The sequence below is a fragment of the Akebia trifoliata genome, chromosome 5 (genome assembly GCF_017979445.1).
Source record: "Akebia trifoliata isolate Shusen 1 chromosome 5, ASM1797944v1, whole genome shotgun sequence".
Lineage (NCBI taxonomy): Eukaryota > Viridiplantae > Streptophyta > Magnoliopsida > Ranunculales > Lardizabalaceae > Akebia > Akebia trifoliata.
The window spans coordinates 17031625-17103713 of NC_141379.1; the positions used below are offsets into that span (position 1 = coordinate 17031625).

Below are 72089 nucleotides of genomic sequence, written 5' to 3' on the forward strand. Positions count from 1 at the left end.
GAGTTAGCCATGTGTCATCTCAAATTGACCAAAAAACATTGTCAAGAAAAGCTTAAATCATAATAACTTAAGATTGACCTTGACAAGGCTGTCGAATGCAAACACTCACTAGGGCTAGAACTTAATGATTTGAAAATCCAAATTGAAACTACCCACGAGAAACAATTTAGTTTTTTCACACTATCTGAGAAGTTGATAGATAAAAAAGATGAGGTGCTCACTAAAATAAATAAATAAATATCTTTTATCAATATGGCAAATGCCTCTGTGGCTCGCTTAAACATTGAACTCTCTATTACTAGTAAAGAAAACGAGAAACTTAAGTCAAAGATCAATGAGCTGCAGTCTCAAAAAACTATATTAGAATGTAACTACACTCAATGTAGTGTAGAACTTGAAAAATTCCTACGACTTCAAAATCCATATGGGGATAGAGGAGGACTGGGCTACGGTAGGTATACTACAATTATACCTCATCCACCTACAGCGCTTGTTCATGGAGAATCTTCAATCCTCAAAGAAAAGCTTCTTAAGCTCATCACGTGTCATACTTGTGGAGTATTGGGACATATGAAATTCGAATGTACCAAATTCAAAAACAACAACTTCAAGACCACCCAAAATCCTAGTAAGGTAAATCTCATGAGGTCAAACAAGTTAGGCATGGGAAGAAGGAGGCTCCTCCAAAAAGGCAGGAACCACCTAAGTTCAAAGGGGAAAAAGATAGTCAATGCTCCCAAAGTGGACAACAATGTATGGGATCTGTTTAAACAACTTGCCTTGATCAATCAAAAGACATTGAGTATCCTTGGTGCAACTAATATGAATAGTGTGGAGCAAAAAGACAACAAGATGAAAATCAAGTTAGAAGCTCATAACAAACACAAATCACCCTACAAGAACTCACCCAGAAAAGAGAAAGGTAGAAAAAGAAGAAGAAAGACTTCCTCTCCTCCTAAATACAATCCTAAAACATTAAAAGAAACCTTGATGTAGAGAATCAAGTCTAGGGGATGAGAAGTGCCTTATGATACAAACTGCTCTTAAAGTAGGAAGTATCACTCGATGGTATCTTGATAACAGTTACTTTATACATATGACTGGTGACAGGAGTCAATTTAGTCACTTTGTCGAGTTTGATGGAGGCTTGATCAACTTTGGTGATGGAAACACCGCCTGGATTGTTGGGTGAGGCACGGTCAGTAGATTGGGTATGCCCAATGTTGAAAATGTGTTATGCGTCGAACGTTTGAAACATAACCTGTTAAACATATCTCAGATTTGTGACAAAAGTCATATGGTGAGGTTGAACCGCAATGTGTGTGAGATTTCTGACACCTAAGGAAATATTTTGATGAGAGGTCTCCACACATCTAATAACTACTATGTTATCATGAAAACTAGGGAGACTACCATTCAGAATGTAAGTTACATGTCTCAGGTTGATGAAGTTCAGTTATGGCTTCAATAACTTGGGCATGTTCATTACAAGAATTTGTCTCAACTAGCATCGAAAGGCTTGGTCAGAGAATTATCCAAGTTGGGTAAATAGGCAAGAGATGTATGTGGGGAATGCCAGATAGGTAAACAAAATCGATCTACCTACAAAAAGACAACAAATCTTACCACTACAAAACCCTTACCTCTACTACATATGGACCTTGTTGGTCCCACAAAAGTTATAAGTCAAGGAGGTAAGAGACACTTTTTAGTAATTGTCGATGATTACTCTAGATTCACCTGGGTTGCATTTCTAAGAGAAAAATCTAATACTTTTAAAGAATTCAAAAAGACCATCAAGCGAATCCAGACATAAAAAGAAACTGTTATAGGTAGAATTAGAAGTGATCATGGTAGAGAGTTTGAAGATAGTCGGTTCACTCAATTCTATGATGAGAATGGAACTCGACATGAATTTTCAACTCGTAAAACCCCTCAGTAGAATGGAGTTGCTGAAACGAAGAACCGTGTGTCTTCAGGAAATGGCCACAGTCATGCTTTACAACAAGAAACTTCTGAAGAGTCCTATATCATAAACAAAGTTTATGTTAGAGCTGAGTTAAACAAAATAACCTATGAACTGTGGAATGGAAAAATTCTTAGTGTCAACATTTCTGGGTCTTCGGTAGCAAATGTTATATCCTTAAAGATCGAAAAAACTTAGGTAAATTCAACTCGAAGAGTGACGAGGCAATATTCTTAGGATACTCTCTGAACAATCGTGCCTATCAAGTTTACAATCAAAAGACTAACTCCATACAAGAGTTCATCAATGTGGTGATCAATGATAGACCCGTAAAGGATTCCAATTCCTCAGATCAGGAGGTTGAAGATGAAGACATATTTCCTGCCTCATTGTCTCTTCCCTCCACATCATAAATATCGAAAAATCTATTAGTTTTCAAAGATCATCCCTCTAGTTAAATTCTTGGAGATCCTAAAGTTGGTGTAAAAACCAAACAACAAATCATTTCGTGTAAAAACCAAACAACAAATCAAGACGTTAAACAATCACATGTGCTTCACATCCAAAATGGAGCCCAAAAACATTGATGAAGCCCTCAAGGATGAATATTGGCTGCAAACCATGCAAGCGAAACTTCTTTATTTTATTGGAAATCAGGTATGGTACCTTGTACCAAGACCATTTGATAAGAATGTCATCAGAACCAAATGGATATGTAAAAACAAATCCGATGAACTCGAAAACATTTTCTGAAACAAAGCTCGTCTCGTTACTCAGGGTTATTCTCAGATTGAGGGTATTGATTTTGATGAAACATTCGCCCCAGTTGTGAGACTTGATTTTATTTGGATATTGAGGTCCATCGCGTACTTCATGAAATTTAAACTACTTCAAATGGACGTTAAGAGTGCCTTTCTTAATGGTATTTTGGATGAGGAAGTTTATGTAGAACAACCAAAAGGGTTCGTTGACCCAAAATATCCTCACCAACTCTTCAGATTGAAAAAAACCCTCTATGGCCTTAAACAAGCCCCCTATGCTTTGTATGAATGATTGACTTAGTTTCTGATCAATCATAAATTTGTTAGGGGGAGTGTAAATAAAACACTGTTTGTCTAAAAAGTTAAAGGTTACATTCTCATTGCTAGATCTACGAGGACGACATTGTGTTCGATTCCGTTGATAAAGAGTTGGCTAACAATTTTTTCCACCTCATGCAATCTAAATTTGAAATGAGCATAGTTGGTGAACTCAATTTATTTTTGGGGTTACAAGTTAAACAACTCGAGAATGGCATTTTTGTGTCCCAGGCCAAATACGCACGAGAATTAGTTGATCATTTTGGTTTAAAGTCTGGATGGACACATAATACTCCCATAAGCACCACTCTCAAGCTCTTCAAAGATCCATCAGGAAAGAGTGTGGACCAACATCTATACATGAGTATAATAAGTAGCTTACTCTATCTTGCAGCAAGTAGGCCGAATATTTCCTACAGTGTAGAGGCCTGTGCCCATTTTCAAGCCGATCCCAAGAAATCGCATCTTATATCTGTGAAAAGAATCATCAAGTATGTAACAAGTACTATCGATATGGTCTCTGGTATCCATTCAATTCATCTTCAATCATTGCAGAATACTCAGATGCCAATTGGGTTGGAAATATGGATGATAGAAAATCCATCAGTGGCTGATGTTTTTACATCAAGAACTGCTTAGTTGCTTGGTATAGAAAGAAACAAAGTTCCATATCATTTTTCATTGCTGAGACCGAGTACATTGTGGTTGGAAGCTGCTGTGTGAAACTTTTATGGATGAAGCAGATGATTTCAGACAATGGAATTTCTCAAGATACGATGTGCCAATTTTGTGATAATACTAATGCCATTAATATCTCAAAAAATCTAATCCAGCACTCTTGAACTAAATATATTGACGTTTTGTATCATTTTATTCGTGAGCTCATTGAAGAGCACACCATAAGGCTGGAATATGTTCCAACTGAGAGTTAGCTCGCTGATATTCTTGCCAAACCATTGGATTCCATGAGATTTAATCATCTTAGGAAGTCCATCAGGGTTTGCTATCTATGAGCAACTTATTTCCGCACAATTAGCAAAGTGCCTAAGTGCACTCAGGGAGCAAGGTTACTCCCTTTTTCTGGTCCTTTAGTGGAAATTATTTTGTAAGAACCATTCCCTCCTTCCTGAATTGGTAGAGCTGAGGACCTGCCTCATTTTCATGCAAACTTGACATGATTGTTAATGTTTCGCGACCCGATAAACCGACGTGACAACTTATTCGATAAAATGCATTATTCAATAACTCGATTGTCATTGGTAAATTTAGGTATTATACTCCTTATTGTTCTTAGATAAGTCAAAATGCACATAAGAAAGTCACTTGGTTCATCTTTGTTTGAAAATTAGCTTACGCACACGTTGGCACATTGCCCATTTTCGACCTTAGGTTTTTTACATGTTTTTTCGAAAATCTTTTGTGCAAAACCATTGGATAGGTTATTAGAGGCATATTTGAGAAGATTTGGCCTCATTCGAACAAATTTTTGAGAAAAAATTTTCTTGAAAATTTTCTAACAACAGTAGAAGGGAGATTCTGGTAATGCCACCACCAAAACACGAAAAAGTTGGTATTTCTAGGGTTTCATCTATCTTTTTTCTCACGTTTTCTCATCTCCTCTTGCTCCATCTTGCTTTCCCATTTCCCCCACTCTATCATCCCATACAATTGAGTGTATTTCATCACAAATCATCACCATCATGATGACTCTCACTGCATTTCTTTTCTTAGTTGCCCTCTTTTTATGTTTTTGTCCATTGGTTTGATGGCAAAACGACGAAGTCAGGCTCATCCTCCTCCTACTCAACGTTCGATTCAGTAAAAATAAGTTTCTACCTCTTGACCGTCTTCCTCATCTTCCCTAGATGAGGATGATGCTCTCCTTACTCTCCTGAGTCACCATAGGATACCTTCTCCCAACTAGTTCGATGAAATAGATAAATAGCATAGGTTGTACATGGAATGCTTACACTTGTTCAGAAATCAACCCCTCGTGTGTGAGCGCAAAATTGACCTAGTTGTCATCCACCCATTCAGGATCCTCAATATGCTCCACCAAATGGGTTGGGAAGCCCTATTAGACTTTGGAGGTGATGTGTTTCCCTCCCGTGTCCGACGATTCTATGCCAGCATCACTGACAGCCGGGAGTACCCACCCTTGCTCGACATTGTGGCTTTTGGTGCAGATGATCCAGTCTCCACTCATGCATTGTAGCCACTATTGCCTCTCTTTGGGGGATTACTTGCACCTATGTGAAACACCCTCCTCCCATTGTCAATATTGGCACTCGTCGGAATGCCTACATGGATACCCTTTACAGACTCTGGTATGTCCATTAGGTTAAGGAAGCTAAGCTACAAGGCACAGATTTACTTCCAACCACAAAATTTTTACATCCAACTTGTATCCTTGTTCCGACAATAAGATCGACGTAACTGCTCATATGGCAAATACATTATACTGTGTAACCACAGGACAATTACTGTGCCTCTCCACGTACATCTTGCACAACATAGTCCTGTTTGCTCGCTCTGGTCGATCTTTTGGAACCTTGCCCTTCGAGCATCTCATCTTCCAGTTGGATGTCTTCTGTGGACTGCATGCCATCTAAAATGACCTTGATGATCCAAGTTGATACATTTAATGTCGCATGTCACGTCTTGAAATCCAAACACAAATCCCTAGGACTTATCAGTCAAAATCTCGAGTTGTGAGGTAAACATACACACAACTTGATAGAACAACACCGACAATTATACCATGACATGGAAATATATACAGTAGAAGCTATATAGAATAACTCAAATCAGAGTAGCAAAAACTAAACTAATCATAATCATAATCCATAACAATCCTTAACATCATAATCATCTCCCAATACAACTTTCCAAAAAAATATCATGAGCCACAATTTGAAATTCAAAACACAATGACTAAACTCCTCAAATGGTCTTCAAGTTGATAGGGGTTGCAAATCATAGACATAACCTTTCTATGGGAACCTCCTCGAATGGTTCCTCATAAGCAGGCTCATCAAAAGCTGGACAATCTGAAAGGATGAATGATAGGGTAAGTAATAGGGGATATTACTCAGTAGGATGAATGCCATTCTAACAACGAGTCATACATACACGAGTAATCATTTAAACAGTTAAATAATGCAAATATTTCATAATGTAATATACAAGAATTGTCTAAGCATAACTACTAAAATAATTGTAATAAACTTCAATATATCATTTAAAGTAGCATATAAAATTTTCAAATAAAAATCATTTATCAACATTATAAATAATAATAAATAAATAAATAAATAATTTATATATAATACGAACACAACAATGTAGTCGATAAGAAAACGGAGGAACATACCAATATAACTGCCTCAACTATGGCAATTCAATATTCTAGACTTCGAATCCGATGTGGAATCCCATCATTATAATTCAATTTTGTGGCCGGTCTAACATACCATGATTGGTTGACCATTTATCTAGCTTAGACTGACTGTTGACCAAGAACTCAATACTGAGTTCAACTAATGGTGAGATCGACCATTTGATGATTACAGACTAATGGTGATCACTAACTAATCCAAGAGACCCCTCACGTTGAAGCCTATCAAGAGGCAATGTATATAAACCCCAACTATTTCTACACTATTCAGAGACCGCCTTTACACACAAAGTTCTCCAAGAAAGAAGTAAAAAAACTTCTCGGATCTCATAAGTTGTGATATGTTCTAAGGTATCCCATACTACCGAAGAGCATATTACATCTAGTGCTATCCTAAATTGACTTGCCATTCCTATAAATATAACAACACATCACTCTTTCTAGGTTTTCTACAACTCTTTCTAGGTAAAAAAAATAGTTTTCGTTTGGTAATACATACTAATTTCCTTTTATATTGAAAATACAAACAAGGTTTAGTAATGTTCTCCAATGACATCTATCTGTCTCTCTATTCATCTATCTGTAATATCTCACGTAATCGTGGGACCGTGAGATATGCATCCATCCATAAATCTATCATGTTTTATGTGGCATGGCAACTGCACAAGGTTGGAGGTACTGTTCCATCAATCAGTCGAGAACATACGTTCTCTTCATCCATCCATCAATCAATCGGTCAATCCATCAACTAACTTCCTACATATTTATCAAAGTATTTTTCATTTTTAAAGTCATTCAAGACCCATAGGATATTAACCAATTCCATTTGATGATTTTAGTTGAGTCAAAAAACTCCAAAAAAATATGATAAAATCATAAGACATAGAAAACTGTGAAAAATTGGCTAAGTGTTGAAAAAAGAGATTTTTCAAAGTTGTTGAAATTAAAAATGAATTTTTATAAATGTAAGCCCTCAATAATATGAGAAACACCATGTAATTTTTATAGCTTAATTCAAAGTAACGATAAAGATATCGTGTTTTAAAAATCGGACAAAAACGTCAAAATTTACATTTTGTTCTTGAAACCAAAAATTACATTTTGATATGATGAGATTTGGATCTCAAAATCATTTTTTAAATTTTCAAATGGGAGGTAAAACCTTAATTTCATTAAAGAACTTAAAGTAAACATAAATGAAAGATGAAAGTAAATATAAAGGAAAGATTAAACCTTAATTATGTTATGCCTTTGCCATGCATAAGTTGCTCTTATTGGTAAATCTCACAAAATAAATGTATTTACTTTCCCCTATACTTATAGGTATATGTGTGTGTTGATATTGAGTTGATTACACCCTTTGTCAAATTCTGACAAAAATGAGGAGAAAGAATTTCATCTGTGAAATGAATTCTTTGTAGGATGATGTGACGTCGCAGGTAGAAAGGGGAAAAAGTCTTCTTGAGGGGGAGAACTTTGCCTTCTGTGAATTAATTTTTAATGGGATGTAAAATGTAATAGATTTAGAGTTTTTCATTTTGTATTTGTAAATTATTGTCAAAACTCTTTGTATTGGGGTATGTATGTCTTTGGTCAAGTATAGGAATATTTCCTAGTTAGTGGTCTTAGATTGGTTTTGTCTCCTAATTGACAAAGGGGGAGATTGTTAGTATCTTATTTTGTCAATCTCGAGACAGTTTCATGGTATCAAGTATGTAATCGATAAATAAACTCATCCAAGTTACGTGAAGACACATGTCAAACATGTCGTGACATATGAAGACATATGCTAGACACATCATGACACACAGTGACACATGAAGACATATGGTAGACACATCGCTATACGCAATGACACGTGCAAACACAACTTAGAAACATCGACGCACACATGCTTCATCAATCTATCCTTTGAGTGCCAAACCCAATTAGGTATATGGACCTCCTAATGACCCATTAGACATACCCATGGGACGTTGAACATGTTTGTACATGTTCATTCTTGAACGTTCATGTCCCCTTCATTTCGAGTCAAATTTTTGCTAAAATTATGACTTTCAGTATGCATGGAAGTGTCCCCGAAGCCAACAAGTCATTTCAAGTGACTCAAGTTTAGGAAATGGCAGAACCATATTTTTGGCGGTGCCACTACCAGCTTCTAGAAGTGTTACCACCAGTGCTGTCTTTAGTGTCCAACAATCATATCTTTTACCGTTACGAGACTCACGATGCCATCGTCAGGAAGTTGTTGAAATGCTCATTTCTATAAATTAAAAGCACTTGGCTTCATTCTTTCTTGATCAACAACCTCATTCCAAAGCTCAAGCACATAGGAAAAACACAAAAGTCTTAACAAAGGAAGGAAACATTCTCGAGTAAAGTTGAGACAATGTCCATCATGGTGAAACATCACGAATGATCAACCTTCACTTCGTACATCTTCCTTGCAACCAAATTGGAATATTCAAACAAATAAGAAACGAAAGATTCGAGAGAAGTGAAGAACCAAATACCAACTAAGTCAATGTATCACATAGGAAAATTATTCGAATTTGAGTAAGTCCTTGTTAGTTTTCATTTCCAAACATTTGTAAAAAGTTTTCTTGATTTTTCTCTTCAAAAATCAAGCTCTTGATTGAGTAATGAACTCAAGTCAAGTGTGAAAGGTTTTGAGTTTTCAAAGTACAAAACTCAAACTTTTCGAGTAGATGCAATTTACTCGAACTCAAGGTATAAATACGTGGTTTTCAATTATGAGGGCTACATCTGCTAAGGTTTGGAGTCGCCACCATTCATGTTGTAAGAGGGTGTGAATGGTCACCAAATGTATCCTTTTTAGAAAAATGTCATTTTCGTCATTTAGTGACTCTTGATGGATAAGATAACGATCAACCTCGAAATTGGGGTAAGCGGCTCGATTGGAAAAAATGAAAGGTGTTAGGCACCCTTTTCTCCCCTCAAAGTGGCGGTAACCTCAACTTAACTCAATCAATTCGACTAAAAAAATATGAAAAATAAAATACCACATGTCGTGCATTTGTATCCTAAGTAGGGATTTGTTTTTGACTTTAGCTTGTAAGGATCATCTCATTTAAAGAGATGATCTTAAAAGGCATTATCCTTAGACGTAGTTGATACTAAAAATAATGTTGGCTAAGGTTTTGGATCCATTCTTACGGGTTGAAAAGAATCTGAATTCCAACTTGCTTCAGAACACTTTTATAGGATTAAAATCGATTTTATTTTTAAAAGGGGTTAACACCCTTATACTTTCGACCGGACCGAAGTCCAATCTACTGGAGATAAGGGAGGGGAATATTACATATTAGAGGCCTTCTAAAATAAAAATAAATAGAGGAGGGGGATAGTAAAAGAGGGAGATGGAGAGGATAGAAAAGAAGAGGGGGGAATTTGCTTTGACTCACCTTGAAACTTCAATCTTACTTTTCTTTCTTTTCTTCTTCTTCTTCAATGTCTTCTAAGGTCCTTAGTAGAGTGTGAGAGTATCTTTTTCTTTTTAGAAGATTAGTGTGAAAATAGAGAAGAGATGAGTAAAGAATAGATTTTTTAGTGAGACTTGGTAAGATTTTTTTGTAGTGAGAGTTGGTAAGACTTGGTAGGGTAGAATTGGTAAAGGAAAATTGGTAAGGGAGAATTGGCAACCATTTTTGAAAGGGGATGGGGGCTATTTATAGGTGTTGGGAGGATATTTTACAGATATAATAGGGTGAATTATCGGGAGAGTAGATAATGGCATAAGTTTTAAATGTGAGGGGTATAAAATTTATGGTTGGAATGAGGGTAGTTCTGTAATGAAGGTAAGTGGGTTATATTTTTATCCAAATGGTTTGGATCTTACCCAAACCATTTAGGTGAAGTGTTTGGTGAGATGGAGAGAATAAGGGTGTAAGGTGTTTGATTGAGTATTGGGTTGGTTGAAGAGATGAGGTATTTGGACTAGGAGAATGAGTTGTGTAAGGAATTAAGTGTTTGAGTTTTTGAGAGGGTTGACGGGATGATGACATGTAACAAAAAAAAAAGAGATGGGTTGATTAGATGAGTTGATTGGTGAGAAGGAGTGTTAGATTGGATATGAGAGGTGTAGGTTTGGTTTGTAGAAATTGGTTTGCAACTGATGATGAGGGGAGGTGTAGGTTGTGATGTGAGTTGGTGGAGTGTTTAGAGAAAGGTTATGGGTTAAGGTATGGGTTGTGATGTGGGTGGTTGGTTGTGTTAGAGAAGGGTGAGGTGGGTAGGTTAAGGAAGGGTATAGTTGAGGTAATTTTTGGAGAGAAGTGATGTGGGTAGATGGATGGTAAGAGAAAGGTGATGAGGATAGGTAGTTGGATGAGGGAGGTGAGAAAGGAGGATGACATGTGTCATTTTTGATGATAAAATGGTGATTGGTTGATGTGGGTTGTGATTAATGGGTTATGGGTTATGGATTGGAGGTGGATTGGATATGGATAATGATTTGTGGATTTTAGTGTATTGGACTTGGATTTTAGGAAGGTTGTAGGTTATTTTAGTAGGGGCCCGTTCAAATTGGGGTGTCTACAACTGCCCTTCTATGCAGGAATTGCATGCAAAGAATAGACTAAACCCCTATTTATACGAGCCAGAAAAATTCTACAAAACAAGACTTCGAATTACCGATTAAATTAACGACTTTTGTAGAAAATGGCTACTCAAACATGAGGTCTGACAAAGTTTTACCTTATTAATTTCTTGGTCTCGATGGCCCGGAGCTTGTGTGAGATGTCGGATTTGATGAAAATTTAATGAGTTTTGAAATCTAGATATTTCTTCGGTCATGTTTTGACAAATCAGAGTTGAGTACAACTCGAAAAGTTTTTGAAATTCTTTTTGATTTTTTTTTTTGTATATATATATTTATTTTTTTCATATTTTCTTGATTTTTTTTATTTTTTTTATTTTTGGTTTTTTGTATTTTTGATTTTTGTATTTCTTGATTTTTTTTGCGAGAAGGTTTAATGGGGTTTGCCTAAAGTCCCATTGCAATGAGGCATGATCGAGGCTATGTTGACGTGTTGGGTTTTCGAACTCAACCTTTTTCGATTTGGGTAGCATGAAATGACTCCCATTATTGAGGAGATTGAAGTGTTGTTAGGTCTCGAGATGTCGGGTGTGGTCGTTGTTTCACTTTTGCCAGATGGTTATCGAGGTGAGGCTTCCGACTTCTTGAGGATAAACCGCAAGTTTTTAAAAATCTCGGACAGCGGGTTGGTTTTGAAAATGATGTCTAGATCATTCTTGGTTGAACGTCTTACGGATCCCTCGAGGCCTGTTGGTTCATTTTAATACCTTCACTTTGATGGTAGTGAGTCGACTCTTGTTTCTGGGTGACGGAGACTTTATGGACCTTTCCCTCATTCATGTGATACAACAAGTCCGGGAGGGATGCCGGTTGGCCCCCATGCTTTTGAGTGAGATGTTCCGATCTCTCACGGCCTATAAGTCTGGTTATGATCGGATTTTTCGTGGATATGTTCTACTCCTGCAGGTAAATTCCAAACTTAGTATAAATTTACAGTTTGAGTCTTTTTAATTTTCAAAAATTTAGAATACTCTTGTTCTTGTAACTTTGGTTTATGGACCACGTGGCTTCAATCGAAGTTGTTAATCGTTCATTTTTCGTTAATGTCGATCTCATGCTCATGATGTCGAGACGAGGTTTTCCTTTGAACTCGAGTGGTAAAGAAGAATTGTATACCTTTATTTGCAACCTTGATGATGAAGAGGTGCGATGGGTTAGTGCATTCCACCCTCGAAGGTCCCCCGTGATTGCATTTGATGGGGCACGTTTCTTTGTTTTGATTGGTCTCAAAGGGGCAACCCACTACGTACTACTTTGGGTTCTTTGACAGTTTAGCTATGATCAGGGTGTGTTGATTCCTGAGGACTTTAGCGAGTTGGTTGGTCATTTATCAACTACACTTCTGAGTCGACTCGTGAAAGAATGGACTCGAGTTGAAGTTCTGAGTCGACCCATCTTCATTGCATACTTGTTCCCGTCATATTTGTATTGAATTCGAGAACTCATCTCTGGGAGGCCATCGGTGTTGATAGTGTCCCGAACACGTCCTAGTACTTCATCATTCTTTAATTATCGAGATCGAGTGGAGGAGTCTCAAACTGATCATCGTCGAATTCAGGCTATCTGGCTAAAATCTAAGAAGAAAATGCAGAAAGAGATTGCTCGACTGACATCTAAACTTTCTCAATCGAGATCTAGTGATAATGGCGAAGTAACTAGGCTTAGAGCCAAAGTTGCTGAGTTGAGGGACAAACTTGTCCAGTGTCTTCATTTTGATTATTTTGAAGCATATTTGGTGAGTCGTGATGCTTCAGATGCTGAAAGAGTGATGATGAGCCAAGTTGTCCGGATCTGTGCTTTTGAGGAACGCCTTGACTCCTTTTTTATTTCTCACCATGATGTTTGACTGACTACGTTGTATTCCCACCCTTTTGTATTTTCTTGTCATTATCTGAATGTATGCAAAAAATGTTGAAAAATTAATGCAAAGAAAATAGGTTTTGTACTTACTTGGCCTCAGGTATATATATTTTTCTTGAAAACACGAAGTTTTTTTGAATAGTTTTTGAAATCTAATGAAATGCTTTTATCAAATGAGTATGATAAATTTCGAGTTTGTAAAATCTTTGGTTGTAACGGTCTTGGTATTTTTTCCAATCATAGAGGATACGAGCATCAATTATCATTTCGGTTCCTTTAGAGTCATCCCCATTGCCTTGGTATTGGAAGACTGCTATTTGTTCGGGCCTTGGGATTTTTGGAAATATCATGTCGTTCACAGTTTATACTCTTGCGGGCCAAGAGTTTTTTTTTTTACCCTTATTACCCCTGGCGCCAATTACGGTTTTCACCTGACCTGATTTCCACTTTTTTGTGCATCGACGCCCTTTTTGAGATTTTCATCATGTTGGTAACTTTGATTTTGCCATAGTCTGATTTTTTTACTCATAAAGCCCTTTTGGATTTTCAATAAAGCCCTTTTTTTTTACTCATAGTCTGATTCTTTGTGGCTTGGTGAATCAAGTTGAGTTGTGAGATTGACGATTCTACTCTTATAGTGGCACTCTTTCTTGAGTAATAGATCTAGATTCTCCTCTTGAATTTGCTGACGATTATTCGTGGTTCGGCAACTCAAGTTGAATTGCAAGATCGGCTACTCTGTGCCTGGAGTGCTCTTTTTTTTCGAATATCCGACTCGGATTCCCCTCTCGAGTCTATCAATGACTAACATGACTTTGAGGTCTGGACCAAGTCGCAAGATCATTGGTGCTGCCATCGTCATTGTGTTGCCTTGGAACACTTCTTGATCAGAAATGACTTTTAGTAGGACGAAACGTTGGTTTAAGCTTATGGTAGTGGAAAGATACAAAAAGGTTAAGGTTTAGGTCTTAGTTTATCTAAAGTGGACTAGATATGGGGTTCATCTATTTTTATTTCGAAAAGGTGATTTATGTCTCCTCCCAACGTCTCTCGAACTTGTTTAGGCTGGAGATTTGGGTCAAGCTCAAGATCAAGTGTCCGATTTTTGACTTTTTTGATTTTTTTGTATTTTTAGCTGCTCACAGTTTATCCTCATACGGGCCAAGAATAATTTGACGCTTTTGATTTTTCTACTTTTTTTTTTTCTTTTTTTTTCTTTTTTTTTTCTTCTTTTTGTTTAATTTTATAGTAGTTGACTTGCCCCAGTTTTAGGTTAAGAAATGAACGTGATGGCTTGATAGGGTTGACTAGGGTTGATAGTTAGTTTAGGATAGCAATGATGACCTTTCATCATCTTAGGATCAATTTTTAGGCGTAATATTTCTTAACAGTGTTAACATTGATCGGTTGGGGGAAGACTTGTCCATCCATTTCTGTGGGAATCAAAGCTCCTCCTGTCATTATCTTTTTCACGATAAATGGTCCCTCATAGTTTGGTCGAAATTTTTCCCTAGCGTCTTCTTGGATTGGCAAAATTTTCTTCAAAACAAGGTCTCCTGGTAAGAAATCTCTAGGCTTGACTTTCTTATTGTAGGCACGAGCTATTCATCGCTGATAGATCTTTCCATGGAAAATAACTGCAAGGTGTTTCTCTTCGATCAGATTTAGTTGATCAAACTGAGCTTTAATTCATTCAGTTTCACCTAACTCTGCTACTTTTAAGATTCGGAGGGAGGAAACCTCAACATCGACGGGTAAGATTACTTCCATTCCATATACCAACGAGTATGGAGTTGCCCCAATCGAAGTCCTAAACGAGGTTCGATAGGCGTGAAGCACAAAAGGCAATATGTCGTGCTAATCCTTATATGTAACAACCATCTTCTCGATAATTCTCTTAATGTTCTTGTTGGCTGCCTCGACTGCTCCGTTCATCTTGGGTCTATAAGGTACAGAGTTGTGATGAGTGATTTGGAAATCTTCGCACATTTTGATCATATCCTTGTTTTTGAAGTTTTTTACATTATCAGTTACTAATCCGTTGGGAAGCCCATATCTACAGATGATGTTGTTCTTGACAAAGTTCAAGACGTTGTTCTTCGTGACATTAGCATAGGATGCAGCTTCTACCCATTAAGTGAAGTAGTTGATAGCAACTAGGATGAAGCGATGCCCGTTTGCAGCTTTTGACGAGATCTGCCCGATGACGTCCATGCCCTAGAGTGAGAAAGGCCAAGGGGTGGTCATATTATGCAATTCTGATTGCGGAGCATTGATCTTGTTGGCATAAATCTGACATAGATGGCATTTACGAACGTGTTGATAACAGTCACTCTCCATTATAGACCAGTAATATCCCATCTTCATGATTTTCTTAGTTAGCATATGACCATTCATATGGGGTCCACAGACTCCCCCATGTACGGTCTCGATTAGTCGTTTCGCTTCTGTTTCTATCACACACCAGAGTAGGACTTCACGATGTGATTTCTTATATAGAGTGCCATTGCTTAGGAAAAAATTGGCCTGCCAACTTTTGAATAGTCTTACGATCATTTGACGTTGCGTCTGATGGGAAGGTTCGATCTTTGAGATATGCTTTGATGTCCGAGTACCATGGCTTTTCTTCGGGTTCTTCTACTTCGATGGGTAGACAATAAGCCGACTCATCTTGAATTCCGATCTTGATAAGGTCAATGACTATATTTTCTAAAATACTAATTATGGAAGCAAGCGTAGCTAGTGCATCTACGAATTGATTCTTAGCTCTTGGCATGTATGTAAATGAAATCCTGTTAAAGCTTGAGCTTAATTCTTCAAGATACTCATGGTAAGCAATCAATATTTGCTCTTTGCTCTCGGGTCTTCCATTCTCCAGTCGTCTGATAGACTACTAGGCTTGAGTCTCCGTGCACATCGATTTCATCTACCTCAAGATTTAGTGCTACTTTCAACCCTATTATGCATGCTTCGTATTCTGCCTTATTATTAAAACATTGGAAGTTCAGTCTAATTGTAGTTGGCACGTGGGAGCCATTTGGTTTAATCAAGACTACCCCTATTTCGTTTCCTTTTTTATTAGCTGTTCCGTCGAAGTACATTTTCCAGTCCGGTCCTTCGTCATCGTCCTCAATCTTGTAAATAGTATGGCTTCATCGGGGAAGTTTGTCTTCAACAGCTCGTAGTCAAGCAACGGGTGCTCGGCAATGGCTTGTTCTTTGATGGCTTTTTGAGTGACATAGGTGATGTCAAACTCAGATAACAGTAATTGCCATTTCGTAATGCAACCTGTTAGCACGGGTTTCTCGAAAAGATACTTCAGGGGATCCATCATGGCTATAAGCATAGCCGAGTAACTGAGAACATAGTGACGTAGTAGTTGAGATGCCTAGATTAATGCACAGCAAGTCTTCTCAAGTGTTGAATATTTTGCTTCGTACTCAATAAATTTCTTGTTGAGATAGTAGATGGTATGTTCCTTCTGCCCTGATTCATCGTGTTGCCCTAGCACACACCCATATATGTTTTTTGTACTGAGATGTACATCAGTAGAGGTCGCTCTAGAGTAGGAGGGACCAAGACTGGTGGATTGAGTAGGAATTGCTTGATCTTATTGAATGCTTCCTGACAATCATTGTTCCACTTCTTTAGCGTATCTTTTCTAAGTAACTTGAAGACTGGCTCACAGATAGGCGTGAGTTGAGCTATGAACCGGTTGATATATTGTATCCTTCTCAGAAAATCCCACACATCTCTCTCCGAAATGGGAGCCTTTATCTCGAGGATATATTTGATTTTTGTCGGATCTATCTCGATGCCTTTTCTACTGACGATGAAACTCAGTAGCTTGCCTGATGTTGTCCCGAATACACACTTTGCTGGATTAAGCCTTAAGCTGTACTTCCTTAACCTGTCGAACAATTTCTTGAGATTTACTAGATGGGTTTCTTCAATGTCGGATTTAACGATCATGTCGTCCACATAGACCTCCATTTCTTTATGAATCATGTCGTGGAATAATACGGTCATTGCCCGTTGGTATGTCGCCCTTGCGTTCTTCAGTCCGAATGGCATGATTTTGTAGTGGAAAGTACCCCACGATGTGATGAATGCAGTCTTTTCCTAGTCTTCTTCTACCATTTTTATCTAGTTATAGCCTGAGAAGTCGTCCATGAATGAAAACATGCCATGCCCTGCTGTATTATCAACTAAAGTGTCGATATGAGGTAGTGGGAGATCATCATTGGGAATGGCCTTATTCAAGTCTCGATAATCAACACACATACATACCTTCCCATCTTTCTTAGGTACTGAGATGATGTTAGCCAACCACTCAGGGTAAGTAGAAATTGCGAAGAACCTAGCTTCGAATTGCTTTTTGACCTTGAGGGTTTATTCTAGCTTCAACCTTCTTAGTTTATGCTTGATCAACTTGTTTTCGGGACCTATTGGTAGTTTGTGGACAACAAGATCAGTATCTAACCCAGGCATATCTCTGTATGACCATGCAAAGACGTCTTGATAGTTCTATAAGAGTTCGATCATTTTTTCTTTTTGCTACGATGTTAATAAGGCTCCAATCTTGACAATTCGTGGCTTTTCTTCGATACCAAGATTGATTGAATTTGTATCCTCGATGTTTGGCTGAAACCTTTCTCGTGACGTTCTACCAAGTGTTTGATTTCTCTGGGTGGGTACTCAATTTCGTCCTCAGACTCTTCTTCGATCTCCATGAGGTCAAAGTCGAGTTCGAAATTGAAATCATACTCATCCTTTTCAAACTCTGTTCTATCTGGGTACTCATTTGATCTAGACAAATCCTTTGAAAACTCTTTTTCTAGTTTTTGGAAAATATCTATTTTTTGTAATTTTGAAAGATTTTTTATTTTATTTATTTTTTGAGATGTTTTTTATTTTTTTTTAATTTTTGAGTAATATTTGATTTTTTTGTGATTTTCTAGATATCTGAAATAAGAAGAACAATCATGCAAATTCATTAATAAAGATCGGGAGCCCTCAAAACAGTCCTTCCCCGAGGATGAAGGCTTGTTATGATCCTCGGGCAACTTGAATTTGCCTAATAGTATTTTTTTAGGCCTCAGCAGCCTCGAGGATTAATGGGAATTCTTCCCAATTGTTCAAGGTTTCCCCTTCTCAGAGGAGGCGAATAAGATGAGAAAGTGATTTGTTGGGTGGTTTGGTTAGTGGTTCAAAGATGACCATTATCTCCGACTAATTGTTGTTAGAATGAGGCATAGTCTCTTCCAAGCTTGGTGGGATAACGATTGATGCCCAATCGATTTTAATAGGGAAAGGTGATTCTTTTCCTTTACTCTCGGTGATATCCACCTTTGTGGATTCTGGAGTAGTCTTTGATAGATTTTTATCACAATCCCCATTGAATAGGATATCAATGCCTTCTACGAAGGATGGTTGGGACTCAACAACTAAGTCTTCATGAACGTACACAGGTTTGAAATTTGCCACTTTTGATTTTTTTACTGGTTTTGTTGGCCGTGATTTTGATAAGTTGTCGGGTCTGACCTGAGATTTTAGAAAATTAATACTGATATGAGGAATTCTGCCCAGATTCTAGATATTTGGTTCACGGTTTTATTTTCTGGCTAATCGGAGTTCTCTCTTTTTGTCGTTCATATCTGATATATCCTTTTTCATGGGCCTGAACCCCAAACTGAAGTAAGGGGTGTGCTTCTTTGCTTCAACTGGCGTAGCTTTCCCCTTTCCTCCTGGTCCCAATCCTTGTTCTTGATAGTTCTGTTTTCACCTTCTGTTTTCCTTTATCCACGTGATTTACAGCAACAAATTGATAGGAATGGTAGAGTGTTTTATCCTTTGTCATTTCTATATCAATAAATGGCATGTTCGGGGCTCTCCCAACTGGAATATGATTTTTTGCTAATACTGATATCATCCTTTGTCCCATGATGAATTTGACTCTCTGGTGTAAAGAAAAAGGTACAGCCCCTACTATGTGGATCTATGGTCTACCTAGTAGTAAGTTGAAGGTTGTCGGTATCTCCATGACCTCTAATGTTATCTCGAAGGTGCAAGGACCTATAGTAATCGGTAGGTCCACTTCTCCCAAAGAATCTCTTCTTGAACTGTTAAAGCCTCGGACAACCTTGATGTTGGGCTTGACATGTGACCAATCAGCATTGAGTTTTCGAAAGTGTAGATACGTGGATTTCACTATGACGACGGCCACCTTTACTAAGGATTGGAGTCGCCACCATTCATATTGTAAGTGGGTGTGAATGGTCACCCAATGTATATTTTTCAAAAAAATGACATTTTTGGCACGTAGTGACTCACGATGGATAAGGACTAATCAAATCTTGAAATTCAGGATAAGTGGTTCGGTTGGAAAAAAGAGAAGGTGTTAGGCACCCTTTTCTCCCCCCCAAGTGGCGGTAACCTCAACTCAACTCAGTCATTTTAATTGAAAATGTAAAATAAAAGTGAAGTGCCACATGTTGTGTATTTATACCCTAAGTAGGAATTCATTTTTGACTTTATCTTGTAAGGATCATCTCATCGAAAGAGATGATCCTAGAGGGCATTAGCCTTGAGCACATTTGAAAAGTGTTGGCCATGGCAAGGATCAATTCTCATGAGTTGAAAAAGATTCAAACACCGTTGCCTCAAAACAATTTAAAGAGTTCAAAAACCAATTTTTATTTAGAAAGTGGTTACAACCCTTATACTTTCGATTGGACCGAAGTCCAATCTACCGGAGATAAGAGAGGGGGAGCATTCATCCTAAGTCCATCTAAAATAAAATAAAGAGAGGAAGGGATAATAGGAGAGTGATGACGAGAGGGTAAAGAGAGGGGGGTATTTTATTGCACCCACCTTAAAGCTTCAATCTTTCTTTTCTTCTTTTTCTTCAATGTCTTCTAAGGTCCTTAGTAGTTTAGTAAAATGTTACTTTTTTGTGTAATTGAAGGAGTAGAGAAGAGATGATGAGAGAATTAAGTGAAATGTAATATTTTTTGTGAGATGTGGGAGGAGAATTGGTAAGACTTGGTAAGATTGTTTTTAGTGAGAGTTAGTAACTCTTTTTGGAATGAGAGGAGGGGTATTTATAGGTGTTTGGAAGGTATTTTAGGGGTATAATGGGGTGAAGGGTTAGGAGGAGAGATAATGACCTGAGTTTTAAAGGTGGAGGGTATGAAATTTAGAGTGGGATTGAGGGTAATTGTGTAATGAGTAAAAATGGGTGAGGTTTTGATCCAAATGGTTTGCATCCTACCCACATCCATTTGGGTAGAGTGTTTGGTGGGGTGAGATGAGTGATGGTTGATGGGGGGAATTGGGGTGTAAGGGAGTTGTTTAGAGAATAAGTGTTAGGTTGGTTGAAGAGGTGAAGTGTTTAGATTTAGGATAATGGGTTGTGTAAGGAGTTAGGTGTTTAGATTTTTGGGAGGGATAATGAGATGATGACATGTGTTAAAATGGAGGAGGTGATGTGGTGATGAGATGAATTAATTGGTGATGATGGTTGGTTGATTAGAGAGAAAGGTATGGGTTAGTTTGATAATGATGGTGGGAGGTATGGGTTGAGGTGATTTTGTTGGAGTGTTTTAAGGGAAAGTGATGGGTTAGGGTGTAAGAGATATGGGTTGTGATGTGGGTGGTTGATAGCGTTAGAGAATGGTGATAGGTTAGGATGTGTAGGATATGGGTTGTGATGTGGGTGGTTGATGATATTAGATAATGGTGATATATTAGGTTAGGGTAGGGTATGGATAGTAATAGGTTGAGGTGATTTTTTGAGAGAGGTGATGTGGGTTAGATGAATTGTTTAGAGAATGATGATGGGGGTAGGTGATTAGATGGGGGAGATAAGTGAGGATGATGACATGTGTGATCTTTTAGTGTGAATAGGGTGATTGATTAATGTGGATAGTGGTTAATGGGTTATGGGTTGTGGATTAGAGGTGGATTGGATATGGATAGTAGTTTGTGGGCTTTTAGTGTATTGGGCTTGGGTTTTAGGAGGGTTGTGGGTTATTTTGGCTTGGATGGGATTTGTTTTGGGTTGGATTTTTGAGGGTAGGTTCATTTTAGGGTTTATATGATATAGGATCGATTTTAGGTTAGGGTTAAGGTGAGAAATTACTTTAGGAAAGGGTTAAGGGATTGTGGGCCTTGAATGGGCTTGGGGTGTTTACGGATTCAAAGGTCGAAGTAGAGGAGGGGTATGCATCCTGAGTCTCACATTTTTTTAATTTATTAATTTTTTTGAGATTTTTACAATAATTAGTTGGATAAAAAATGCCACGTGTTGTCAAATCGGGCCTTTTAGGCCCATTGGAGAATTTTTATAGAGCATTCGGGTATTTTTGGATACAAAGGCAGAGCGGTGAGGATTGGATAAGTATAGGATAGGTCAAACCCCTTTTGTGGGTCCCTTAGGCCATTGGGAGGTCTTAGGGGCCTCGGTTCAATCCAAAGGTCATTTTTCAATGATTTTGGCCAATTGTGTCGAAAATCGACATTTCGAGTGGAGCGGGATAGATGGGAGCATGCCGAGCGTTTTCATGTGGGCCCATTAGACCCTTAGGGGGTCTTAGGGGCTTCGATTTTGACAAAAGCTTCATATTTCAATGATTCGAGCTTTTGAGGCCCGTTGGCCGAATTTATTGAAAAACTGTTATTTTTGGACCCTTTCGAGTGAGGGCTCGTTCAAATTGGGGTGTCTACAGGAAGATTAAGAAGACAAACATTAAACGCTGAGCCATTATCAATCAGTACTCTAGCTACCATCATATCCTTGCATATGACCATAATATTTAGCGATTCCACGTGCCCTCATCCTTCTAACATGAATTCACTTTTTGTAAAGATGATGGGATTGGGAACCATGATTTGACCAATCGTTTGTTCTAGTTGTGCGGGCGAAGTAGTTATATGTACATGCAATTTCCCCAAAAATTTCAGCAGTACTTCTTGGTGCTCCTTTGACTTTTGTAAAAAACCTAAAATACTGATATGAGCCGATTGTTTGTTCAACTGGTCCACTATATTGTGCTCACTCTTGCGGATGAGCTTAATGAAGTCTGCAGCCTCTTTATCCGATACCTTAACCTTATATTTTTTCTGGTCATTTTCGTATATCTTGCCCTTTCTCTTTGTTCTCATTTTTTCTTCATCTATCACCTGTTTTGCGGTTTATTTTGTTTTTTCCTTAATGCTTACCCTTTTTGTTGGTAACTTTTGGCACCTTCCTACCTTTGTCATATGACCGATGTCAGCTACCATTACTTTCTTCATGGTCTCAACCCCTGCAGTTGTGGTAATGGTGGTCTCGTAGCTCTAGGGAACTGCTTGGTTGGAGCTATAGGAGAATGGTTTAGGTGAACATATATTCATTGGAGGTGGGTCAAGTTTTACATTGAAAATGAGGGGTGGTGGTGATGATTTGGATGTGGTGGTGATAAGAAGAGTTACGTGAGGAGTTAATAGAGTGTATGGAATGACGAGTGGTGGACTTGAGGATGAGGTGCATGGTAAATAAAGGGGGGGGTCGAGTCATATTTTGAGGACTTGACAATGTGTAATATATGATGAGAGGTGGTTGGGTAGCAGTATTTTGATGAGTGGAATGGATGGTGAGATCAGCTATTTTAAGAGGCAATTGTGTGTTTTGAGGTGGATTTGTCGTGTAATGGTTGATTGTGTTGACCATGGGCGTTCCTACTTTCTTTGTTAAGTGGACCCTGATTTTTACCCCGATAGGGGCTATCAAATCGGATGGATTGAAGTCGAGTTCCCCGTAAATGACATGTACTCTGTGCCCATTTTCCCCTCCATTGTGGGTGGATAGAAGGTTTTGATTAATGTTTTGCCGCTGAGTGGGATTTGCCGGCCCATCCAGTATAAGTGTCTTCTTGTCTATCAAATTCTGCACTTGGTGTTTGAGTTGCCAGCATTGATCTGTAGAGTGCCCTAGTGCACCCATATGAAATTCGTAGAATAAATTGGGGTTGTACTAGCCCTTTACCAGCCTTGGGATTTGGTGGACCTTTTGCAAGATATTCACCCCTGAGTAAGATTGGCAGTAATTCTAATAGTGTCATAGGTAATCTGGTAAACACTCTGTTTACCCTGTTGGATCGTGCCTACTAGTTCTGCCCATATATTGGTGCCTGCTGTGCGACTGGTGGAGGATTTGCCCTGAATTGGTTTTGAGGTGCAGGGTTCCAAGCTGGTGGTGGTGTTGGAGTCTATGAAGTTGACGGCACTTGTGGTCTTGGTGCTGGTGAAGGAATGAAGAGGGATCGGTTTGGTTATACATTGTTGACTTGTGTTTCTTCCCTCTTCTTTCCCGTAGGTATTGGTTTTCTCTGATAAGGGATTCCTATTGTTGCCCCGAGACTTGTAAAATCAAAGATCATACCGGTTCGGGTCCCGTCCTCGACTCGATTTGCTTGTTGTACCAGATTCGAGAATGTGCCTGTGGTGTGCCTTACCAAATGAATATAGAAGGCATGCCCTAGTGTCGAGATAAACGTGGTATTCATCTTTTACTTGGTCATTGCAGGCCTTACTTGAGGCTGACTCTCGCCACCTCTGTGCATACTCTTTCACCGTTTCTCTCTGTTTTCTTGTCATCTTAGCCATGTCATTCCGATCTAGACCAACATTCGTATTGAACCGGTAATTGTGCCAGAATATTTCTGCCAGGTCTTGCCAATTCTTAATGAGAATGTGGTCCAACCGGAGAATCATTTGAGTGCTGGCCCCGTTAAGCTTCTTTGGAACAATTGCACCAGTAGCCTGTCATCTTCGCCGTATTGGCATACTGTATTTCTCAAACTCCGGACATTTGAATTTGCCCGGCAACTATGCATTTGGGTAGAAGCAGAGATCCTTAAATCGAGTCCCGCTCATAGTGTTGAGGCCTTTCATTCTTCTCATTTCTTCCTGCAGAGACTCGATTTGTTGAGCCAATTTTTCATCCGTCACACTTTTGGCCTCTACGTTCCTGTACTTACATTTGTCATCAGGAATGACCACAGGGGATGGTTGATTCTGTGGGATATGGTACTCTGGAACTATGGGAGGCAAGGTGGTCTATGGCCCTTGTGGAGGTTGGTCGGGTAAATCCTGATTTGACCCCGATGCATGATGTTGCATTGTCTGGGCCTGTATGATGCTGGCATTGGTTAACACGGCACTCAGCATCTTTTCTTGCCTCTCAGTCATTTCCAATAGTGCTACTATTCTTGATTTGACCCTGATGCATAATGCTGCATTGTCTGGGCCTGTATGATGTTGGCGTTGGCTAACACGACACTCAGCATCTTTTCCTGCCTCTCAGTCATTTTCAATAGTGCTGCTATTCTTACATCAACAACTGACGTTTCGGCCACTGTTAGTTGTGCTGGTTCAGAAGAACTCATGGTAATGGTGGAAGATCTGAGAAAATACGAAGGTACCTCTAACTGCTTATATTTCTTTCGTTTGGCCACCTGTAGGTACAGAAGACTAAGCGTTACTATCTTTGTTTACAAGAAGAAAATGCATGATGCTTTATTAGGTCGGGTAAAGTTATTTATTACGAGCTTTAAAGAAAAAGTAGTTTCTCGGCATGGAGCCGGTATCAACGTGGAATTGGTGAAATATTTTGAAAAACGAATTACATCAGCACGGAGCTAACATCGACATGGCGTCGGGAGAATATTTTGAAAAAGGGAATTTCATCAGAACGGAGCTGGCATCGACCCGGAGTTGGTAAAAATATTTTGAAAAAAAAAGAATTACATCAACACGGAGTTGGTATCAACACGGGGTGGCATCAGCACGGAGATGGCATCAACACGGAGTTGGCATCAGCGTGGCGCTGGCATCGATGAGGAGTTGGTAAAATATTTTGAAAAAAAGAATTATATCAACGTAGAGCTGGCATCAACACGGAGTTGGCATCAACACGGAGTTGGCATCAGCACGGAGCTGGCATCGACACGGAGTTGGTGAAACATTTTGAAAAAGTGTTTTCATCAGCACAGAGCTGGCATCGACACGGAGTCGATAAAAGATTTCGAAAAAAATAATTACATCAGCACAGAACTGGCATCGACACAGAGTCTGTAAAATATTTTGAAAAGTAATTTTCTCAGCACGGAGTTGGCATCGACTCAGAGTCGGTAAAATATTTTGAAAAAGTAATTTAATTAGCACGAATCTAGCATTGACACGGAGTTGGTAAAATATTTTGAAAAAGTAATTTTTTCCGCATGGAGCTAGCATCGACACGGAGTCGGTAAAACACTTTGAAAAAATATTTTTATTAGCACGGAGCCGGCATCAACACTGAGCCGGTAAAACATTTTGAAAAATTGGATTTTTACAAGCAAATCGGGTTAGAAGAGTACACATTTTATGTTAGCTTCCAATTCAGTTTTATGAAATCAAGGTCGGCCAGTTAGATCCCCAAGGAAGAGGTGGCGCACGATGCTTTTACAAGGGCACTCTTAAATCACCTCATTTCCTTGAACAAACATAATCTATCCCCCTCGTATGAATAGGGCAAGATCATTTCTAGGCACCGACTTTGATCAAGGACTACAATTGGCGCTTTCAAATCTTTTTTTTTTTTTTGAAAATACACTTTATTGGATAAAGATTGAGTTCATTTGAATTGATTGATCGGTTGTCAACCTCGTTGGATCACAGATGGATCATAGACTCGATTTGAAATTGGATATGGGTCGTTGACCCATTTGAAATGGGTACGGTCGGGGCTACAAGGTTGGTTTGATTTTGAGAAATTTCACACACTTTTTTTTTTGAAATCATTGTTTAGAACACCTATTTTATCTAATTTTTCAAAAGTTGGGGACAATATATATATATATATATATATATATATATATATATATATTTGAAAAGCAGCATTGATGTGTAAACAGTAAGTGGGAGTCCCAGTTTGTTCTCAAATTCTTACTGGTTCTTATTAGAAACACGGGTAAAGTAGCCATTGCCTTATCCGTATTTTGAACACGGTTAAAACGTTTATTATTTCATCCTTGTTTCTAGAACGGATGAGGCACTCACTGTTTCATCTGTGTTTTGAACATGGTTGAGATGTCCATTGTTTCATTCGTGTTTCCAGAACAGATGAGACACATTTATGTTTATCCGTTTTATGGACACAGACCAGAAAGAAATCCAGTTTCTGCAAATCACAGAAAGTAGTTCCTTAGCCACTATTTTGAATGTCCTTCACTTTTTCTCTCATTTTTCACTGTTTTTGTTTTTAATAATGCAATGCATATTCCTCCCTTTTACCTAGGGAGGATGGAAATAAATTGAAAATAACAACCTATGATCTAAGTGGGCCTCATTGGGCTTCAAGGCCCGACAACAACTTCAAGTAGATACAACTTTGTTTAGGGGTCGATGTGAACTTGAGAACACGTGTCCTAGCTCATCTAATTGGGCACATGCATGAGGCTAATAGGTGACTTTACAGCTACCCGATTTTCAAATCTCGATGCACACCGGAGTATACACGTCATTAGTTGGTGATCAGATTTGATGTGTTCAACCTCAACACTTGAAATAACGATCTCAAGCTATAGAACTACTAAGTATCGGGACTAGATATATTGAGGGTGGGGTGGTTTGTGCAATGGGGCTATGCTCGTAAGTGCACGTGCAACAAGATATTTTTTTCATTTCTTTTCCTTTTCATCAACCCCTTTACAAACATACAATGAAAGCAACAAAAGTAAATAAACATTACAATTTGGACACATGAAAATATATAAAAAAAACATAAGAACCAAACAACAAACAAACAATGTTAGCAAATACAAATTTTTTTTTTCCAAAATGATTGAGTTGTCACAAGGGATGAATCATGGTCCCCAACGGAGTCGTTAGCTGTAGGTACGTGGTTCTCAATTATGAGGGCCACATCTACTAAGGTTTGGACTCGCCACCATTCATGTTGTAAAAGGGTATGAATGGTCACCCGATGTATCTTTTTTAGAAAAATGTCATTTTCGTCATTTAGTGACTCTCAATGGATAAGATACCGATCAACGTCGAGATCGGGGTAAGTGGCTCAATTAAAGAAAAGGGAAGGTGTTAGGCACCCTTTTCTCCCCGCTAAGTGGCGGTAATCTCAACTTAACTCAGTCATTTCGATTAAAAAAATATGAAAAATAAAGTGCCACGTGTCGTGCATTTGTATCCTAAGTAGGGATTTATTTTTTACTTTAGCTTGTAAAGATCATCTCATTGAAAGAGATGATCCTAAAGGGCATTAGCCTTAGACGTAGTTGATATTAAAAAAGTGTTGGCTAAGATTTTGGATCCATTCTCATGGGTTGAGAAGAATCTGAATTCCAACTTGCCTTAAAATAGTTTTTTAGGATTAAAATCGATTTTATTTTTTAAAGGGGTTACAACCCTTATACTTTCGACCGGACCGAAGTCCAATCTACTGGAGATAAGGGAGGGGAATATTACATATTAGAGGCCTTCTAAAATAAAAATAAATAGAGGATGGGGATAGTAGAAGAGGGAGATGGAGAGGGTAGAAATGAAGAGGGGGGAATTTGCTTTGACCCACCTTGTAACTTCAATCTTACTTTTCTTTCTTTTTTTTCTTTTCTTCTTCTTCTTCAATGTCTTCTAAGGTCCTTAGTAGAATGTGAAAGTATCTTTTTCTTTTTAGAAGATTAGTGTGAAAATAGAGAAGAGATGAGTAGAGAATAGATTTCTTAGTGAGACTTGGTAAGATTTTTTTGTAGTGAGAGTTGGTAAGACTAGGTAGGGGACAATTGGTAGAGAAGAATTCGTAAAGGAGAATTGGTAATCATTTTTGAAAGGGGATAGGGGGTATTTATAGGTATTGGAAGGATATTTTAGGGATATAATGGGGTGAATTATCAGGAGAGTAGAGAATGGCATGAGTTTTAAAGGTGAGGAGTATGAAATTTATGGTTGGAATGAGGGTAGTTCTGTAATGAAGGTAAGTGAGTTGTATTTTGAACCAAATGGTTTGGATCTTACCTAATCCATTTGGGTAGAATATTTGGTGAGATGAGATGAGTGATGTGAGATGGGAAGAATGGGGGTGTAAGGTGTTAGGTGTTTGATTGAGTGTTGGGTTGGTTGAAGAGGTGAGGTGTTTAGATTAGGAGAATGGATTGTATAAGGGGTTAGGTATTTGGGTTTTTGAGAGGGTTGAGGGGATGATGACATGTGGTAAATAAATGAGAGATGGGTTGATTAGATGAGTTGATTGGTGAGAAGAAGTGTTAGATTGGATATGAGGGGTGTAGGTTTGGTTTATAGAAATGGGTTTGTAAGTAATGATGAGGGGAGGTGTGGGTTGTGATCTGAGTTGGTGGAGTGTTTAGAGAAAGGTGATGGGTTAGGGTATGGGTTGTGATGTGAGTGGTTGGTGGTGTTAGAGAAGGGTGAGGTGGTAGGTTAGGGAAGGGTATGGGTTGAGGTGATTTTTGGAGAGAAGTGATGTCGGTAGATGGATGGTTAGAGAAATCTGATGGGGGTAGGTAGTTGGATGAGGGAGGTGAGAGGGGAGGATGACATGTGTCATTTTTGATGATAAAAGGGTGATTGGTTGATGTGGGTTGTACTTAATGGGTTATGGGTTATGGATTGGAGGTGGATTGGATATGGATAATGATTCGTGGGCTTTAGTGTATTGGGCTTAGATTTTAGGAAGGTTGTAGGTTATTTTAGATTGGGTAGGGTTTGTTTTGGATTGGATTTTTGAGGGTGGGTATGTTTTAGGTTTTAGGTGGTGTGGGATTGGATTTAGGTTAGGGGATAAGGTGAGAAATTAATTTTGGAGGGTTGAAAGTTTGTGGGCCTTAGGTGGGCTTAGGGTTTTTTTCGGATTTAGAGGTGGAGCGGTCAGGGTTATGAAAGATGGTGAGTATCCCAAGTCTCTTTTTAAATTTATTCATTTTTTTAGGGATTTTGGAAACTATTGCATTGGTCAAAATGTCACGTGTTGGTAAATTGGGCTTTTTTAGGCCCATTGGCAAGTTTCATTAGAAATCTGAGGTTTTTGGTTTTGGGAGCGGAGCGGTGACGGTAGGGGTACACCAAATCTTTTTGGGTAGGCCCACTAGACCATTAGGGGGTCTTAGGAACCTTGGTTCGATCAATACGTTATTTTTTAATGATTTGGGCCTTTGAGGCCTGTTGGTAACCTTTGTCAAAAAATCGATATTTTTGGGCCCTTTCGAGTAGGGGCTCATTCAAATTAGGGTGTCTACACAAGATTTAGAATAAGTCTAAGTAAAATCCTTTGTACGATTTTAGGTGAATCACAAACCTATGATTTAGTGAGCACCAAAGAGCCATGATCGATTTTCTTGGGAATGAATGTAAGCACATTTACCAAACTACTATAAATCGTTTGTCTTCTTTCTTTATATTCTCTCAATTGTATACAAATTTGAATTTTCAAGTCATGAATGTATGAATCATGTATGCTTAATTTCATATGCAATTAATTATATGATTGTGAATGCCCAAAATAGAATTTGAATAATCCATTGGCTTGCACATTTGAAAGTTTGAACTAAATAAAAAAATCAGTGAATTGACATTTAAAACCATACTCATAAGCAAACTCTAATCTTGAAAGTGCATACACCATAAGAGAAATTTTAAATAGTCCTATTCACCCCTCTCTAGGACTTGAAAAATTCAAAGCATGCAATTTCAGGAGTTACTGTCCCATCAATCCTCGAGAACATAGGTTCTCTCTATCCGTCCATCAATCCACCAATAAATCATCTATCATTCTAAGTACCTATCAAAGTCCATTCATTTTGAAATATTTGTGATCTTAAGGTACCAACCAATTCCATATAATGATCTTGGTTGAGTAGAAAGACTCAGAAAATGTGATAAAATAAAATAAAAAATTTAAAGTTGTGAAAATTTGGCTTAGTTTCAAAAATATGATTTTTCTAATGTAAAACTAGTTTTTGAAAATTAAAATCTTAATTACGAGATTTGACATCATATAATTTTTTAAACTTAAATGGATAGGAAAGTCAAAGAAAATGGGAATTGAAAATCTGACAAAAATATCGAAATCCACGTTTTGTTTTTAAACCCAAAAATTAGATTTTAATTATTTGACTATTGGATTTTTAAACCATTTATTAATTTTTATTTACTTAAATATTTTTAATGAAAAAAAAGTGTTGAAAAGTATACATGTTGTGGGGGAAAGTTATGAAGAAACAAAACTAAAAGGGGGTTTTCAACATACGGTTGATCGACCGAACCCGAGAGATCTTGGGGTGGTAGGTCAGTCGATTGTGGCTATTGGTTGATCGAACCCAAGAATTTCACCAAATTTTAATCCTTCGTGGGGCGACGGGTGGGTCGACAAAACGTAACTTTTCTTGTTATCTTCTTCTCCGAGTTTGCCCCAAAGTCACCCACAATCCTTCCATAGTTTTCTAAATCATAATAATTAATAGATTTACTCATTTTTCTACCTTCTAACACACAATTTATAAATCTAAAATGAGTCAAAATATTGAAACCATTTAGTCATGCATGTTTCTGAAGAACATGCCCCTAAATTAAAATTCAAATCTATAATTTTTTGATATAAAATAATTTTCTATTAAAAACTTAGTAACTAAAGAGTGGAAGAGAAGAGTTCCTACTTCAAATCGTCTTTTACAAAGAAACAGTTTCGAAATCAAGCCCCAAAAATTCTCTATGTTCACTTTCCAATCTTCCTATAAGGTGAACACTTGATGTTTTTGGATCGATGTAAAGCCCTCGACAAGACGAATCTTTTCTTCTCTTTCATCGAGTCTTGAATCTCACTCTACAGTCCTCGAATTGATTCTTCTAACTCTAGGGAGATTAGGGTTAGGACTTGTTTATAGAGGAGATAATGAAAAATCTGCAAATTTCTAATAAGTTAGAATTTATATTGACTTAAGGACGTAAAGGTCATTTTTCTATTTGTTATATTTTATTGAAAAAGTTATATCCTAGTCTCTGATTTTTACAAATTTATAGTCTATTTTGGATAATTTTTTTATACAAACTTAATGGTGTCCTTTGATTTTTTTGAAAATATACTTTTAGAAAAAAATTATTTCTAAGCGACCAAACTTAAGGAGACTCAAGCTTGTGAAATCAGTCCTTCTTAGTATCAAGGTGTATTGGTGCAACTGTTTTGTTCTCCCTTCCAAGGTTGTGAAGGAGTTGGACAGGGTTTGTGCTCGGTTCTTATGGTATGGACTAGATAAGCAGAGTAACAACAGGACGGTTAGTTTGGAGGAAGTTTGCAAGCCTTTCAAGATGGGCGGGTTGGGTGTGGTGCGCATTTCCACGTGGAACTCTTCTGACATTGCCCGTTATGCTTGGAAGATTGCCTCAAGTGAAAGTTCTCTTAGGTTGAACTGGGTTAGCAAACACTTAATCAAGGGCAAGAGCTTTTGGTCAATGAAGATCCCGAGAGAAGCTTCATGGAGTTGGAGAAAAATCTTGAAGGCTAGGCAGTTAGCCTTGAGTAACATAGTTCATCTTATTGGCAATGGCTCATCTACCTCGCTTTGGAATGACCCGTGGCACCCCCTGGGGATTCTTAATACCTCCTTTTCTGAAGACCTCATCAATGACTTTAGAATTGGGCCGAATGCAAATGTTTCAGCCATCATTAGACATGGTAATTGGAGGCTTCCAGGGGGAAGAAGAGATCTCATGCAAGATATTCACCAGCTCCTTCCTCAAGTCCCCATCTTTGGGGAGGGGGGGGGGGTCCTCAGACAAGGTGGTTTGGAAAGGCCGCTCGGATGGTATCTTCCAGTGAGTTCAGCGGTTAGATCCTTGCTTGCTTCTCTTCTTGCTACTCATCTTAGTTGGGTTCATCTAGTTTGGAGCAAGAGCAAGATTCCTAGGCATAGCTTCATCGAGTGGTTAGCATTCAAAGGGAGACTTAAGACCTTGGTCAAGCTTAAGGAGTGGGGTCTTATCAATGAAGCTAAGTGCAGCCTGTGTAGAATGTAAGATGAGGATTCAAACCATATCTTTGGCGACTGCCCTTTTTTGAGGTGGGTTTGGAATGGTATTCTCATGAAATGTCTGGTGCGGAGAGCCTCTGGTAGTTGGGTTGAAGAGGTTGAATGGGCTATGGAAAATTTTAAAGGGAAGTCGATTATTCAAAGGGTGAAGCAAGTAGCTGTTTGTGCCTTTATTTACCACATTTGGAGGGAGCGTTGCAATAAAATTTATCAAAATAAATGCCTTGATCCAGATTCGATTATTTGCAAGATTGTTGAAGATATTAGGATCAACTTTAAGGGATTACTAGAAGACATTGAAGACACTGATTTGAATCGTGCCTTCACTTATGCTTGGGGCCTTCATGCTAGCTTTATCCACAAGCCGAGAAGGTATTGCGCTTGGCCTAAACCAGATAGAGGTATTTGGTCCATTAACTCAGATGGTTCCTTCTCTACTAGTAGAGGAGAGTTTGGTGCAATCATTAGGAATAGTGAAGGAAAAGTTTTGGCGGCTATTGCAGGATGTGAAGTCCCGATTTCTGTCATTTCTTATGAGCTCCGGGACATTCTCCATGGGATCAAGTTAGCAATCTCCAAAGGATGCTCAAAGATTCAGAGCCAATCCAATTCCTTGCAAGCTATCCAAGTCCTTAAGGGTAGGTGGAACCCCTCGTGGAGTGTTCTTCACGTGGTCTTTGATATAAGGAACTTGCTTCACAGTTTCAGCAAAGTTTCCTCCTCCCACGTCTTTAGAGAGGCCAACAAGGTTGCCGATATGGTAGCTTCCTATCAGAATAGCCTAGGTTGTACTGAATTAGATTGTGAGTTGTTCTCTAGCGACCTTGTATCTGTTATTTATCAAGATGCCTGTGGTATCCCGTTCCTTTGGTTGTAGCTGGTCTGGGTCTGCCTTAACCTTGTTGACCTTTCAAAAAAAAAAAAAAGATATCTAAGACATTACATAATGTGTGTGTTGTTAGAGAACAAGTTAACAACACCCGTTAGCTTATAGCATGTAACCCATTCTTAGTGGCTTCATATATACCTGCATAATGTTTGAGATTTTTTGACAGATGTGCAATATGCCGGTGTTCACAATTATTAAGAAGGATCAAATATAATCAACTTGTGCAACTATTAACTGATAAAAATAAAATAAAAAACACTCTACAAGTATTTAGTTAATTTATACCTTTAGTAGAATAAATTGCAATTAAGTTCATACTTATTTTTTAGTTAATTTGTTAATTTTTTATTGAAAAGAAGAAAAAAAAGATTTATAATGGTTCAAAATTTTCTTCTTTGTTCGATTCTTGAGAACTGGTATTGATGGGTATCCATGTTTCTTAGCGGTTCCGGTTCCAATTTGTTTTAAGAACTGAAACCAAAACTGACAAGAACCAGAAGTAGAACCGAAAAAATAAATTTGTTTTGGTTCTCCTACCTTAGGAACCAATCCATTGATAACCCCTATAACTATTAGGCCTGGCAATACCATCATAACGTGGGAGTGATCTTAGAATGACTTCAAAGAATTGGACGATACAGAGACTGCCCCCATTAATCATGTTGTTTCTCATGACCTACTAGGTTATGCAAAACTCAATTTAATCATCATTTCATGTTAACTTCACACTTCAATATTAGACTAATTAATCATTAAATTAAGCCACTATGAGCATATTTCCTTTATTGTGTTTCCTTGGTGAAGGTCAGATACAATCTAATTAACTTCTTCAAGCGGACTTTCAATCTTTATTTATCCTTTTTCTTCTAAGGTACAGGCATCCATATATCTTTTCCTCTTTTGATCACAAACTTCTACTGCGGCGTAAGGACATACATTTTACAGGCATGAGAATCCACCCGAACCGAGAGATACCCCTTAACTGGAGATTGACTTGAATGCTGTGAACACAAAAAAAAACAAAAAAACTAAAAATACAAATCATGTTAATCTATGATGGTATGATTGAGTTGATTTTTTTATTTATGAATCTCACCGCCCATAAATCCCGAACACTAACAAAGGTTGATGGTTCAAGGCCAATATCTGACCAGGAAGCAGTGATAGATGCCTGTGAAGATCCCCTATTCCATAGGACGATGGCCACCCTTTTATCACTAAGAGGACCAGCCCAAATCTGCACGTTTGAGATGCATTATGTATGCATATTCAGTGTAGTTATGAAGGTGAGAAGCTAGAAAATAACTACATGTCATAATGTCTGTCACAGGTAGCAGATAAACAGTAATGGCTTGGGAGGATAAAGGTTGTGACTTGTGAGAAGGTTACCTCCAAATCCCCATCTTTCTTAACCTTTTTCCCCTGAACTCCAAGTTTATCTGTTCACACCCCAACACATAATCAGCTAAACAAACTCAGCACAAGAATTTCTCATAAAGGACTCTTTTGTTTCTTAAAGTTTCTCCATATATATTAGAAACCATTAAAAATTATTCTAGTTTAAAGACTTACCTTGATTAACTGCAATAACCTCCTTATTGCTAAGCAATTCATAGGTCACTTTGTTCATTGATAGAAGATCGCATCCAATCAACAGTGGAGCCTATACATGTACACAAGATGCTAAGCTAGTCAATAAATTCATTCACATGGGAACAATCCATGTCCTAGGAGAGTAAGAACCAATTTATTCATATCTTGTAATGGTACCTTAGCCAATGCCCATATGCTGAAGTGTGAGCGGTATTCCTCTGTAGTCATGCCACCATTTCCTACTTCAAGCATGTCAGGATCTGACCGACAAAAACTCCTAAAAATTACAACTTAACTTTGGAATAAACAAAAAGAAAAGGAAAGCAACTTGATTAGAACATTTTAAAATTTTAATTTCTTCATGCATGTTTTATATTTTGTGAGAATAAATGAATTAATTTGCACTAACAAATTACCATTCCATCCACCAGGTCCAGCATAAGATGCCCATTTGTCGTTTTGATCTGCACGTGATGTCATACTAAACATATGGATGGTTGTCATTAGTTTCACAGAACAAGGGAATAAAGCTTGACATTTGATTGCCATATGATTAAGTGGATATTTTTATGGGGTTATATAGCTATGGGTTGTGAGCATAAATCTTTTTTGTCAAAGAATACGCTTAATTCCTGAAAATGTGGTTTGTTAGTGTCAAATGTATTAACTACAAAACTAGTTATATTCCTATGAAAAAAAAGACCATGTATGACAAATTTTACCTATCCCAGTTATCACTAATATCTCCTGTTGTTCTCCAACTATTTCCCACACTTGATGCCCAAGTTGCTGGATCTTCTTCCCCCCTGTTATTACGAGAAACTTCAATAAATTTAACAAAAGATGGCCATTAATTGGAAATATTATTTTGCTTTAACATTATTTTGACAAAAAAAATTAAATTTGATAATGTTAGCAAAAACTAATTAGCATTTGTTTGTATTTGATACCCAAACCACAAATTATCCAATAAAAAAAAACACTGCTATTTGGGTGAAATTTTTTGTTGAAACTTCTTCAAGGAAAAAAAAGATATAGGTGTAACATATAGTACTGCCTTAGAGTGACTTAAAATAATTAATGGAAAAAAGCTTCATGTTTTTTTTGTTTTAATTTCTTTTAAGAGATCAACTTACCATTCACAGAGAGAGAAGAAGATGGACCTTCCAGAATTCAATAAGGCTTTACTCATCTTAGGGTACCTATTTTTCACAAATAATCAAGTATTAATTATATATGATGAGATAAAAAGATCAAAGAAATGGTTTTTAGGGATGTCCTTAAGAGCATATCAAAGGAAAGTCTTATAACGAGCACAACGAGAGGGTGGGATGAGGGTATCTAGCAATGGTAACTGTACTTTTTACAATACAATATGCATGATTTTGAAAACCAAGGACCAACCCAGATACTGAACTAGAGACATGGCCATATATATATATATACTTGTATTAAAACACTAAAATGAGATTTATATTTTTTTCAAATGTTTTTGGGCTGGTTCAAAACTTCAAATGACTATATATAAATATAATGATAGAGAGTGTCTCTCTCTAAATAAAACTACACACACATTATATATTTATTTAGCAGGAACAATACCTCTCCTTAGGGCTGGTACCATCATTGTTACAGTTATCATATTTCAAGTAGTCGACTCCCTAGTGTGAAAATTTGAAGTAATCAGATATTGAAGATTAATACATGTAATATTTTTGAAACAAATGTGAAGTAATCATACCCAAGAAGCAAAGGTTTTTGCATCTTTTTCTTCATAGCCCAGTGATCCTGGCATTGTCTTACTACAAGTTTGGGTCCTGATCAAACATACAAACCAACTTAGTGCCTCTATTTATATTGCAATTTTAAGCAAATTGGGATGCAATATATAGGAAGAGAAATGGAATAAATACCCTGCATCCGAGTAAATTCCAAGCTTGAGGCCCTTTCCATGCACGTAATCTGCTAGAGCCTTTATGCCTGATGGAAATGTTGATGCCTTAGGAACCAAATTTCCCTGTAATAAAGACATTCCCAATTCAATTAATTTCGACAGAAAATAATAATAATAATAAAGTGTATATGAATCTAAGATTCCAGGTCCCATTTGAGATACCTGAGAGTCTCTATTAAGTTCAGCCCAACAATCATCTAATCAAATCAAATTTATAAAAGAAAATCAATTTGATAATAATTAGAGAAAAAAGTAATTAAAAAAATGTGCAACAAAATATCATCCATACCTAAGTTTATGTATTGGTATCCTGCTGTTGCTAACCCACTTGAGACCATTGCATCAGCTGTATCAAAAAATAGAGTTTTAAAATACTACTACTACTACTAATAAAATAATATTATCCTATTGAGTACAAAGTAATTATTTTTAATAAGAAAAAACCTGTTTTCATAATCAATTTCTCTTCAATATTACAATTGAAATGATTCCAACTGTTCCACCTGATCACAAAAAAAGTAGTGAGTGAGGTAGTAGATTTTTATTAACAAAACTATCATGAAGCAATCAAAGAAGATGGAATTAATTGAAGGAATGACAATAAATTAAATTAGGATTATTAGGAATAACAGCCAAAACAGATCCCTTAAGCAATGTAACATATTAATCTATATCAAAACCCAATAACATTTTTTTTTTCTAATCAGGTGTAAATTTATCCAACAGAAACCTTTTCAAAGCACATGCACACTATCATAAATACATTACGTCCGACCAAGACCCATGTTGAGCACAATGTCCTAAAGAAGTTAAATGCTTCGCTAATATGAAAGAGTTAGATGTTGTCAAGGCTTTTGAATTTCTTCTGCCTGGTTGCTAAGTTTGGTACTGTTTGGAGGTGGGACTAGGTATGACCGTACTCTAGAAATTGATTAAAACAAACACTTGGAGTAAGGAAAATCGGAAGAAAGATATGAAAGAGATGGAGAAAAATGGAGATGTTTTTTGGCTCTCTGTTGAATTACAACATTTTGATTTATATATATATATATTTTGCCTCTAAACCTAGCTAACTACTTGATTACCACACCCTTATTTATCTCTAATCTCAAATCAATTTTTTATTGTTGCACTTTTTAATGATCTAGAGGGGATAAAGTAGTTTCAATTCAGATTTGATAAAACATGTCTTGGTCAAGAAATTCTAGAAAACTTGAACATTGCTACTAGTTGAACTTAATTTAGGCCTTTGGCAATCAACAATGGTATTCTATTTTATGATCATCATCGTGAAATTGCCTCACATAATGGATGAATCTAGTCCTGAACAAAGACAAACCTAAGAAATCAACCATAATTAATTCGTGAAAATATAAAGATATGCAAAAATTATATTATAAAAAATGGTTTCATCCCTTCACGACTATATGATCACTGCTACAGGGCAAGAAAACCATGAAAAATATTAGAGACAAAGATATCAGGTCTTAAATGTTTGTAAAGCGTCACTGCTTTGAATTTAAAATGGAAAATGAGAAATTGATTGCTTTCCTAATCCAAGAACTAATTTATGAAAATTTTCTCAATGTTGAAAATTTATTATATATAGACATAATATTGTTCAACATTTTTTGAGAGCTCAAAAGAGAATTTAGAGATCTACTAAGGACTAACGAGAGAGTTTGCATGTGCTTGAGCCTATAGTCCATAGATAGATAAATGAATCAGGTAGCAATGGAAATCCAACTTATAAAAAAAAAAATTTGTTAAAATGATTTGTGGGAGTATTACAATGTGTTGGAGTTTTACCCTATTATTGATCCTTAGCTATGGCATTGCTACATGTATGTATGTATGTCAATGAAAAAATGAGTCATTGACTATCAATACTTTCTATAGGTGGGGCATTGGAATACAACATATTCTTGACTAGAGTGTGAATATGTACTCAAAGAAAAAAGAAAATAGTGGACATAGAATTGCTTCCTACGAGAACTTGATTGATTCTCTAAAACATTTATGACAATGTACGTTCGATTCATAGTCAAAAAGATTACAATTGTAAGAAGAATGGTGTGTAAGAACTATTATGTATGTGATTTGTTGTCTCGTTTTCATGATGGAGTTGCATAATCTAAAATAGAAGCTTATTGAATATTTTGAGCACCTGATACATTTACAATAAGCAAAGTTTCAAGTCTATAAATTGATAAAATAAAATAAAATAAAAAGTTTCAAGTCTAAAAGACATTGTTGACATACACAAGTTTTCTAATGTACTCTACATTTTTTTTTTTTTTTTTTTTTTGAGGAATTGATCTGGGATGAAAAATGATCTGGGATTATTCATATTTATTCTTTCAATTCTAGGCGTAGTGGCCAGTATTCTAGCTACTTTTGTTTTATTGTAATGTAAGCCACTCAATTAGTTATGCTTATGCAATGAATTAATTAATCATTCTCAAGTCAATACCAAGTAAACAAGGGATTATTTTCTCACAGAAATCCCCGATCCACCGATCACATGAACCTGGGTATATTGGATGACATCCCTAATTTACAAAATTACCATTGTTAGTTACAAAATTACTTTAGCATGCTTGACGTGGCATGCTCGACAGAGTCTGTGAGCAAAAAATCACTTGCCATTTTCCTTCAAGTGCTGATTTTTTAACTCAATCTGACAGGGGGACTCAAAACTCATCGTTGTGGCATAGGTAAAGAATCTTAGATTCTGTCCTTCGGGATACACAACCGACCTGACCGACCTGTCATCTGCAATTGTGTATTCCAAAGGTACAGTTGTGTATCTCGAATGAAAGAATCTATGGCCCTTTGCGCATGACACGTCAGTGAGTTTTTGAGTCCGGCTGTCTAGTTTGAGTTCAAAAATCATGAGTCTATTCCTTATAAAGAGAAAGAGCCCTAAGTATGTTACGTGACTTTTCAAGGACTCAAAACAGTTCCCTATCTTTTGAAACTTTATTACAGGCCTAACTTTGAAGCTCTCAAACCACTTAAATGTTCGAAAATAATTGCTACAGTTTACCGTTTTAGTAAATAATTTTGAAAATTATACTATTTTGGTAAATTTCTCTAAAAGTTTTAGGGAGATGAAAAAAAAATTTGCCCACAAAATTTTGCTGGGAGAGCTCACAGAAATCTAGGATCCACCAATCACATGTACCCACATGTATTGAATAACAATCCTAATTTACAAAAAGTACCTGTGTTAGCTATAAAACTACACTTGTATATTTGACGTGGCAACAAGCAGTGACAAGCCTGTGAGGAAAAAAAACGACTCATGGGTAAACCCTCCTCGTTACAAGACAAGTGGCATCTTATATTTATTTTGAATAATGATTTCCTAATTAGAAAGTCTTTACTCCGTCACGGACACGGAAGCATAGATCTATTTCATCATAATACACAAATGCAAATCCCCATAAAAGATGTGTATTTGTGTATCTTGGAAAAACAGATCTATGGTTCTATGTCCATAACAAGTCAGCCAAGTATTGACTGAGTGAAAACTTTCTAGTTAGAATATCAGTACCATGGTTTTAAAACTCGGTTTCCTGTCTCGTCTCATCTAGGCCCTATACCAAGTCATCTCGGACGAGTTTTCCGACACGTTTAAGACGTTTCGTGAGATAAATCAGAAAATTGAACGTGAGTCCCAAATCTCGGTCAAAAAATGACTTTGTGAGTTGGTCTCATCCAGCTCTGATACCAAGTTAACTCGGGCGGTATGTCTCGATCTCGGACGAGTTTAAAAACCATGATCAACACTCATTTATTTTACACCTGACCTCTACATTTTCGTCAATGTTTGGAATGCCTCTTGGAAATGCCACGTGTAATTCAAAAGAGAGCATTTTACTGAAATTTTTGCCATTTCAAAGGGAAGCGAATCCTATATAACACACGGTTCATGTACAACCCTATAAGCACTTTCAACGGTTGAACATCAACAATAAAAGATCTCCCACTTGAAATACGGGGAGTTCAATAGCCGTTCATTTTTAAAGACATGGATTTGCATAAAAATACTTGTTTTTTGAGTTATTGCTGTATAATCAAAATGGGTTGGGATCCATTGACTCCTAAGTATGAATCATGAAAAAAACTCTTACTCCCAACCCTTTAAAAACAAAATTCAATGGTTGAGATTTATGACTATCTAGATAACACAAATCTCGTAGATACTTATCCTAAGGATAAATTTCAACCGTTGGATTTTGCATTTAATGGGTTAGGATCATATTTTTTGCTCAGAGCCCAACAACCATTTGACATGTGGCACAAATGACATCAGCAATAGAGAGAAATTTCTCTCTCATGCCTACACGTCCTCTACTAAAAAATTCCAACTTCAAGAGTTAAAATCTTAAAGTGGATCATTGAGATCACTAGATTATCATATTGTAAATCTAACACTACAGCCTACAAGATTTTATGAAATAACTCATATTAAAAATAAAAATGATTCAAACTTGCCTCAAGGAATTGAAAATGGTCGGCTACCGAGTACCCAATCTTAAAATTAAAATTCAACGGTGAAAAATATATATTTTTTCATTTTCATTTTTTCAGTTTCTTAGAATTTCGTCCTCTACAACCCCGTGGTATCGGATCATGTTTTTGAATGGCACAAAGTGGTCCAATCATGAAATTTTTTCATTTTTCACTGTGGACAGAAGAGAGAAATTTCCTCTCTTACTACTGATGTCATTTGCTCCACATGTGGACTGTGAGAAAATTTTCTCAACCTTGTCAGCAAAAAAGTAGTCATCGTCATAAACTACTTAAAAAATACTCAACTTTTATCGTATGTGCATAGAAATCATACATTTTTTCCTTGTTAACAAGGAAAAAAAATCTTTGGTTCTATGCACATGCAACGTCAGTTGAGAATACCTGAATATCTTTTTTTAAAGTCAATTTACCATTATTCAAAAACAAACCCACATATTTAAAAACTCTAATGATTTTCTGACTCAAAAATTTTCACTCGGTCTATACTTGACTGAGGTGGCAAGGGCACAAAATCAATGATCATTTCCTTGTGTATCCCGGAGAAAAGGATTTATGATTTTGTGCCCTTGCCACATCAGTTGAGTATAGATCGAGTGAAAATTTTCAAATCAGAAAATCATGACTCATCTAAAAAATGCATCTCTTAATTTTCCTCAATTTATATTTCTTTTCTTTCAATTGAATTGTTACACTTCGCTCAACACTACTTTTGATGTGGCAGTATGCACACACCATAGAATTTTTTCCTCATGATACAAAGAAAAAATAGTTTTGTAGAAAGTCAGTATTTTTATCTTCAACAGCAGTTGAGTGTTTATTCATATCTCTTCAGACATGTGCTCCACATGAGTCTTCGTGAAATCTAATAAGTTTATTTCAAATTGTTAAATAGAGTTGTGCTGGAGTAACATTAAAATTGACATCGATTCTCACATTGCTGATGTGGATGTATGTAAGGAATTATAGATGCTTTTCACTCGTATCTCAATGAAAAGCATCTATGATTCCATACATACATCCACATCAGCAATGTGAGAATCGATGTCAATTTCAATGTTACTTTAACATGTTCCTTATAAATATTACTTTTTTTTGGCTTTGAAAATTGTGTTTGTGATTTAGTTTATTTTATTGTTGATAATCTGCAAATGCATCAAGAGATATTTGCTAGAAAAATCAACAATTGAATTGATTTTAGAAAAGTGATGTGGATTTTGATGTTATCGGGTAACATCTCTTGAGGGATCTGATTTCAATGGTGAGTCCAAATTTATTAGTGCAATTTTTTTTTTTTTATGCAACAAGTTCAACATCTCTTGGTAAATTATTATTGCATATTTACTTATAAAAAAAAAATAAAAAATAAAAAAAATTATTATTGCATATTTTAACACTAAGAATTGGAGAAAGAATCCAAAATTCATACTGGGGAAGAAACATTATGAGATCGATCTGTTTTCTTGTGCTATAGTTATAGATTTTTTTCATTTTATAAAAGGGTTTGAAAAGATTGAAGGGAGAAACATATATGCTTCATTCATTCATCCACCTTAGATCTTTCTTATAAGATTGCTAAACATATTTTTGCGTAAGCTAAAGTGAAAAATACAAGGCAAATTTTTTGACAATGTATATTAAATAGTTAGTCACAACAAAGGCGAGGGTTAAAACTCTTTTACAAATATAACATTTTAATCATTTACTATAAGATCTGCACACATGAATATTAGGTTGAAGTATTGAATTATAAAGTAAGTTCTCCGTACTACAAAGGCCATAAAAATATATATATGTGGGAGCGGTTCGGCAGCCCTAAAGTTTGCCAATTTTGGTGTCAAACATTTTTTGTAAATCACTTTTGATGGGGTTAGAAGTTTTGGAATAGGCTGATTTTTTTCTGAGGATGATCTTTATGGTGAGATCATCCTCACAAAAAATCAGCTCATTTTGAAACTTCTAACCCTAGTTTACAAGTTGAAGAATCATGGACCGTCCAATTTTTGTAAATCACTTTTGATGGGGTTAGAAATTTTGGAATAGGCTGATTTTTGGTGAGGGTGATCTCCTCATCATAGAGATCATCCTCACAAAAAATCAGCTCATTTCAAAGCTTCTAACCCATATTTTGAAAAATGTTTGGCACCAAACTTGGCAAACTTTAGGGCTGCTGAACCGTCCAGGAATTGGTAGGGCCTGTAGGGGCCAAGCCCATCATCGAGGAGCAGTTTGGGCTGAGTTCCATGGACAGCTACCATTTAGACTTAATTCGGGCTAAGTCCACGAAAATTGCTCAGCCCGATAGCGTTTTGTTTCAACTGGCAGCCCAAAACGGTCCAACTGTTACGACTAATACAAAATGAGTATTAGTGGCTGGAGACGTTGCTTCTGGTAACCATATCAAACTCATAGCAGAGAAGCCCAGCGACGCGGTGTTCTTAGAAGGCGATCTTTTACATGACATGCTAAATTCGGCAACCTTTGTGGCTGCTGGACTTGACAAGGCTAAGTCCAATGGAAATACCAAAGGTAATAGTCTGTGCTTAGATTGCAGGAGGGCAGAACATCAAGAGCTACAAGAGAATGGACTTTTGTTGACAGAAAGTATATGCCCAGAGACAATACCATGTGTAGAGGGAGGTCTGGTGATGTCCAAAGAGGATGCATTACTCTGCAATCGGATAACAAGTAGAGAACCACAATTGATAGAATATGAGGTGACGTCACAGGAGGTGGATGATGATATGAGGTGGGGGGGCTTGTGCATTGTAGGACAGGGCGGTTTTCTCCAGCTTCTCCAATCCATCAAAGGCTCGGATCATCTAAGGGATTGTTGTGATAGTGGGAAGTCCATAGAAGAAGAAGTTCATGTAAGGACTGATGCGGTAGGTGCCCCACAAGAGGGAACAAATACGGAAATTTCTACCTTTGCCATGGTAGATATGGAGGACAAGTCGAGGAGTTGGGGCGGAGGAAGATCGAAACACCAGGTAGTGGAGGCATTAGCAGATTGGATCATAAATAATTTGAACGAGATTAGTTGGTCTACCGGACTGGCTACAAATGGACAGGCAGAAGGGTCCGGGATTTGGCAGGAATTAGCTCTAGAGAAACGAAATGGGATTGGGGACAGCTATGATATAGTGATTAGAGAGGAAGATCCATTAGAAGAGGAACAAGTCACTATTCGGGACGAGATGGAGTTCATCCTCAAGGCAGAGGTGGATCAAGGGGAGACGAGACAACAAGAATATCCGAGTAAATGGAAAGGAGTAGAGGTGGTGGACAAAAATAGAGTGAAGAAATTAAAAGTCAAGCTAACCAGAGAGGTCCAGGAGTTGCAGAAATCAGGTGCCTTAGTTAAGGCTAGGGCATCCTTAGGCTTAAAAAGTGGGAGAAAACTTAATGTTATAAATGTCGATTAGATTCTTATCCTGGAATGTGCGTGGGATTAATGATAGGACCAAAAGGGTGCCTCGATTAAGTCAATTTTACAATCGTATAAACCACATATTGTTACCTTACAAGAAAGTAAAGTGAATCAAGTGAATAAAGTGGTGTTATGAGATGTCTGGGGTGTTCAAAACATGGGTTGGAAGTTTATAATAGTCAACAAAACACTAAGAAGAGTCTAGGTGTTATGGGATAAGAAGCTGATTGAGGTTAAAAATTCCTTAGTGGGAGCTTTTTCCGTGTCTATTCTGTGCAGGTGTGTAGGGAAGGAAGACATTTGGGTGTTCTCAGGTGTGTATGGTCTTACTAAAGAATGGGAACATAAGTAATTCTGAGAGAAATTAGATGATGTGGGAGCTTATTAGAACCGTCCGTAGTGTTTGGGGGAGATTTCAACGTTATTAGGTTCGACTACGAGAAGTAAGAGGAGATCGAGGACAACATCAAGGATGAGGAGATTTGGGGAATTTGTTAATCGAAATAATTTAGGATAACGTTATTAGGTTCGATTACGAGAAGTATCAATAGTTGGCACTTATGGAAGAGATTAGTTTGAAGCAAAAATCCAAATCTAGATGGCTTAAAGAAGGGGACGGAAACACAAAGTTTTTTCATAGTTTACTCACAATAGGAATAATCACATTACAAAAATAAAGGTGAACGGGGGGGGGTTGGAAGGGGAAAAGGCTGTTGCTAAAGGAATTGTAGATTTTTACTCGAAGCTGTATTCCAATGAAACTCGTACCAGACCAAGAACCGATTTATTGCAGTTTGATAGAATCACTGAGGTTTCTTGTGATTGATTGGAAAGACCTTTTGCAGAAAATGAGATTTGGGAGGCCATCTCAAATATGAAGAGTGACAAAACACATGGACCAGATGGATTTCCTGTGGAATTATATAAAACATATTGGAAGATCATCAATGCGACTTAATTGCGGTCATAGAGGAATTTTTCAGAAATGGAATGTTAGATTCCAGCTCTAATATACGTTCATCACTTTAATTCCTAATATATTGGGGATAGAAGATATTAAAGATCTGAGGCCAATTAGTTTGGTGAACACTAGTTACAAAATTATCACGAGCCTCCTTGCTGAAAGATTAAAAGGCATCATCGATGGGTTGATAGATTGTAATCAAAGTGCGTTCATTAAAGAGAGACATATTCTGGATGGGATCTTAATAGCAAACAAGTGTATTGATTCCAAAGTTAAGTTTGGAAAAATGGGGGTGGTTTGTAAGATAGATATTGAAAAAGCTTATGATCACGTCAATTGGCAATTCTTGGAATACTTGTTGGGGAGAATGGGCTTTGGTAGAAGGTGGATTTCCTGGATTATGATGCGTGTTTCTTCTCCGTCTTTCTCGATTTTGGTAAATGGGACGCCACACAGATTCTTTAAAAGCACTTAAGATCTCAAACAAAAAGATCCTTTATCCCCCTTCTTATTTATCATTGTGGCAAAAACGCTTGGGAAGATGACGGAGAGAGGGGTGGCAAATGGTTATTTATTGGGATTCTTAGTATGAGCAGGCAACGTTGCAGTTTCACATCTCCAATTCGTAGATGATACACTAGTCTTCTTAGACGACTTTATAAATCAGACAAGAAGATTAGGCGGAGTGTTATGTTGCTTCGAAGCAATATCAAGCATCCTAGTTAACATGAGGAAAAACAAGGTATTTCTGATTGGCATGGTCAGGTGTATCTCTTTACTTGCGACCTTGTTGAGATGGCAAGTGGGTAGTTTGCCTTATTCTTACTTGGGGATTCCATTGGGGGCCCGTATAAGAGATTGGCGGTCTGGGACACGATAGTAGAAATAATCGAAAGAAATCGCGGCTTGACAAGCAAATTACCTTTCAATGGGGGGTAAGTTGACTCTGATTAAATGTGTCTTATCTAATATCCCGATATATTTTCTATCCTTACTCTCATTGCCACGCAGTGTGAAACTAAGGTTAGATAAGTTGTTTCCTAATTTTCTATGGCATGACAGAGATGGGAATAGGAAACATCATTTAGTAAACTGGAAATAGGTTAGTTGAAACAAGGAAAATGGTGGTCTCGGGATTAGGGGACTCGGGATAATGAATTGACTTTGAAGGGGAAGTGGTTATGAAAGTTCAGGTCTAATGGCAATAGTCTGTGGATAAAGGTCATAAAAGGTAAATACTACGTTAGGCGAACGGGGTAGGAGAGCAGACCAACTAGACATCCTCATGTGTTGTGGGATGTGGAAAGGCATCATGAAGATCACTCCTCTTCTCAAGTTAAGGATCAAATTCAAAGTGGGTCAAGGCAACCAAGTAAGATTTTGGGATGATATTTGGTGTAGCAATCAGCCCCTTATGAAGGTATTTCCATATTTGTATTCCATATCCTCAAAAAAATGATTACCAATTGCATTTGTTGACGATTCATAGGTGGAGAATGGGCATGGGACTTTGGCTTTTGAAGAGGTCTTGACGGATTGGATTTGGTAGAAATTGGTAGACTAATTGACGACCCTCATGTATTGATTTACGCATGGGAAGGGAAAACAAGAGAGTGTAGATGGCAAGCAAGGATTATAGGTTTTTGGTGCATTCTTTTTACAATTCCTTGTGTTATAATGGAGACAATTCATTTCCTTATGTCTCGATTTGGGGCCTAAAGGTAAAATTGTTTTCTTCACATGGACGGCGTCTTTAAGAAGGATTCAAATGGTGGATTTTTTTATGCGGTGTGAATGGTACAAAGTGAGTTATTGCATTCCATGTATGGATAATGGAGAATCTTCGGATCACCTTCTCCTTCATTGCAAGTTCACACATGGAATTTGGGCGCATTTTTTTTAAGATGTATGAAGTTCTAACTTGCTTACCTAAAACAATTAAGGATCTTTTCACGTGTTGGTCATTTATTGGGCCATCGTTTGGTGGAATGAAGAGGTTGTTGTAGAACATAACGCCATTCGCAATATGTTAGGGGGTGTGGTCCGAGAGAAATAGCCATATCTTTGAGGGAAAACAAAAAGATGACACATAAACGATTTTATCCATTTTGACCTTATTTTTTGTTGGTCAAAAGCCTATAAGGACTTTAGGAGGATTTTTTTCAAGGATTTTATTTATATCTGGGATGGGATACTTTGTATATCACGTGAATAGCGTCTTTTGTAAGGTCCTGCTGGGTTGGTCACCTCAACTGGCCCAATTCTATTTTTGTTTCTAATGAATAAATTACTACTTATAAAATAAAATAAATAAATATATATGGTAAATTGATTGAAATGAGAAAGCAAAAAACTAATTAAACTATAAAATTATAAATAACAAATTAGATCAAATTTTATACAATTAACGATGTTAGAACGGATTGTTTTGTTTTTGGTGGCAATATTGATCTTGATGAGGATATATGTCTCACTAAACGGTGGACATGGATCACCCCAAACATGATATTCCTATTAAGTACAGGAAGTACGTATCTTCTCTTATTAAGATCTTGGTCAGGATCAGTTGATTCATGGAAAAATATATGATCCAAACGTGAAAATATAAAATCCAACTCTCAGGTTTTATCCCAAGGACATGTTATCCGGATGGATGTCGACAGTTAAATCTAATATTTTAACAGTTGGAATCATGTACGTTTCCATATGTCACTAATTATATTGAATCACCTGATACTGACCCTTAAAGGATTACATTTATATATATATGGATTAGGATACGTATACACATAAAGCTACTCATAAAGCTACAACGTGTTTTATCTTATATGGGCAAAAGTGTTTGGAATGGGTTGATTTTTTGTGAGGATGATCTCTATGGTGAGGAGATCATCATTGCCAAAAATCAGCCCATTAGCCCCATGTTTACAAGTTGAAAAATTTTAGACCATCCAATTTTTGTAAATCACTTTTGATGGGGTTAGAAGTTTTGGAATGGAATGATTTTTTGCAATGATGATCCCCTCACCACAGAGATCATCCTCGCAAAAAATCAGCAAATTCCAAACATTTTTAACCATATAAGACAAAAACGTTGTAGCTTTATGAGTAGCTTTATGTGTCTACGGAACCCCACCCTTTATACATATATATAGGGTCCCGTTCAATGACAAACTTTTTGGCAAAACATTTTTCAAAACATGAGTTAGAAGTTTTGGAATGGGCTGATTCTTGGTGAGGATGATCTCTACGGTGAGGAGATCATCATCACCAAAAATCAGCCCATTCCAAAACTTCTAACCCCATCAAAAATAGTTTACAAAAAATGGACGATCCACGATTTTTCAACTTGTAAACATGGGTTAGAAGTTTTGGAATGGGCTGATTTTTGGTGAGGATGATCTTCTCACCGTAGAGATCATCCTCACCAAAAATCAGCCCATTCCAAAACTTCTAACTCATGTGTTTGAAAAATGTTTTGCCAAAAAGTTAGCCATTGAACGCTACCCATATATATATATATATATGGATGGCGTTATTACGACCCTATTACGACTCATATTACGACTCACCGTTTGTCTTATATGGGCAAAAATGTTTGCAATGGGCTTATTTTTTATGAGAATGATCTTTGTGATAAGGGGATCATCCTGGGAAAAAATCATCCCATTCCAAAACTTCTAACCCCATCAAAATTGATTTACAAAAATTGGACGGTCTAAAATTTTTCAACTTGTAAACATGGGGCTAGAAGTTTCATAATGAGCTGATTTATATCAAGGATGATCTCTTCACCATAGAGATCATCCTCACAAAAAATCAGCCTATTCCAAACATTTTTGCCCATATAAGACAAAACGGTGTGTCGCAATGTGAGTCGTAATAGGGGTATACGGAACCCGACCCTATATATATATATATGGGTCAGGTTCAAGGGCCATATGAGAAAACATATGAGAAAACTTTCGTTTTTCAAAATAAGGGTTAGAGGTTTTGGATTGAGCTGATTTTTTGCAAGGATGGTCACTATGATGAGAAGATCATCCTCACAAAAAATCAGCTCAATCAGAAACTTCTAAATCCATCAAAAGTGATTTACAAATTAGTGATAAAAATTGGTAAAAAATCGACGGTCCACATTCTAAATCACTTTTAATGGGGTTAGAAGTTTCAGATTGGGCTGATTTTTTTTTTTTTTGGATGATCTTCCCATCATAGAGATCATCCTCACAAAAAATCAGCTCAATCCAAAATTTCTAATCCGTATTTTAAAATTTTATTTACCGTCGAAAGTTTTCTCATATGTTTTCTCATATGGCCCTTGAACCTGACCCTATATATATATATATATATATATATATATATATATATATATATATATATGAGTAGCGTTCAATGGCCAACAGTTTGGCAAACACATTTTTCAAAACATAGGTTAGAGGTCTTGGAATGGGCTGATCAAAAATGGTTTACAAAAAATGGACGGTTCACGATTTTTCAACTTGTAAAATGGGGCTAGAAATTTTGGAATGAGCTGATTTTTGGTGAGGATGATCTCCTCACCGTAGAGATCATCCTCACCAAAAATCAGCCCATTCCAAGACCTCTAACCCATGTTTTGAAAAAGTGTTTGCCAAAATGTTTGCCAAACTGTTGGCCACGGATAGGGACCCTATATGAGTAGCGTTCAATGGCCAACAGTTTGGCAAACATTTTGGCAAACACATTTTTCAAAACATAGGTTAGAGGTCTTGGAATGGGCTGATTTTTGGTGAGGATGATCTCCTCACCGTAGAGATCATCCTCACCAAAAATCAGCCCATTCCAAGACCTCTAACCCATGTTTTGAAAAAGTGTTTGCCAAAATGTTTGCCAAACTGTTGGCCACGGATAGGGACCCTATATGAGTAGCGTTCAATGGCCAACAGTTTGGCAAACATTTTGGCAAACACATTTTTCAAAACATAGGTTAGAGGTCTTGGAATGGGCTGATTTTTGGTGAGGATGATCTCTATGGTGAGGAGATCATCATCACCAAAAATCAGCCCATTCCAAAACTTCTAACCTCATCAAAAATGGTTTACAAAAAATGGACGGTTCACGATTTTTCAACTTGTAAAATGGGGCTAGAAGTTTTGGAATGAGCTGATTTTTGGTGAGGATGATCTCCTCACCGTAGAGATCATCCTCACCAAAAATCAGCCCATTCCAAGACCTCTAACCCATGTTTTGAAAAAGTGTTTGCCAAAATGTTTGCCAAACTGTGGCCACGGATAGGGACCCTATATATATATATATGGAATTAAATTAAAGAAGAAATTATCTTATTTGTGAAAGAAAGAAAAAATTATTAAAAAAACTGAAAGGCTAGCTTACCCCATCTGAGGTGTCCGACCGAGGCCATTGTCCAGCAGATTCCTCCTTATCTCTTCTACTGATGATCTGACATTCTTAATGCGAGCAGCAGTAACAGCAGAAGCAAAGAAGAAGAAGAGGAAGAAAGAGCTAAGTCGAGCCAAAGGCAAAAAAGAAGATGCACGAGACATGGGCGCTGTCTGCTGCTGAGGAAGGCTTCAACTAAGATGGGCTTTGATGATATTCAATGATGAGAGTTCGATCATTTATGTAGCAAAGTAATGAGGAAAGAGACCAAGAAGAAGACGTAAGTTCCTAGACACTTAGCTGGGCGACAACGATGTACCCAAAGTTTAAAATAATGGATTTTAATATTATAATGAGATATGTAATCACGCTGAGCTCACTATTATACACTTGAGAGTTCTACTTTATCACATCTATGCCACCAATGGATATTTGATTTGAATGATCAAATATTATTCAAAACTTTTGGATGTTAGATTTGAAAGCGGATAAAATTTTATATTCAATAAGGGTTATGCGACATCAATCTTCACATTTTGAAAAATAATATGAAAAATTAGTAGGAATTGGAATTTAGTCAAATGTTGATCACTTTTTGAAAATTTTCTCTATCCTATTCAGAAATTTAAGTATCCACTTCAATAATAACCAATTTGAATCCGCTAAGATATAATAATTAGGGGTTCAGAAAAATTGAAGTCTTAATTTTGAATGGTGATTATCTCTGACTTACCCATGTGGCATACTTAATTGAGACCTACATACACTCCTTGTGATACAAAACTGTGCTTTCCCAAAAAAAAAAAAAAAAAAAAAAAAAAATTTAATTACAGTTTTGTATTTCGATGGGTGCAGATCTTCCAACATATCACGTCCGGGGTGTTGATTATGTTATGTGGGTAAGACACATTATCACGACTCGTGTACAATTGATACGCTGGATTAAGAGAGAGAGTGTGGTGTTTTTATTGACTTTATTCAGTGTTGGTGTTGATCATCTTTCTTGTTTCCTTATAAGTTACGCACGTGAGTCTTCGTCAGCTTTGCTAGCAGCTGTCGGTGATCGTCCTTATTCACGGACCTTTCTTTCTTTTTGTCCGTTAATATTTCATGACTGATTCCATACTCTGATTGTACTTTAGCTAACTGTACCACAAATTTCTTCTACTAGTACCGACCGATGTGAATCGTACACGATCACACTCGACTTGTCCCACTCCCAGGTCTGAAATGAGCGGGTCGGATCAACTTGATATTTTCATATTAAAGTATTCGGACCTTGTTTGTGTGTGAACCAATGATTGTGATAAAGGATGTATTCCGAAATTATTTTACAGATTTCTAAAATAAATCTCAACCAGTAGCTCTCATATATACACGATTGAGATTGTGTGTGAATGTATGAGTTTAACTCCATCAGTCTATGGCTCCAACTCATACATAATTACATATTATAATATTTATTAATAAGTAATTTTAAATCTACTAAAACCATAACTTCACTATCCAACATGGTAACAAATTTTGATAATTTGAGAAATACGCAAATGATGCTTCAAGGTTGTTTTTACCAAAAACCATCTTCTTGGACCTCCTAAAAGAGTTCGTATTCTTCTTGAGATATGAAAGTCAAAGAAAATAAAAATTTTAAGGTTAAAGGTAAAAATCATACCATCCATGATTAATTGATAAATCTTTAGTTGGAAGTGTTTCTATAGAATGGATTTGAATTAACTAAAAATTGGCCCCTTAGGTGACATTTATTTAGGTCGTGCCTCTACCATCTACAGAAGTTGTGGAGCATTTATTGAAAAATAACTTTTGTGTACATTTTAAGTTTTTAATTTTTCCTTTGATTTAAGATAAAATTACTTCATAGACTGGTCATTCTTTCTAAATTAACCATAAGTTTGATGAAGGTATCTTAGCAAACCAATTAGTAAAGATATTTCTTCCTTAATACCCTCTCATCCAATAAAATATTGAACTCAAGCCATCAAAATGGCTGATTCAAATCATTGAGATCACCATTCCAATCGTTGATCTTGACAATTTGAATGTTAATTGTGGGGACCATATTAGTCACATCATATAACATAAGCAAATGAGAAAGGAAAAGAGATCGAGTCAGAACCAATGACGAAATATGATCGAAACCTTAGCCCCAGTTCGAGCAAGATACAACTGAGGATTGCAAGCTCGGTCGTTAAGTGCAATCAATCACAAGAAAGAATGAATGAAAGGTTAATGTTGATATGTGGGAAAATCAATGATATTAACTAAGTCGAGATGGACCAAAGTGATTGAAGCATTTGATACAAAACACAGTGGCGCACTAAAGGTTGGTATGGCCGTAGTTCTGATCTATAAATGGATCATTAATAAGACAAAGAATTAAATGCAGTTGAAAGCACCCTTGATCTATGGGTGCAGATATGTTTTTTGGTGTTTGGGAGTCACCACCTAGTTTTACGGTCTAGGAACCGGATCATGACTCTAAACAGATAAACAATACTGATCTATAAAAAAGAAACTAGAGGTCTAAGGATCACGTTACGAGATTGAAAAATGTTAGGCACCAATCCTACCCGACAAACGCTGGTCACTACTTTTCCCAAATATTACATTGCTAAAAAAATGATATAAAAAATAAAATAAATAAATAAACCTAGTTTATCTGGGTGATTGTGACGGTTGATTCCCTTAAAACTGACAGAGAGCATTCGCCTTGTGAGTCTTCCTACTTTTGTCTCCGTCACTAGATCCGTTTTCGATTTTCGAGATAAGGTATTCTCCTCCTAGATTTGAATATTTTTTGGATATTTTGGGTGTTTGAAAGTTTCTGGGTGTTTTTTGAGGATTTCAAGGTGTTTTTTGAGTAAAAAATATAGTTTGGGTGTTAGGTAGGGAGTTGAGACTTTAGATTTAGGATTTTGGGAAGGCTGGAAAGAGTTTTTGGCCCTTCTTTCCTAGGATTTTTCTTGACCTATAAGTTTAGGTTGTGGAGACTTCTTTTTATAGAGTTTTTAGGAGTTTTTCAATTTGATTAGGTCTCTTTAAGTTATTTAATTAAGGTTTTAATTCTTACATACAATGAAGATTTTTAAGTTTTTTTTTTTTTAAGAACTCCCCTAATTATATTTTTAGTTCTTTGGGACCCCAGATAGAGGGGTCTTTTATAAATATTATATGGGCCCCACTTAAGTAAGTGGGCTACCACTTAAAATTTGATCCATGGGCTTAATTAATTGATTTTACTTGTTTAAAAATTTTAATTTAATTTATTAAGATTTTATTTTTTTTATTTGTAACACCCCGGATTTTCAACTCATATCTCGAGAAAATTAAATAATGAGATTTGGGGGAAAATATCGAAGGAGAGAGTTAGAGTAAAATACTCGAATATTGTTATGATTAATTTCAAAGAAAACCGACTTCACCATTAGATTCAAAAGGATCGGAATATATACATTAGCCTGCAAGCAAGTTCGAATTCGAATTCGGATGAAAAAGTTATAAAATTCTCGAATTTCGCGTTAAGTGGGATATAAAACAGTGGAATTTCGTTAGAGTAAAAATCAGAAAGATTTGATGATACCGTTGGGTCCGCAACAAAAAATTATTCGAAATGGTATATTCACTTGTCAATTTCCGAGTCCGAATAGTTAATTTACGATCGAAACTAGAAATGATGGGAAAATTACAAGTATGCCCTCAGATTTGTTATAAAAGAAATCTGATTTTCTTTTATTACATTCATTTCTCTTCTTCTCTAAGAAACACCAAACGACAGCCACTTTTCAACCCAAGGGTTTCAACTCATTTCCATCAAGTTCTAGCGCGAACAAAGTCGAGTTGAACCTCGACGAAGAAAGCAATATTGTCGGCGTTGTCGAGCTCTACGTCCTCACCCTATGCAACCTCCATTTTCTTTTCTTTTCTCTTGGTCTCCCATAAGAATCAGCAAGTGGGTTTGTTTATAATCATTTAGAACCTCACCCAAATCGTTGGCGAGTCGTTGTTAGTCATTAGAAAGGGGAATAACACCTTCAAAGAGGGTTTAACGACCAACCACATCGTTGGCACCCGAGTTCAACCACTTTCGGAACTTCGAACCGTCAAACATTGATCCTTAGTGTTGATTCATCACCATTGACAACCACAAACAAGTAGGGGACTTTCAATTCCTATTGGTAACTTTAGATTTCTGAAAATGTGCATTTAAGTTTTGAAACAAAACTTATTGTTTGCATTTAAATCGTAGAAATTGGTGTTTGGTTTCAAATTCATGGTAGAAGTAGATGTTTTGATTATGTTTTATCAAGTTTTAACTATAAACTCGTGGGTGGGTCGAATGGTTCGAAGAATGGAAGAAGAAATCGAAAAGGAGATCGAAAACTCGAAGGTTCGAGTAAGGTTCAGGCTGTAGGCGGGAAGGGTCGGTGCCACCGGCACCTACCGAAGGCATTCTGTCAGTCCCACTGACAGAATGGAGCTTCTGCCACCGATGAAATCAAGAAGCCGCCAAAAATTTTGTCCTGTCAGTAGATGCCGTCGGTCCCACCGATACCTACCGATGAGTATTCTGTCTGTTCCACCGACAGCATCCTGATTCTGCCGCCAACAGTCACCGACAGAAACAGTTCTCTTCAGAACTGTGTTCTGACTTTTGTCTTGACCTCCCCATTGCCTATACTTGATTTCCCACCCTTCCACCGACAGAAACAGTTCTCTTCAGAACTGTGTTCTGACTTTTGTCTTGACCTCCCCATTGCCTATACTTGATTTCCCACCCTTCCACCGACAGAAACAGTTCTCTTCAGAACTGTGTTCTGACTTTTGTCTTGACCTCCCCATTGCCTATACTTGATTTCCCACCCTTTATTTCATTAAAAACATTTAAATTTACTTTAAGTTCTTTAATGAAATTTAGTTTTACCCCCCATTTCGGAACAATGGGAATGGTTTTGAGATCTGAATCTCAAAGGATCAAAATCCAAATTTTGGTTTCAAGAACAAAACGTAGTTTTCGACAAATTTTCAAAATGTAATAACTTTCGCATTACTTTGAATTAGATTGCAAAAATTATATGGTGTCGAATCTCATGATCGAGACTTTTATTTCGAAAAATCCATTTTCAATTTCGAGAACTTTGAAAATTTGAGTTTCCGACACTTAGCCCCCATTTCGGAACAATAGGAATGGTTTCGAGATTCGAATCTCAAAGGATCAAAATCCAAATTTTGGTTTCAAGAACAAAACGTAGTTTTCGACATTTTCGACAAATTTTTAAAATGTAATAACTTTCGCATTACTTTGAATTAGATTTCAAAAATTATATGGTGTCGAATCTCATGATCGAGACTTTCATTTCGAAAAATCCGTTTTCAATTTCGAGAACTTTGAAAAATTGAGTTTCCGACACTTAGCCAAATTTTCACCAGCTTTCCTTATTTTTAACAGCTTTGGTCCTGTGCATCGTCGGGACCTTGTTTTGAATAAACTTTGATGGTTTTCGATGGAAAGACCAAAAATGACTTTGAAAGATTGGAAATGAATGGTTTGACTTGAAGAGACGAAAAGTGAGAATGTCGAGTGAATGGAAAAATGGATGAATCGATAAAATGTCAGAGTCACACCCGAGGGGGTGATGTCTGCATTTTACATTGTATGTTGTATGTAAGTTGATGAAAGGATATCCAGGTTATTAATGAAAGGGTTGCATGTTTATTTACGATTATGTTAGCTCGTGCGCTGAGTACTGTTATTTATTTTTAGGTCGGGTAGCCACAGTTGTATGGTAGGAACTGGATATCCATTCTCAACCCTGTTCTGTTAATTTCTCTTTTGTTTTAAATGATAAATATATATATATATATATATATATATAACTATTTTGTGAGTTGTTAAAGGGTCTGTGAATGCCTGAAGGGATAGTGCGTCACATCATCCGGAGGGGTGTACTATCCTGGGATGTACGGTAGGGACCACCAAGCTCATACGTGATATGGGACGCGTATGAGAATGGAGTCACAACTGGAATTCGGGTTCATTCCTTTCTTATCTTTACCAGTGAACGTGTATTGTAAAGGCGGTCGTATACGAGTGGAGTACTATATTGGGAATCACATGCACGCCTGATAAGCATAGACGAAGATGATTGGTCAGTGATCACTAACACTCTAATAGTAGTCGAACGTTCTGACACATCGAAAAGAGACCCATTGCTTACGGTCACGTTAAACGGCCAGCCTGAGCCGGATAAATGGTCTCGCAAGCGTGGTAGACACGACCAGCCACAAAATCATGAACTAAAAGACAAATTTACGTAGTAACATCATGTCCCGACTGGGACCGATCTAATCGTGAATCCCAACGCTCAAATTCCATTACTCTACCACTTGTATTATGTATTTGTTGTTATATTTCGAATTATAAACTGCAAAGCATGTCTATTATTTCAATGTTGTCAACTGTATTTGCATAAAAGGACAAATGTATAATGAGTATGAATAATTGATGTTATGTGTAACTTTTAAACTGTTTAGTTGCTTATCCTTGGCCGTATGTACCAGTTAATCGTAGTTCAATGGTAAAACTTGCTTGTTTTGAAACGATGCAATAAGATTATTCGATTACGTTAAAGGAGATTATTAATAGGAATTGTTTGTGGACCTACTGGGTAACCATTGTTACTCACCCTTTCCTTCCATTTTTTTTAGTTGCAGAGCCGGTGCTTGGGGAGGCGAGTGTTGAGCCATCAGTCGAGGAACATCTGGTTGGTCAGATCGACGACCAGTGTCCATTACCCGGTGAGCATTGGGGTTACCTCCCTTAAGAGTTTGTCCGTCCTAGGAAGTGTACATAGTATTTTTGGCCGAGTGCTAGGACTATGTTAGAGTGAGGATGGACTTCTGTAAACCTGTATATTGTTAGATCTTCCGCACTTTGATCTATTGACATATTAGATGTAATTAGTCTTCCGCTATTATTTTCCTGTATCTACATCTTTATATACAGGTTCTGTTATAACTTGGATTATTAGGTTTTGTGTTCCATTGAATGCTAACGTAAACAGAGGAGACCATGCCGAAATTTCGAGGTGCCACCTAATGCCTCGAGGTGGCCTTGGGATTTGTGTTAGCATTTGACGGGGTGTCACATTATTAATATTTTAATTATTAATTTTAAATTTTAAGGTTGGAAAATTATTATTTTGCCCTCAAAGAGGACTTTTGCGTTGAGAATTCATTTTTTGATGTTTTGGGATGTTTTGAAATGAGTTTTTCATAAAGAATTCAATGGGAGTATAGGTTTATATCACTAATGAGTTTTTGGCGTGAAATGGTCGTGGACCCTATGAGGGCGTCTTGGTAATTTTGTCGAATTTTGTGAAAATTGACAAAACGGTTTATTTGTTTTTAATTTATTGTTTCATGTGTTCGAAAGAATTTTCCTAAGGTAATGTAGGCTCTAAGATGTTTTGATATTGAGGGTATTTTGGTAATTTGGTCATTTTTTAGTGATTTTTCTCGTAAAGCTTCTTTTTGTCTAAAGAATGATGATTTCAATGTTTTGAGTCATATTTTTCTAGTGTAGCGTGGTTTCTAAAGTTTTACTTGTTTAAGATATCTCATCCGAATTTCTGAAACATATCTAGTAGCGAATAAAAAATATTGAAATATTCATTCATCATTGGGAATAGTCGTAATCGGGTTGATGAGTTGATTAATCAGGCGAGTGCGAAAATGGGGTGTCTACAGATGCCCCTCTTTGGCAGAGGGTTGAAGTAAACTAGATGGCAAATCTATTTTAGTAGATAGTGCAATATCCGAATGCCAAAACTAGTGACAGTTAATTTTGTAGCCTGATTTAGCAATCCGTCGGGACATTTGGATCTTTGAGGGTAAAACTCTCCTCGAACTAAAAGTTGTCAGGTCCTCGAGCGTAAGCTATCACTGACGGTGTCAGATCCTTGAATTTTAGAAAATTCTCCCTGATTAATGGAACAAAGTGCAAGTGTGTGCACTTAAAATCTAAGATAAATCTCAAAGGGTCTAAGTAAAAACTGAGTAAAATCTGAGCATAACTGAGTATAATCTGAGAAAACCTCGACGGTGTCTGAGCAAAATCCGAGAAAACCCTTAGTGGTTTCTAAGCAAAATCCGAGAAAATCATCCGCAATATTTGAGCAAAAACGAGAAAATCCTTGGTGGTGTGAATCTGAGAATGAATGAATGGATTTGGGAAAAAATGAATAAATTTGGGGAAGAATGAATGAATCTAGGAAAGAAATAATGCCCTATCTATTATTTTGGGTGAAAGGGTAATGAGCTATTCTCTAGGCAAAACCAAATATGATATAAGAAACGTTTTTGTTTGAAACTCAAGGTTTTTCAAAAGTTTTATGAATTTTTTAACTTCCTTTGAACCTCAGGGGTTTTCAAAAAAATTACTATCAAGAAGATAACCTTAAATTCGAGGTTCTTACTATCCTTTAGGATTAACATTGATCAAACTTGAGAACAAAATACTCTTAGTTTGATAGGAAACATTGTACTAGAGATAATTGAACACAATTTGAAAAAATAAATGCTCCTAATTTGATAGGAAACATTACACTAAAGATAATTGAACACAATTTGAAAAAATAAATGCCCCTATTGTAAAAGGAAAAACTACAAGTTTAGAGAAAAAGAAGTACCCATTGTCATGAAGATTTGAAATCTTTGATTACTAAAATCGCAATAAAGATTTAACTTTTAATATTAACCTTTTATATTGAAGATGTTGAGTTAGACTCAAGAGAACAAAATATTTCCTTTTAAGATTAATTGTAGAATCTACCATTCTCCCTCTTGGTTCACTTGAGGAAGCAAAAATTTTCAGATCAATCATAGACAAGATACTCATGGCTTCTGAGTCTTTGTCCGATTTAAGTTGGGTATTGAAACTTGGTTATTTAGACTTCCGATGTTTTGGCTCGGATTGCCTTTTTTGCTTTTCAACTCAACGGAGATTTTTTTTTTATTTTTTGTTGCTCTAAATTTTTCCTAGATTGCCTTTTCAGGTTTTCAATCTAGCGAGCATGCTCTAACTTTTGCCTAGATCACCTTTGTAGGTTTTCGATCTAGCGAGCTTACAATTTTTTTTCTTTTTTTTTTTTACTTTGATTGTTGCCAAGGTCGTCCGTTTAGATTTTCAATCTTGCGAGTTTGCCTTAATTTTTGCCTAAGTCACCCTTTTAGGTTTTTAAAGTAGCAGGCTTTTTTTCTTTGTTCTAATTGCTGTCAAGGCCGTCTTCTCAGATTTTCAATCTTGCGAGTTTGCCTTAATTTTTGCCTAAGTCACCCTTTCGGGTTTTAAACCTAGTAGCCCCCATTTTTCTTTTTCTTCCCTTTTGAAAATCTAGAGTTACTATCTAATGATGCTTTACTACCTTTCATGACTTTTTCACACGGCACTTAGGATGACTTTCATGGGTAAGCTTAAAACTGCACATAAAAAGAAAGGAAACTTGAGGCTTAAAAACCCAAATACCCCTTGTGTGGTATTTCTTTTAAATTTTTTTTTTTTTCTTCGAATTTCTTCCCCATTTTGACAATATTTTTCTTTTGGAATTTTTTCTTTGTGGGGGACTATATATTTTCTGAATTTTCTTCCCTATTTTGATAATATCTCTTTTTGGATTTTTTTTCTTTATGGAGGAATATATATTTTTTATTTTAATGTGGTCGGGCCTGAAGTAACTTCTCAGGTAGCCTATGAATCCCAGAATTTTGGGATCAGACCAAAACGTAATTTGAAACATTTCCTCCCTTAGGTTAGGTGATCGGATTGAAAAAGAAAAAAAGGCATTTTTTTTATTATTATTTTTTTTGAAAAGGCTACACAGGGCTGAGAAAGGAGACATTGAGGTGGGTAATAGGAAAATTAGTTCGGCCGAAGATGACCTCCTTAAATGTAGTACCGTTTGATCTGGTCAAGGTTGGTTGATTCTAGAAATTCAATTCTGTCATGATCTTGAAGTCTGACAGTTTTTCCAAGTAGTATTTCTTTAATGAATGAATCTCTCCAATTAGGTTCAAACTTCCTCTTATGGTCGAGGAGAGATACTCAATTTTCTTTGAAGTTGATGGTAAAATCCTTGACTTGTAAGTGGCGAACTTTGTCCTTCTTGTCAAACGGACGAATGACTCTTCTCTGATAAGTTTACACGTAGTACAAAACTTTTAGATTATTTTTCTTCAATCCGATTTTGTTTTTCGTACCAATGACGGACCCAGTCTATTTCTAACAATTGACTTTCCATCAAGACCTTGAGATATGGCATTTCAACTAGTAAGACTGCTTCCATATCATACACTAAAGAGTAGGGAATAGCTCTAGTAGAAAATTGTATTGAAGTATGATACTCCAAAAGTGTGAATTACAGCTTCTTGACCAATCTCGATGCGATTGACACATTTTCACGATGATTATTTTGAGACTTTTATTAGTTGCTTGCTTCAACCGCTCCATTAATCTGAGGATGGTAGGGAGATGATTTGTGATGTCAGATCTTGAACTTCGAACATAGAGTAATGACCTAAGCTTTGAAGTATGACCCATTATCAGAGATCAGTTCAAAAAGTACCTTCATATCGGTTGATAATATGTGCTTGAATGAACTTTACAACTCGAGATGCAGTGAAGATAGCGCTGGTACATCACTGATACATCTCTATCGATATTTTTCTCTCATCGGATGAGTATCTATTCCGTGTTGAAAAACACCCAAGCTTGCACCTAACATATCCTCATAGGATCACACGATCAAGTATTTTAAAATTTTTGAGTAAATTCATCATCCCTTCGTGTTCCTCTAGGGATAGGATGGTTTCTATTTGAATTTCTAGGGAATTATTTTTTTATTCTGAGGTCAATGACTTTTGTTTCCTTGATTAGAGGTTGAGCACGACACTTATCTTCACATTCATAAAGGAGTTCCTCATTAGAGGAATCTATCTTTGAAGTCAGATTATTAGTTAATTCGTTAATGCGCTCAAGGTATTAAAAAATTTTCTTTATCCAATCAAATTTAGATAAGGCGACAGACACCTCTATAGACTTGACAAACTAACTCGACTCAACAGAAAAATAGGGATAGACTCGATTTAAATAAAACATGACCTTGCTGAATTGATAAAAAAATTAGACTTGAGCTAACCCAAATGACTCATTAAAACTCAAGACAAGTATCCACAATGAGTTTGATTACGGGCTGTGGACTCGGGACATTGTTTCCAACTGAAGCATTGTGATCTTCAGGGAGCAACTGGCAATGTTGAGAGTATTTCTAACAGTTGACTTGGTGTTGTATTCATTCTAGTTGACCGGACTCACAACCCTAACTAGGCGGTGGATGATGGAGCTTAGGTGCAATGATAACCCTGAGACTGAATGTGAATTTAATCAATTTCAATGTTACCCTCTTGATAACATTTTAACAAATCTTGAGATTTTATTGAATTCTGTGCACCAATCCATTAAACAATTCATTCATGCAATGATTGTTCAAAATAAAAATAATTTTACTGAATTATTGAAAATTATTGCCAAATAATGTTTTCATTGAATAACAACTTTCAACAAATATGATTTAAATTATTTTTTGTATTTCAACAATTTTCCAAGATTCATGCAAAAAATAGATTTTTTGTAAAAATCCTTTTATTTTCCTTTGGAAAAATGTTTTTCTTCTTTTGAAATGGGTTAAGGCTCGAATTAGAAAAATATTTGAATACAATTTTGATTTGAATGGTCCGACCCGTTATGATTGTTGGATCAAGATGGACTTGGTCATTATGTAACATTACCACAATTAAAATGGATTATTTATTGGGTTGGTGCATCCAACGATATGATAGTCTTGAGTTAAATTAAACAAAAGTTTGATTATCTCGAGAATAAAATTGTAATTTTCTTATCAACATTTGAAAAGTCTCTTTCTAAAATGACAACTCGAGAACACCCACAATAAGTTTGAGTCGTGACCTATAGGGAGGTTTCTACACTCTAGGTTTACTATGTGTAATAGAATTTATCTGGCCACCCTTGCCCAAGTGCACATATATACCTCTCGAGCGTATTCAATTGAACGGTACATGGTGACTTAGTTTGATATACCATATAAGTGATAATCTAAGACTCCAACTCAAATCTCTAAAGTTAAAAGCAATCAGTTTAATCACTAGTTGAGAGGTGGCGCACAATGCTAAGCAAAGGTACTCTTAAGTCACCTCTCGTCTAGAATAGACGTCGTCTATCCCCCTAGTACATGAGGTACAACGGGGCAGGATCTCGTTTAGGCACTTATTTTAATCAAGAAGTGCAATTGGTATAACTTAGATTAGCTTTGATATACCGTATAAGTACTAGTCTAGGGTTGTGACTTTCATAAATGGTTTAACATCCCACAAGAGGACCGACCACATACTAGTACTATATTAGCGATCGGGACATGTGACTTTGCGGCTCACAATAGGATAAAGGCTCAGGTCGTTCCAGTATGGGTGCATCAATATACTTTTCGGGGTCACCTAATCGAACGGTACAGATACTTCAATTTTATATACCATAAAGATACGTGACTGGAGTTGTAATTTTCATGAATGATGTTGTATCTCACGAGGAGACTGGGTCACACACTAGTGCCACATTGGCAAGAAAGGACATGTAAGTGTGCAATGCTACAATATAAACATGTTAGTGGTATGTGCCAAGTAGGGTAGGGTGTGCCTGGGGCATTTTTCAAATAAATGGGCATGTGGGCCAGATCAAACCATCAAGCCATCATCATATGGATACGACATAATTCAGAGAATACAAAATCCATCATATCAACATTAAGATCAAGTAAACACATCAAAAATATATCTATCGAGATCATTGCATAATAAATGGACAATCAATGAATATAACACAAAATAATCAATCAGATCCAACATTGAAACAGGCACAAAAAATTTTTGTTTCGTTTTTTTATTTATGCTTTAATCAAGGATCACTTTGGATGAGCAAGAACAATTCGAGATTTCAAAGAATATTAGATTGAGGATAGCATGATAGTTGTTGAGATAAGGAGTTATGACTTTTTTTTTAAATGAACCAAAACAAATTAAATAAAAAAAACAAAAAAACAAAAATGAATAAAATAAAAGTACTCTTGTATTTTTTAAAAGGAAGTTGTAAAAAATTTAAAAAAATTAACAGAAAACTATTACTAATTATTAAAAAAACCTAAAACATAGTCCAAAAAAATAAAAAAAATCTATTGCTACACCATCTTGTGCGTTTGAAAAAATTAACAAACGTTCTGAACTCGCCAGCAAATTCTATCCATCGGGAGTTAAATTTCTTAAATTAGTCTATATTACAAGCCATAAATGTTCATGTTCGATGTGTAAAATTAGAATTCGGGCCGATTAGCACTGGTTATCTAGTCTAAGAAGAAAATTATAGCAAAAGATAAAGTAAGAAGTCGAACCCAGACCCCACGAGAATAGAAAAACGAAATCTTTAACCCTAACTAAAATAGGAGAAGATGATGGCAAAGATAATCAAATTGGGTTTCCTCTTCTCCTTACAGAGATTTGACTATCGAATTTACACTAATATCTTGTTTTTTCTCACAGAGAGAGAGAGAGATAGAGAAAAACATTGAATTAGAAGAAAAATTAGAGTTTGCCATTCATCGCCCATTTCATCGGTGGAGATGCCCAATGGAAAAGATGTTTCGCGAGGTTTTATTCGACATGAACTCAGCCACAAGCAATCTCTCATCCCCTTGGAAGCAGCACTCGATTAAATTCGCCAATCGTTCGTTCCAAAGCTGACCTACTGATCTTGCTTCTTCAAGAAATTGGCGAGGATCAGGCCAAGCAGACTTATTAAACCATTTAATAACGATTAAAAGGTCGTTATCGAGCTTTCCTTTATAAACAATATCTAGGGATTTTTCTCCATGTTCAGAAACAATGTTATCGATAGACAAACCAGAAGTTGCAACCCTAAGTTGTTCGAAGTTGTACTCGCTGGACATAGGTAACGAATCGGGATCATTTTTTTCTAGATCAAATGAATCGAGGTATGGGTTTAAGATGAGATTGCCACCAACAACATGAGAATTTGGGACACCGAGCTCTTATTGATAGAGATCTAGAGAGAGGGAGACGCCTCTCTTTCGTCTCCTTGCCCCTTCTTTTCCTATTTGAGAAGAAGAAAAAAAAAATTATTTTTTTTACTAGCGACACACCACGCACATTAGCATTGGTTTTTTTTTTTTTTTTTTTTTTAAATTCTGTTTTCACGATTTTTTATATAATTTTTTTTTTTACTATCAACACCATGTACAACAACGCCTAATTAAAAAAATATTTAAAAAGAAACATTCATGGCTCCAACTCATCCCAACCACTATTATTCCATTCTCATCTCATTAATCTTTAAAATCTTGAATTATTTAGGGTCACCAAAAAGTAACCCTCAATTGGATCGTAAAAAAAAAATCAACAATAACATATTCAAAAACTAAACAAATGATCTACAATAAAGCCAAAAAAAATAAAAATAAAAATAAACACATAAGAATAAACCAAAATAAATAATAAGATTCAATAATAGACTTTGAGTTTCTCGTGACATGTTGTTGAGGAAAGAAAAAATGGATGAAGCTCATAAGTCACATTTTTCTATTCATCCAGGGAGTACCAAAATGTATCAAGACATGAAGAGAAATTTTTGATAGCCAGCGATGAAGAAACATATTGTCAGATATGTGAGTCGTTGTATGACGTGTCATCAAGTAAAAGCTGAGCACAAAAACCCTGCAGGATTATTATAGCCACTTCCTATTCTGGAATAGAAATGAGAACACGTGACTATGAATTTTGTTTGTGGATTGTCGATGACCAGTGATGGGATTGATGCAGTATGGGTGATTGTAGATAGCTTTACTAAGTCAACTCACTTTCTACCTATCAAGATGACCTACACGATAGATAGGTTGAGTAGGATTTATATTTCAGAGATTATAAAGTTGCATGGAGTCCTAGTTTCTGTTGTATCTAATAGGGATCCACGTTTTACATTTTAATTCTGGCAGAATTTTCAAGTCGCATTTTGTATGAAGTTGAAGATAAGTACAACATTCCCTCCGCAGACTGATGGATAGTCGGGACGTGTCATACAGATACTGGAAAATATGTTAAGGGTTTGTGTACTAGATTTTAAAGGCAATTGGAAGAATCAGCTAGCCTTAGATGACGTTTCTTGAAAAGTATGTTTCCGCCAGCGCTAGGGATAGAAAGAGGATGGAGTTTGAGTGGCTGACACAGGGGAACATGACAGTGGACTAGTATGAGTCTTGTTTTACTCAATTGGCTTGTTATGCTCCTGAGCTAATTTCCACCAACCAGATAAAAGTAGAAAGGTCAACTACTTTCTAGATCCGTCGAAGTCGAGCGATCGTTGAACTTCGACGACTCAAAAGAAGTTAAAGACGACGTTGAACTCTACAATCTCACGGTCTTTGAACTTATTTTCTTTTTCGTTCTCTCCATCCCTCACCAAAAATCAGCGAGTAGGTTTCGATACATCCCACTTAAGGTTTCATTTACTTGGGAGAAGGTTCGTTCTTCATCATAGGAAAGAAAGGGAGCGTTGTCACTAAGAGTAGCGCAACCACCCGAACATCTCGCATCCAAGATCACCAACCTCAACTTTCGTGCCGCTCTTTACCTCCGATCAATCATCTAAAGTTACACATGTAGGATGCCTTACCTTCTACCCTCAAGTTGTATGATGTTTTCCATAGGATATGATTTTAATCATTGATATTATTATCATCTATATATGTATCGATGAATCGACGTACTTCACATAATTTCGATTTAATTTAAGCATAGTTTTTAGGTTGTTATCGATTAGATTTCATCCCATTGAAATTAAAGATGATGTTCTGAGCATTTGAGCTTTTAAGTTCTCATTTATTTTCATGGATTCATTGAAAAATAAAAGCGATTTCAACCTAGTAGCAAAAATAGTAAAAATCGAGAAAAAGGTGCAATTTTCACCTTGCTGATGGTCCCACCGTGCCCAAAGGACGGTCCACCATGTCCTGCTGTGAATTGGGTCGGTCCCACCGTGCTTGCAAATTTATTTTCAAAAAATTTTCTAATTTTTTTTTATGTTGTTGTGAAGGTGTATATATAGTAAAAGCACCTTCATTTCATTAAAAACATTTAAGTAAATGAAGGACATTTACTTTAAGTTCTTTAATGAAATTAATGTTTTACCCCCCATTTGAAAACTTTGGAAATGATTTTGAGATCCAAATCTTATCATATCAAAATATAATTTTTTGGTTTCAAGAACAAAATGAAAATTTCAACATTTTCGTTCGATTTCTAAAATGTGATATCTTTTGCATTACTTTGAATTAAGTTATAAAAATTACATGGCCTTTTTCATATTGTCAATGGCTAGCAATTACAAAAGCCCATTTTCAATTTAGACAACTTTGAAAAAATCACTTTTTTCAATACTTAACCAAATTTTGACAGTTTTTCCAGCATTTACGTTTTATGGTTTTATCGCGCTTTTCCGAGCCTTTTGACTCAATCAAAACCATCAAATGGAATTGATTGATATTCTATGGGTCTCGAATAACTTTAAAAATAAAGATACTTTGATATATATGTAGGAGGTTAGACGATGGATTGATCGATTGATTGATGAATGGATAGAGAAAACGTATATTCTCGATTGAAAGATGGGATAATGTCTCCAATCTTACGTAGTAGCTATGCCATGTAAGGCATGATAGATAGATAAATGGATGGATTGAGAAGTTGATGGAAAGACAGATGGATGTTATTGGAGGGCACTACCCAACTTGCTTGTATTTTCTATAAATAGAAACTAGTATATAATATACAAAACAAATTATTTTGTTTACCAGAAAAGACTTGTATAAAACCTAGAAAAAGTGATGCGTTGCTGTATATCGAGAAGCAACGAGTCAATTTAGGATTAGCACTAGATGTCATATGCTTCTCGATAGTATGTGATACCTTAGAGCATATTATAGCTTCTGAGATCCGAGAATTTTTTCTACTTTTTCTTGAGGAACGTTGTGTGTGTAAAGGCGATCTCTGTATAGTGTAGAGGTAAGCGGGATTTATATGCATTGCCTCTTGATAAGCTTTGACGCGAATGGTCTCCTAGGCTAGTTAGTGATCATTGTTACTCTGTAGTTGTCAAACAGTCAACCTTACCGTTAGTTGAACTCAATATTGGGTTCTTGGTCAACGGTCAGTCTGAGCCAGATAAATGGTCAACCAACCATGGTATCGGCCACAAAATCAGATTATAACGATGAGATTCCACATCCAATTTGAAGTTTGGAATATTGAATTGCCATAGTCGAGAAGATTATATCGACGTGTTCCTCTGTTCTCTTATCGACTACACCACCGTGTTTGCATTATGTACATTTTCTTTATTTGTAATGTTGATAGATGGTTTCTAGTTGAAAATTGTACATGCGATTTTAAACGATAGATTGAAATTTATTATAATTATTCACTAATTATGCTTAGACAATTTTCGTATGTTTTATTATAAAAAATCTACATTATTTAATGGTTTAGATGATTACTCGTGCATGTATGACTTGTTTTTAGAATATCGCTCATTTTACTGAGTAACATTCCCCTATTACTTACCCTATCTTTCACCCTTTCAAATTACCCAGCTTTTGAGGAGCCTGTTTAAGAGGAGGTCCCCGTGGAAGGTTATGTCGATGATCTACAACCTCCATAAAATTGAGGATCACTTTAAGGGTTTAGATGTTATGTATTGATTTCAGATTTTTTTGTGGGAAATGATGTATTTTTTTTGGGGAGTTGTACTTTGGGATATGGTAATGATGTTGAAGATTAACATGGATTATGATTATGACTTTTAGCTTCCGCTACTTTGATTTGAAGTTATTCAGGATAGTTTTCGCTGCGTATATTTTTATCTCTTAGTATTATTATTCTTGTTTGCTTATCAGGTTGTGTGTACGTTTACCTCATACCTCGAGATTTGGACTGATGAATCATTGGGATTTTTATTTGTATTTTGGGCCGTGACACACCAATCTCCCGTCGGTAAATGCTGATCTCTACTTTTCTAAAAAATTACATTGCTAAAATATAATCTAAATAATAAAATAAATTAAAATAACTAGTTTACTTTGGTGATTGTGACGGTTGATTCCCTCAGAATTGGCTGAGAACGTTCCTCGTGTGAGTCATCTTGCTTTTTTTTCGTCACTAAATCCACTTTCGATCTTCGAGATTAGGTATTCTTATCCTAGATCTAAATATTTTTTGGATGTTCTAGGTGTTTTTAAGGTTTCTAGGTGTTTTTTGAGGATTTCTATGTGTTTTTTGAGTAAAAAATGGGGTTTGGGTGTAAATTGGGAGTTGGGGCTTCAAATTTAGGGTTTTAGGAAGGTTGGGGAGAGTTTTTAGCTTATTTCATAGGGTTTTTCTTGACCTGCAAGTTTAGATTCTAGAGACTCCTTTTTATAGAGTTTTTGAGAGTTTTTCAATTTGACTAGGTCCCTTTAAGTTGTTTAATTAGGATTTTGAATTAGGATTTTAATTCTTACGTAATGAAGATTTTTAAGACTTTTTGGGAGAAGCCCCCTAATTATATTTTTAATTCTTTGGGACCCCGGATGAAGGGGTCTTTTATAAATATTATGTGGGCCCTACTTAAATATGTGGGCTACCACTTAAAATTTGGCCCGTGGGCTTAATTAATTGGTTTTATTTGTTTAAAAATTTTAATTTAATTTATTAAGATTTTACATTTTTTTATTAATGTTTTAATTATTAATTTTGAAAATTTAAATTTTAGGGTTGAAAAATTAGTGTTTTACTTTCAAAGAGGATTTTTGCGTTGAGAGATCATTTTTTGATGTTTTGGAATGTTTTGAAATCAGTTTTTTGTAAGGAATTCAATGGGAGTATCGATTTATATCCCTTATGGGTTTTTGATGTGAAATGGTCGTGGACCTTATAAGGGCATTTTAATGATTTTTTTAAATTTTGTGAAAATTGACAGAACGATTTATTTGATTTTAATTTGTTGTTTTATGTGTTCAAAAGGGTTTTCCTAAGGTAATGTAGGCTCTAAGGATGTTTTGATGTTGCGATATTTTGGTAATTTTGTAATTTTTTAGTGATTTTTTTCATAAAGCTTCTTTTTATCTAAAGAATGATGATTTCTACGTTTTGAATCATATTTTCCTAGCGTAGCGTGGTTTCTAAAGTTTTACTTGCTTGAGATACCTCATCCGAATTTCTGAAACATATCTAGTAACGAATAAAAAATATTGGAATATTTATTTATCATTGGGAACCGTTGCAATCGGGTTGACGAGTTGATTAATCAGGCGAATGTGAAAATGGGGTGTCTACAGTAGTATGTATTCTTCTGCATAAGGATCCTTTCATTTAATGTGAGAATTTCATGAGCACTTATCAGATACTTTTTCTAATCCACCAACCTCAAAAAATTATAATTATGTGCTAGTTTCGCATTAATAGGACTGAGACACTACAAATCAAGCTGAACGAGATAATTAATGGAGATATTAGCATGATTCCCAAGGGCTAGTCGATCTCCACTCAATATATGTAAGCCATGTGGTAACACCTGTCTAGGGGAGTTAGTCTATAAAATAACGAAAGAAATTGAAGGAAGGGGTTGAGAGAAAAAAAAAGAGAAATATCAGAGAATATCAAAAAAGCCCACTACCCTTTTTTTTTATATATATTTCAGTACTAACAAAATCATCGGAAGAACATTGGTGGGTGTCATACCAGGACCTCAATCTTTTTTCCATCCGACGAATCAAGGAGGATCCAATAAAAAGCATCCTAATCAAGATCATCAACTCAATCCACGTCAAGGTACATCATGAGGAGTGGAAAGGCTAAAAAAATCTCCCCATGTTAATCTTGATGATTGTAAAATGGTAAGTCTTGAAAATTTAACAAATTGATCGCGATTATTTATATATGTACGTTCAAACGTCGAGATCAATGATTTATAATCATTGATTACAACAGTTGTAAAAGATTGATCCCGATGATTTGATCAAATATTAACACTATTACACCAAGATAAATAGGAGGCCCGCCAATTTAGCTTTCTAACATCTACTTTCAATTAAAATGACGTTACAAATCAGTTCTTTTCACGATTGTTCACGCGAAAACTCTAGAGAGGTTTATAACGTCGATTTTAACGTTACAATTGGTTAATTGTAACGTCGTTTATGAAAAAGTCAACGTTACAAATTTGATTTTTCATGATTTTCACATGAAGAAAACTCTACTAAGGTTTATAATGTTGTTGTTCAGTGTCTCAAAACAATGATTTATCCGCATTTTTGCTAGGCATTTATCTCGGGTTCCATCTTTATTTGCTATATTATATAATAATCATATTAAGCTTCAAAATATCACATTGCATATTCTATCATGTTAAAATAGGCTTAATAGCATAAAAAACGCATTTTTCATAATTCCTAATTACGCACGTGTTCATTATGTAGAACAAAGATTAGATCATCAAGTTGGACTTTGAAATCAAACAAGTCGACTTTTACATTACAATATGGATGACTAAAGAAACATGCCAGTCAAATTTCAGAGTCAAAGGAGCCAAAAGGACAATGACGCTAATAACTTTAGCAGAGACACTAGGTTGGTGACTCGAGTAGCCCTAAAATTTTGGGATTTTCTCCCGTAAGCGATGTTAATTTTAATAGTGGCGACGGCTTGAAAAATATTCTTCTAAAATCTCAACGTTTCTATAAATAGAGTCTTTACCTAATTGAGAAAAGGTCTTCCCCTCTCCTGGATGGCCCATCTTCCTTTAACCTAAGGCCTTTGGCCTTCTCTTGTATTTTTCTATTTTTAGGTTAGTTTTTCCTTTCGATTTTTTATAATTTTGTAAAGAAAAAGATAGTGTGACCTTTGGTTCATAATGAAGACAAGTAAAAATTTGGGTCCACGACCCGATCCATAACCCATGAATCAGGATGTAAATCCAAATATTGAAGGTCAGAAAATTTTAAATTATTTAAGATATATAAAAAAAATATGTATGATTTTATTTGATAACTGCGACACCTCGATATGGTGCGTTCTCTAAACTATTAGATTCCAACTCAATATATTTTTCATAAAAATACAATAGTTATAAGTTATTGAAGAAAAGATGAGAGAAAATTT

At 36.4% G+C, this 72089-nt stretch overlaps 2 protein-coding genes across 2 annotated transcripts; one reads left to right on the plus strand and one right to left on the minus strand.

The window, feature by feature from the left end:
• Positions 1-22419: 22419 nt before the first annotated feature.
• LOC147401570 (uncharacterized) lies at positions 22420-31982 on the plus strand. The gene is made up of 4 exons (XM_086444406.1): positions 22420-22453; positions 23143-23273; positions 23966-24094; positions 31167-31982. Exons 1-4 carry the CDS (start codon positions 22420-22422, stop codon positions 31980-31982), a joined length of 1110 nt encoding a protein of 369 aa, XP_086300532.1.
• A 1639-nt stretch (positions 31983-33621) lies between these two features.
• On the minus strand, positions 33622-51040 carry AGAL2 (alpha-galactosidase 2). Its single transcript, XM_086442899.1, has 15 exons — positions 50742-51040; positions 36877-36935; positions 36722-36778; positions 36595-36629; positions 36392-36495; positions 36220-36295; positions 36081-36139; positions 35615-35680; positions 35201-35284; positions 34895-34959; positions 34656-34738; positions 34458-34548; positions 34275-34324; positions 33982-34122; positions 33622-33886 (listed from the first exon to the last, which is right to left on the minus strand). The coding sequence occupies exons 1-15, from the start codon at positions 50909-50911 to the stop codon at positions 33800-33802; spliced, it is 1227 nt and encodes a 408-aa protein (XP_086299025.1). The 5' UTR covers positions 50912-51040; the 3' UTR covers positions 33622-33799.
• Between the last annotated feature and the right edge of the window lie 21049 nt (positions 51041-72089).

What these genes read in the sequence shown, in the direction of transcription:
- LOC147401570 (XM_086444406.1), top strand. Translation starts at nt 22,420, where the DNA reads ATGACGAGTGGTGGACTTGAGGATGAGGTGCATG. An exon ending in TTTCTTCCCTCTTCTTTCCC is followed by an intron (nt 23,274 to 23,965) that starts GTAGGTATTGGT and finishes GAATGACCACAG; the next exon opens with GGGATGGTTGATTCTGTGGG. An exon ending in ATGTTGCATTGTCTGGGCCT is followed by an intron (nt 24,095 to 31,166) that starts GTATGATGCTGG and finishes CTCCCTTCCAAG; the next exon opens with GTTGTGAAGGAGTTGGACAG.
- AGAL2 (XM_086442899.1), bottom strand. Translation starts at nt 50,911, where the DNA reads ATGTCTCGTGCATCTTCTTTTTTGCCTTTGGCTCGACTTAGCTCTTTC. An exon ending in GGAATTTACTCGGATGCAGG is followed by an intron (nt 36,296 to 36,391) that starts GTATTTATTCCA and finishes ATGTTTGATCAG; the next exon opens with GACCCAAACTTGTAGTAAGA. An exon ending in GCATATGGGCATTGGCTAAG is followed by an intron (nt 34,549 to 34,655) that starts GTACCATTACAA and finishes GTACATGTATAG; the next exon opens with GCTCCACTGTTGATTGGATG.